The 72,089-nt window shown below is 34.6% G+C and overlaps 2 protein-coding genes across 2 annotated transcripts; one reads left to right on the top strand and one right to left on the bottom strand.

Moving 5' to 3' along the window:
• Positions 1–38,307: 38,307 nt before the first annotated feature.
• Positions 38,308–45,797, top strand: LOC131608915 (uncharacterized). Its single transcript, XM_058880509.1, has 6 exons — positions 38,308–38,669; positions 39,952–40,333; positions 41,130–41,326; positions 42,395–42,539; positions 44,336–44,489; positions 45,383–45,797. Exons 1-6 carry the CDS (start codon positions 38,629–38,631, stop codon positions 45,406–45,408), a joined length of 945 nt encoding a protein of 314 aa, XP_058736492.1. The 5' UTR covers positions 38,308–38,628; the 3' UTR covers positions 45,409–45,797.
• Positions 45,798–55,367: 9,570 nt separating this feature from the next.
• Positions 55,368–57,920, bottom strand: LOC131611238 (coumaroyl-CoA:anthocyanidin 3-O-glucoside-6''-O-coumaroyltransferase 1-like). Its single transcript, XM_058883323.1, has 2 exons — positions 56,918–57,920; positions 55,368–55,969 (listed from the first exon to the last, which is right to left on the bottom strand). The coding sequence occupies exons 1-2, from the start codon at positions 57,848–57,850 to the stop codon at positions 55,475–55,477; spliced, it is 1,428 nt and encodes a 475-aa protein (XP_058739306.1). The 5' UTR covers positions 57,851–57,920; the 3' UTR covers positions 55,368–55,474.
• Between the last annotated feature and the right edge of the window lie 14,169 nt (positions 57,921–72,089).

Genomic DNA, 72,089 nt, shown 5'->3' with positions numbered 1-72,089 from the left:
AGCAGATTCATTATTCTTCACCGGAGGTCGGAGAAGTGAAGTGATGTGTAGAAAGTATGATGGTTATAAATGGTTAGTCAAATGTTCCATGTGATTTGAAAATCTTTGTTTGATTATCATCAAATTGGATCATTCGATCACAAGATATCTTCTTGTGTGTGTTGTGGGTCGTACGAATACAATAACGTTCGGTCTTTTGATCAACATGTGTTTTGGCCCTTGGCCAAGTTCTAAATAATTTATTTTCTAATATATAATCAAATGATTGACAACATGTTGATTTTCTTTTAGATGTTTAGTTAACTAATCTCGATTTATATGTTGGTGTATAGTTTCTTAGTTTTGTGTTTAATTTTTTCACCGTTTACCTTTTGTATTGGGTTGCACAATTTTTGCTTATAAATAAAAAATGAAAATGATTTTGCTTATAAATAAAAAATGAAAATGATTGACTAACATATTTAACTTAGTCATGTAGTTTTCTCATTTTAAATCCTAAATTTCATGCTCACCTCATTTTCTCATATAATATCAATATTAGTTTTACTTTCATGTATCCAATAACAAATGAATTTATTTCAAAATGAAAATATAAATCATTAATTAAAGCAATACTAATAATCATTTTTCAATTACTTTTAAAAGGATTTAAACTCATTTCTTACAAAATATTAGGAAGATCGATATGTACAAAAGTGTTCAATCTATCAAAATTACGTTAGTTCAAATAGATTCAAAGACATGAATTTGAGCTTGTGAATGAAAAATATAATTGAGAGAGAAAACCCTAATAAATAATGGTTAATCAGATTTTTCAAAAGAGATTAATCAATGGGAAAGTTGGTGAATAGTGCGTATAATAATACAATTTTAAAAGTGTCCGATTTAAATCAAAAATATATTTGGATTGATAGAATATGATGAAGTGGAGCAGAATGAAATAAAATAAGGTTATATTATATCATTTGGATTGATTAAAAACGAATGAAATGTAGCGGTATCGGATGGACTGCATTTCAATTCATTCCATGACTTTTCACCATTTTTTGTATTATCTGAATTAGACGGAATAACAAAATTGTTGTATTCAATCATATAATATTTAAATAATAAAATATCATATTTATTTCATTCGACTCAATTCCATACTGCTCTTTCATTCTATTCCATTCTACTCTATCATTTTTACTATATCCAAACATAGCATGTTAAATGAATGATTAACTAAATACTACAATTACATTTCAAAAATATTTTATTTTTTATTCAAAATTTTGTAGCTTTCAAAATGTATTTTCGCAATGTTCTTCTTTGAAATATAAAATCAGTAAAAGAAATTAAACATATTTTAAAAAAGTTTAGTTACACCTACCATATATATATTTATAATGAAAAGTGTTTTTCACATCGTTTTCTATATATGTTACAATCGAACATGACTAATTCAAATGAAGTACAGCTATTGATATATCCTAGTCTTAATCAAACCACTAAGTCTCAAGATTCATGAAAGCAACCTTGGCCATTTGGTCAACTCGTCTATAATTTTGTTTTGTTTTTTATTTATTCACAAAATAAAAATTTGTATTCTTTAGAATAATAAAGCATGTCCTCTAAAATAAATAATAATAAAACGCTTCATAATCAAACATGTCAAGTTGTGGTGTGGTTAGTCCAAAATATATGAACTGAAAGCTGTAAACAGCATGTTGTGAAGTTGAGGTTTTTAGAATTTTAGTCAGATTTTTGGTTGGTTTGACTCGTTTATTCCTTTTCATATGAATCCGGCTATTAAATGGTATGTGATATACTATTTTTTATATATTTTGTAACTACAATTTTTTCCTTAAAATTTCACAATAGACAAAATAGATTGGTCCAGGACTTCGGTTCATATACTAAACTTTAGTTATAATTTCAAAATTGTATACATTCTATCACATCTAGATTATTTAATCAATATCAAATAATGTAAAATTTAAAAAATATTTATAATTTTTTTTAAACATCCACAAAACTCAGAACGAAAGACTCAAGATCAAAGTAAGAAAGTATTTGTGAGGGACATATGTTCCTCCATCTTCACCTAAAATAGACGATTCTTTCTCTGAAGCACTGTCAACTGTCAAGATCAATTAGACGACTCAATGTGATCCACGTTGCATTCCACGCTTTCAGGTTAAAACTGTTCCCATTATATATGGGGGAAAATGTGTCATTCTCATTCTCACATCACTTTCCATTCTATCATTGACTTGGGCGTTTGAGTGCTAACCTTGCAGGTCGACCACTTCTCCACCGCTTAGAAAGCTCAATTCTATCGTAAGAAGCAGTACTTCACAATTCACCAAATAATACTGGTTTCACCACAAAACAGTTGTGTCGTCTGTGGGAAGAAAAATATAATCCACTTGCTGCAAAGCACTTTCAAAAGAGTCGTGCAAAAGAGTATCTCATCTTTGAGTAAGATCCAAGGGCCGGTTCATTCATCAAGAGTGTCCTCCGCCCTAGATAATGACATCTGAGCATTAACTAAGGTCTCGTTCTTCTATGTCATTTCCTGAGCAAGCATCTTCACTTTTTCAACGAGAGTGCCAGGATACCCGAAAGGCTCCACGATAACCTGTATACCAAAAGTGAGGTAGACGCTTCCCGAATTTCTTCTAAACATTAACTTTGCTCAATGGTAAGGGCATCAACACGCTCTTTGAGCACGCAATTCTCCCTCTAAAGGTGGTCATGCAGGAATGTTCCCCCCCACCCGGCAGCTCTAAAGGCCAGGGCGGCTGATGCCTGACGGGTGTAGTACGCAAAATTCGATAAGTCCTCATGTCGAGCTTCCTTAAATTTATTTGAAAAGTAATAATAATTTTCTTAGGAGATGAAAAAATAGAACCCCCTATCTGTTCTGATACCAGGGTGAGCTAGATGTATAGAAGGCGGCCTAGTTGGAGCCCACACATGTTCCTTAACGAACCTCACCCGAGGATGCTTAGTAATCGGCTTGTCCACTTGAAGCTCGTCAAGATCAGAACTAGGTCCCAAGTATCCTCCATCGTTTGTCCGTGGGGATCCCGAAGTATGTTCCATGAAGCATGGGCGGGTAATCCCGAACTTCCACCTACGTTAAAGTGGGCACATCTCAAGTCACCTCATTGGTAACAACGAATGGAAAGGGAATGACTCTAGAGGTCCTCTTCATTTGCAACATTGTTTTCTCACATTTCATCTTATCTACGGGAAAAGAATAGAAAGGTTACATGAGGTATCACATAACAATATTCAAAGAAGAGGGTGTTCTACATCCACTTACCAAAAATATCCTTTCTAGTCTCTTTCGAGTCGGCTTCCACTAGCAGCCAAGTCTCTATGAGTCGCTTTAATTTTGTCTTCGATGTTGTGTCAAAAGAGGTAACACCCCCCACGTAACCTATAGCTTCACAAAATTTCCCCAACTGTCTCTTCAGGAATATGTCTTATTTAGTCAAATCTCCCATCTTTTAAACATATGATCTAAACTCTGCCAAGAAGTGGCTTTGATGCAATAACTTAACAAATATGCCAGAGCATTGGTAAGGCGGTCTAGGGTCGACGTAGAAAATTTTTGCATGAGCCTCTTTGTTGAGAGAGAAGACCAAGAAAATTTGGTCCTTAAAGTGTTTCACTCTAAGTAGATCTCAAACATTCTGGCGCACTGACGAAGAGATATTAAGCCTTAACCTTTCACCGAAGCAACCATACTACACTGAATCTTGAAGAAATGAAGAAGGAGCGTCAAGGTCAGCACACTCTCTTGTATTCACACCAATATTGGAATACCTTAATGTAGGCTCATCTCAACAGGTGCATTTCAAATGGACAATCAACAAATGATTGAAAATGTTAACCTTGAACGTGTTGAAGGGGAGATAAATACATATCAAAGAGAACAAACACTCATGAAGATGGATAACACACCCATCATACTTATTACACACCCTCTTATCTTTTTCAAGGATAAACACTCTTCATTCAGATTAAGGCCTCGCCTTAGTAAATGCTTGATCTAATCCACTTTCAGAGACAAAAGCAGAGGTTGTACCCAACATCTCTAAATCCATCCACATTGAAGAAATATCCCCATTTTCCTTGGAAACTTGGTAGGTGGAACGTCCATTCTAAGGAACATTGCCAACACAGAAAGGGGAAGTATGAAGAATTAGTACTTTGTTCAAACACACCTGTAACAAGAGTTCGAGCGACACATATATCAAATATTCACCACTCAAGAAACTCTTAAAATAGGTGAAAGCAAGAGGAAAACATTGGCTTTGTCCCAAAAGGAATTGACTGGTTGTTTGTGCGTACCAAGTTTCAACAAGTAAAGATCGTGTACGAGCTCACAAGAAAAAACGAAGTTGAAAAAACAATAAGAAACTCTGTTACGAGTCACAAATGGTAGAAAAGAGAAAAATTATACTACAAAGATCTTTTATATGTGTCTCGACCACCAGAGACCGCACAATCCATCGCGCACCACCAATGGTCGAGATTTCATCAAAGGTTGTGCAAAATACTCAAGTACCCTCATAAGGGAGAGGAAACATCATGACTAGGGACACGTACACGTCAATTGTTCCTTATGAAACGTTAATTATTACAAGAAATACATTTAATGCGCTTGTTCCCCATGATAACAACATTGCATCAAAGCTCTTCGTCTCCTTAAGTCAAATAGTCGGTATAGAGCGTGTACGATAAATCCTCGTCCTGTCGAGGAAAGACAAGGGCTTGGGGTGGGGGGGAATTGTTCTGGACCGTCCATAAATCTCAGGATGAAAGGCCCGTGACCAAAATAAGGAAGCACCCGCGAGGAACATGTGTTCCTTCATATTCACCTAAAGTAGACGATTCTGCCTCGGAGGCACTGTCAATCGTCTAGATCAATAAGACGTCTTACCGCGATTCACGTTGCACTCCATATTTTAATCAAAACCACTTCTTCTATATAGAAAATAACACACGTCATTCTCAAATATTCAAATCAATTTTCATTATCACGTCACTTTCCATTCTTTCATTAACTTGTACGTTTGAGTGTTAACCTTGTTAGTCGGTCTCATTTCCCCTGTACTGAAAATTCAAGTCCATCATAGCAAGTCACAAACAATAAAGCCAAACAATTTGTTGCACGTTTATGCTTTTCCCCTACAAGTTGCACAAAATAAGAGAGAAAGTGTAATGTCACTTATGTTGTTTTGTATTATATATCAACTTGTCATGCCGTGTGTGTGTCCGAATAAAAGAACATGAATACCAGCTATTTGTGAGAGGGTTTACGTGTTGTAAGGTCTCTATCACGTGGAAGACTATTTGGTTTTTAATTTCATAAAATAATAAAAAGTGGTTCGCCTAAAATATACTAATAATTATTAGTACTATTGTTTGTTCCACAAGGTTATAAACAATTAATGTCAATGAGTTCTATAAAAAAAATAAAATATTGTCATTATTGAGAATGTGTTTGGTAGAGAGGAACGATGTACATGAACACTGGATTCCTTAAAACATTATCCAAGAGCAATTTTCTAGCAAGAGTTTGCAAATGGTTTGTTTCTTTAGAATAACTTTCTTTTAGTACTTTTTTGGCTATGGATCGGTGAGGTTAAATAAATACAAATATAGTTGAATGATACTAGAATAGAAGTTCATCTAATCTTTTTTAAGTTTATTAAAGTTTGAGAAGGTCGTGTCATTGAGGCTTTAAATTTAGTAAATAGTGAAAAAAAAAACATTTTACCTTTGTCTCTTATTTATTGACACAAACCCATCTTTTAAAGATATATCATATACATTTCAGACTATCTTTGGGCCAATACCGAAAAAGCAGCCCAAGACTCTCACACCCTATTTGATGATAAAACATCCCTACACGGACACAGATTTTAAAAATTTGTTAATAGTCATAAATGATCATTACAAAACAAGAGAACAAGGGAAATGATTCTTATTAAATGATCTCGGTAGAGAGTGAGACATTGATATTAATGGCTAATGAAACTCTTTTAGGCGGGGTAAGTATTCTGTATCGTCTTCACAGAGATTAGTATGATATCACTATCGTTCCACGGTTAATACGATTTTAAGGAAAGATTCATAAAAATTTTGATTGTGAAATGTAACGGTTTGTAATAACATGCAAAAATGATAAATGCTTAAGAAATTAACGATTAAAGAGACATGGTAGAATTAGATTTCATTAACCTATTTTATATGTATTCAGCTAATCTAGCACGTGAACATCGTTATTAATCTCTATAATAATGTATCCTCGTCAACACAGCTTATGTTTAACAGGTGTTGCAGTTTTTACCATATTGATTAATCGATGATTTCTCAACCTATTAAGCAATACAATAACATTAAGACTTGATATAAGTGAATATCAAACTCTAAATCTATGTCTAAAATTTGGTTTTGATAGATGATGATCTTAAGTCAAGACTTGAAAGATATTTCTCAATAATGATTCAAACCATAAAAATAACATGAAAATAAAGATAACATCTATATTGATTCATAACTTAGTTTACATAACAAAGATCAAAAGAGATACATACTATTACGGTTAATTACATCTAATTCGGACACAAGAAGCACATCTTCATGGTAGCTTGCTTCACAAGAAATGGAAAAAGATGAATAAGCATCCAAATTGAATAATCGACAATGGTTGCGTATTCAGATCCGATTAATCGTTTTGAGTTTTTGGTGAAGTTTTATCTCACAAATAGTTTTTTGGTGAAGTTTTCTCCAACAAATAGTCTCTGACAACGAGACTTCATTCGCCAGTGCTATAATGATCGATTTCTGCATAAACTTGGGAATACAGACAAAATTCATTTCAACCGAACATCCTAAGCAAACAGTTAAACATAATCAGCCAACAAGATCATCCTATTCGACATGAAGAAAAATCAGGACGAAGCAAAGGGACTCTAGTTTGAGCAACTTCATGAGGTAACACGTATTGCTATTATTTTCAATTTTAAGAGACACACCTATTTTATTTTTATAACTTAAATACGGAGGATATCGCTAAGGATTACAAGTATCTTGTTCGTATCACACGACCCCTCATTCTTCAATTGGAGAGACACCCTTCCGAATAGTGTATGGGTCTGACGCAATGCTACTAGTATAGATCAATACCTCGACCTGGATAAGGGGCCACTTTGATGAAACTAATAATCTAACCGAACTCTAATTACAAAGGTCGAATTTATGGGAACAGCCCTCACAATCAACTCTTTTTAAGAGTATTAATTAATTCCACGTTATTTATATATGAGTCAATTTGTTAATTGTGTGGAAAAAATAATATACTAATGTTTATTTATTTTATAATGTAATCCAAAAATTTAAATATTTCTTTTCATACAATTTCACACGTTAAGATTTATTAACATAAAAACTATAAAATAAACAGTTCTAATGTTTTTTTTCTCTTTCGTAATTAATAATAATTGTTATTCTGTTCTAATTATTTATTTATTTATTTTTTTTTTCATACATATTTCAGTTTTAATTCGTAAAATTTATGATTTAATTATTTTTATTTATATACATATTTCATTTTGTTTAAAAAATTATTTAACCATAACAATATTATATTTATTTAATATTTATAATGTAGTCCACAAATTTTAATTATTTTTTTTGATACATTATCAAACGTTTAAGATTACTTAATATAAAAAATATTACATCTATGTTCAAATGTTTTTTTCCTCTCTTTCATAACTATTATTAATAATTTGTTTATTCTAATTATTTATTTATTTATTATTTTTTTTAGTCATAAATATTTCATTTTTATTTATTAATCATTATGATTTCTTGATTCTTATTTATATACATATGTCATTTTTTTTAAAATTATTATTTAACCATAACAATATTATATTTATTTGATATTTATACCGACTTTGCGTGACCCGTGCGGGCGCACGAGTCCTTTACTAGTATAGATCAATACCTCAACCTGGATAAGGGGCCACTTTGATGAAACTAATAATCTAACCGAACTCTAATTACAAAGGTCGAATTTATGGGAACAGCCCTCACAAATTCCCTCTTAGCCGCGTTTTTCTGTTTCTTGGTGATGTGAGTTTGGAAGCCGACAGGATCAATGTGATGGATGACTAGAGTCTCGCTGCGGAAAACGTTAGCATGCACCATTACAATCTTTTTTTTAGAAATGGAAATACCACTCATCCTTCCTTCCTACAAAAAGAAGAAATAAAAACAAACAAGTAAGCATCAATTAAAAACAAACAATGGTAAAAACTAACAGAGGGACACTATCTTAACCAAAAGCATACAATACCATACTTCAACATAACTATCATCGTCCAATTCAATTGGAGGGTTATCCACACAATGCGCCACACGACACACGAGCGGTTTCAACTACTCTTAGTATATAAGGGTACATAATGCGTACAATTTCAAGTATTTAAATCAATTCTAACTCTCATATTACTTCTCATTCTCTCACTGACTTGGGCGTTAGAGTGCTAACTTTGCAAGCCAGTCTTCTCTCTATCACACTAGAACTTACTCCATCGATCCAAGATCTCATCTCACTGTTCACTAAACATTCTGGTTCCCTAATAGAACAACTTCAAACAAAATTTTGCATTCAATGTTTAATAAGGCTCAATTATTTAAAATAAACTTTATTGATTGACATTGAAACTTGAGGATTGTCATCAAACACGAAAAAATTATGTTTTCAAAGAAACCTTATTTATGGAAACACCTCCCTTTTTTTCTACTAGGACTAAAAAAATGCTAATAAAAAACATGTTGTCGAGGCAGTGGAAATTGTTTGTTTCATGTTAGTTACAAGCTTCAGAAGCGTCATAAAAATCTAAAAGTGTTTGATATGATTGAACACTTCATGATGCTCTCTATCAAAAACAAGTTAAACATACGATGTTACGAGTCTCACATCGGATAATATTTGGCATGAACATGAATTTATAAGTGAGGGCAATCCTCACCTTACAAGCCGGTTTTGTAGGGTTGAGTTAGGTCCAACCTCATTTCTTAACATGATATCAAGTGTTAAAATTTCCGATTCAATCCAATTAAACTTCCTTTCTTTGAATCTGAAAGCGTCGTTTAAGATTCGGTAGGCCACCTACTATCAGATTTCTGCTATCGAATCACTCACTAGTTATTTTCACACTTCAGTTATCTAGTCTTCGACGTGAAGGAGTGTCTTAAAGGTCTCACATTTGATAACATCTAACATGAAAATATATTTATAAATAAAAATTATCTTCACTCTATAAACCGATTTTGTAGAATTGAGTTAAATCGAATCACATTTCTTTTAACACAAGACAAGTTTGGTATTTTCAAAACAAACCGCTAAAGAGGATCCTCGCATACCCAAAACGACTCAAAACTATAAAAAATTGAGATTTTTTTCTTAAACAAAAATTTACAATTGATAAGATTCTATAGCATCATTCTCGGATAGCTTCAACTAATTTGTTTCGAATTTCGATATAAAGAAGACTCTCCCAATATAAATAATTTGTTTGTATAGTCAATTTGTCATACCGTGTGTGTCCTAATAAAAGAACATGAATACCGGCCATTTGTGAGATGGTTTGCGTGTTGTAAGGTATATCACGTGGAAGACTATTTGGTTTCTAATTTCATAAAATAAATAGTTTGGTTCACCAAAAATATAGTACTGATGTAGTTCAAAGAATGTCTTGGGTTCTTTAAATAATAAAATAGTTTCATTATTGAGAATTTGTTTCGTAAAGAGGAAAGATGTACATGAACGGTAGATTCTTTAAACAATATCCATGAGCAATTTTCTGACAAGATATTGCAAATACTTTGTTTCTTTAGGAGAACTTTCGTTTAGTACTTTTAGCTTTCATATATACACCTGTAATGCTACACAAAAATGTTGAAAATTTTAGTAATATGAAGTATACAGTGAAATATATGGAAATGCATTTGATTTACATTATTTATATCAATTTACATTCTATACAAAATATATAGCATGTATCACTATCAAAATATATATTATTATATAAAAAATTAAAATAAATTAAAATATATGTCACCACTTAAATTTATATTTATGAGCGGTTCTACTTTTGACTTTTGTTTATTTAATTATCTTTCAATCTTACATAATTTGGTAAATTCTTCTATCCTATCCAAAAAATGATTCAACCAAATTTTAGTTTCCTTTGTTGAATGAATTGTCCATTCCGATGATGTCTATGGTATAGGACATTTCGGTTTCAAATAAACTTGAACAAAATGTAGTGATTTTGAAATCACTCCAATATTCACAATGCGATTGGATTTTGAGGTGGAACACTCAGAAGTGAACAAAAAATGCTTTCGAGAACTCATGAATTGCATCAAAATGTTTTTTCCCGTATAGCACTGTGTATGATTCTTTATGCGCCTTCAACTTTTTGATAAGTTTTTGGTAGACAAGTGTGTGATTCTCCTCCCATTTATCGAGCAAAGCTGAAACAACTTGATAATCGCAATTACCGTCACCCTTAACATTTATAATTTGTTCAATGTATTTGTGCATAAAATCCGACATTTATTCAATGCATTTGATTTTTGGTAAAGGTGGTGTAGGAGATGATTTGCTAATGCAAGCACATTTGAAAACACTTTTTTAAGATTTTGAAGTTGGAGAATCCGTAAAAAGTGTCTCAACATGCTCAAAATATGACTTTGTCGTTGAATTGTCACTTTATGTTGGTTTGACCTTTTTAGGAGCACCCTCTGTTTTCACAGATTGTGGCAGTAGTTTCAAATTTGTGTTATCTAGATAGGCAATCTTCCTCAGTTGCTCTTTGATGTGGAATTTCATATTGTCATCGGCCTTCAAAAATCTTTCTTGAATCACTTCCCATTCGATCAAGATATATATATATATATATATATATATATATATATATATATATATATATATATATATATTTGATTTACCGTCCCTCATCATACCATCATCATCAAATCGACGCCTTTTTCAGTGGGTGTAAACCTCATCTATTCGTATTGGGCTATCAAGCTTCACCTTCTTCTATATATATTTGATTTACCGTCCCTCATCATACCATCACATCAAATCGGCGCCTTTTCCAGTGGGTGTAAACCTTATCTATTCGTATTGGGCTATCAAGCTTCACCTTCTTCGAAATTAAACAAGCACATGGAAAACAATGCATCTTCCTAAGTGTACAATCCCACTTTGAGCTATTTGAACCTACCTTCTCATCTCGTTTGGCTTCGTGAAAAATAAAATTCAATCCAGCTCGAGATGTATTGCCCACCACTTATGAATAGAGATTATTGTCTCTGAATCTGTGTTCTAAAACTGTAATGATACAACCAAATAATGTATTTATCGCATTATGCTGATTTTAGATAATTTGGTTCACAGAGTCTTAATCTCTATATAAATCACCTTTATTATTTCCCAACTGATTCTTCAATGTAGCATGGGCAGAGTCAACTTAGTTAGTTGTTGTATTTCCGAAGTGTGTAACCTAATCGGTACAATCACAAACAATCTTCTCCTTCACCTGGTCTATAATTGTACTTTCAACATATTTCAAAAAATCCAGATATTTCTCACACGCCTTTCTGAAATGTATAAAATAATCAACATATAACTCTTTCGTAGAAGAATTTATTATACTATTCCATACATCCATTATGCTTTCCAATATCACACTAACTTTAACCATTTTTCCATATTCACCCTTTATTTGTTTGGTCCCTACCGCAAGCTTAAGTCTACTTCTCACATTCTTTTTTATGTGATACCTACAAAGTAATGCAGATGATGTAAGAAACACCTTTGTAACCGAATTCATCAATGCAGTATCTTGATCGGTGATAATAACATTTAACATGTTTTATTGGTCCTTCAACAAAGTCATGCACACTTCTAATGTCCAAATAACATTATCCTCTTTTTCACTTTTTGAAAATGTAAACCCAGCGAAAAAGTATTTTCCGTTAAAGTAACACCAACAATTTCCAATAGTTGAAGTCTGTACTTGTTTGTCTTATATGTTGAATCAACAATGAGTACTGTGCAAAATATGTTAAGCAACTTTATGGAATCAAGATGACTCCAACATATATCTCGGACGGTTTCTACATCCTGGCATACTTTATACCTAGATACATGATGCGTATCATCCAAAAGTTTCAACAATTATTTCATTTCAGTTCTACCCCCTCTTATTGCCTTGTTGTTTCGAGCACGAACATAGTATAGTTGCTTGATATTTAAAATATTTTAAGGTTTTTCTGTTTCAAAGTTGCAAGTATATTTTTGGGCTCCACCATCTTCAATAACATGTCATAAACAATTTGCTTCTCTTCATCCTTAAGGCGATATGTAATGCATTGACCGACTAACTTGTGACACATGTCATGATTATATATATCACAAATCACATTAAATCTCCATGTATTATTCGACGTAAGGTATCTGCACAACTTAAAAGGAAGCTCAAATTTTCTTGAACCGGTATCAGTCCGTTTTATCTTCCGGATATAATTTGTGTACTTGTCACTTCTTTCGCATATTAGTGTAATTTGGTAGCCTCTGTGCGAATCAATTGGAGCATATGATCAGGAACAACACATTCTTGTTGATTTATAAATTGTTTGCCGACATCTACCTTGACATCAACCAGCCTAGCATTCGTTCACACAATAGCTTTGATGCACCATATCTAAGGCCAGTCATAATAGAAAATATTCAAAAATTGAATAAATTCAATCTAAACTAATTCGAAAATAACATTTCGCATGACATTCAACAAAAATTCAGAAATACATTTTTCGAACACAATGTTTGTTTTTTCAGACAAAAAACATATTAATGCAAGCAAGGAGGAAGAAAATAGATATATATTATCTTAAATTCCTACTTCTTTTGCTCATTTTGATGTGAAAAAACATACAAATGTTGTTTTGAAGTAGAAAAGTTGATTGAATGTGGTAGGAGATTTTGGTAGAGTTTAAAGAGAAATTGTTTTTTTGATCATATGAAGGAAACAACAAGCAAGGTACTATTTTATTAAATTTCTCGTTTGACATTTTCGAAAATGCACTTCTTGAATAGTCACTGAATTGAAAAATACATGTTAGATGGTAATTTTTCAAATCCGAAATTGCACTTCCGTATTTGTCACTGAATTGTTAAATGAACAAAATCATTAAAGGGATTTTTCCGACGGTACATTTCCTGACTAATTTTTTAGAAAATAAGGATGTGCCTCAATTAGAAATATACTTTCGAAATTAAAAGAATATTTTTTTATTTTTATAAAATGCTTCTCTAACACTTAGGTGGGAGAAGTAATTCCCTTTTTCTGAACACATTTTGGAATTAGACCATATTTGGGCTAGCCCAGGATAGCTAGCATTCATGAGATTGCTATTTTAATTGAAGTTACTTCTAACACCACCTTTTCTTGTTCTGCAATTTACATCTTTCTTTTATAAGCTAATAACATCAATGATGAATGTTAGTTTAGCCTAAATTGCTATATTTCTGCACACAAACCGCAACTCTCTTCCCAAACTTGATACTTCTTCACTCAAATATTGGTTGGTATTTTAACAGAACATGCATAACAAATCTTATTTTATTAACTATTTATTTTACATGAGTCAAATACATTCTTATAACTAAAGGTATGTTTATTTTTCTGAAAAGTGGGAGATGTTTTGTGAATAATAGTATTATTTTTCCAAAAAGGTTAGTTGGTTATAAGAAAGGGTGGTGCAGAAAGCGATTCTTTTTTAAACAAGTTGGCAAATAATAGAACAATTTCTTGAGACCTCACCTCTATGCTTTCCAACCTCACATCTTAAATGAATAGAATATTATGCCTTTTTGATTGGCAAGTAAAAAAGACTTTTTTATTGTTGTTATTTTTCTATATATTTAGCATAAATATAAAGTAAAACGCATATTTTGAAAATTACGGATATATTTCTGCATATTCCACTATAATATACATGAGATTTTTTATAAAAAAAATACATAATGATTTTGAAACATGTAGAATAAACTTTTTTTTTTTTTTAGAAAAATTGCTGATTTAACATAAATGTGTGCTAATATTAGATTTTATTTTATTTTTACAAAAGAGGTCATTTAACCATATGATATAAAAGAAAATAGATATAAAAAGAGGGGATTAAGCCAAAATCTCAAGAGTTATAAGTCCTAAGACTATGTTTGAGTACAGTAAAATGAATGAAGCATAATAGAGAATAATAGAGTGAAATAGAACGGAGCAGAATGGAATAAAGACATCATTCCATTTGGGTCTTTCATGACGAAATGCAGCAATGTTGTCATTTCTTCTAAATCGGAGGTACGAAAAGTGATGGAATGCATTCTATCAGGTTCTGCTTCATTTCACCATTTTTAATTAATTCAAACAATGTAATTTAAGTTTGTACCATTTCATTCCATCTCATACCATCAATCCAATGTAGTTTCTATTGAAATCCATAGAAACATTGGAGTGAATACCATCCAACCAAGAATAATTCCTAGATGTTAAACCTAAGTTAGCTAGAGTGTCTGCACATTTGTTACCTTCTCTATATATATGAGTAACCAAAAAGTTCCTTGACTTAAGGCCAAGAATGAAATTATCCCATATATTTCTTAACTTTAAAGGGACAAGGGATGAATTAGTGAAGGCTTTAACCACTAACATGGAATTAAATTCCAAACAAAAATTCTCCCAAGAATTAGAGATAGTATGCTCCATAGCCATGATTTCCCCATGAGTTCCGAGAGAGCATCATCAAGGCCAATGAAACATGCAAAACTTCCAATTTGATTGGCCTTGTGATCTCTAAAGATTCCACCATAAGAAGCCATGATAGGGGTACTGACAGCGGCTCCATCATTGTTTCCTTTAAACCAGTTAACCAAGGGAGGGAACCATAAAACTTCTTTGACCAAAAGAGGAGCGGCAGAAGGGATATGAATCTTAAAGGCTTTTAGAATCAAAAAATAATTTAAAGAGATGTTGGGAGTATCTTTAAGCATCATACCAGAGAGTGAGACCTGGGATAAAATAGCAGTGGTGCTGGAATTCCAATTGGCAGGCTTATCACTAAATCTAGCATTATAGAATTGGCAATAATGAAGTTCCAAAAGTCTCCCGAAGAATTAATCACTAATTGAGAGTTTACTTGGTTAGCCAACCACTTCCAAATCTTCATAGAAAAGGGACAATAGAAAAAAGGTGTTGCATAGATTCTTCAGAAGCCATACATAGGCTGCAGGCAGATGTCATGTGGACACCCTTATGAGTAAGTTGATAATTAGTTGGAAGCCTTCCATGAGTTGGCCTCCTAAAGAGAAGGGAAGTTGAAGGAAGAATGGGCTTGTGCCATATCACTTTAGTCTTTACCCCATCTTGAGTTATGAGGTGTGCCTATAACAAACTAGTAAGCTGACTTTAGAGAGAGTTGGCCATCCTCATTAAAACACCAAACTAGCTTGTCCACCGTCCTTAGAAATGATGATGTCCTTAGTCAAATTATGTAGCTCAAGAAAAGCAGTTATCATGTTATTTTCAATGATTAACTTGAGTGGGATAAAAATACACAAGGGTGAGGGGTTTATTTGCCTAAGACTGTTGATGCATTCCATATTCTTGAAATTATGAGATCAATTGAGTATCAAAAGATAAACCATTTTTTAAAAGTCTTTGATGATTAAAATGAAGATTTGGTGCATGTATTCTATCCGGGGTTAGAATCTAGGAAATGTTCTACCTTTAAATTTAAGATGGGAGAAAGTGAGTACGAGTTCATTCAAAATTTGTGGAAGGATTTATTTGGTCTTGTTGTTGCTAATTCTGATCCAAAAGTAACTGATAATAAATTTCATGAAACCTTTGATGGGAAGACTTATGTGAATTCAATTCTCATGGCACCAAGGTTGGAAGACAACTTTGAACCATTGACCATGGGCCTTTTAAAGTGATATCCTCGCATTCTACATTGGGTTGTCTCTCATGTGTTAAGGCTAAAGAAAGGTGGGTATTCAAGGATAGATGGTGTTGAAGTTCATCTCATGTACATTCTTCAAAATAAAATTAGAATAAATTGGCCTCATTATATTGTGGCAATGATGTTTGCCATCAAGTAATGCAACAAAAAGGCTTCCTTTTGTTATGTATCTATGATTTCTAAAATTCTGAAACATTTCACGATTGGTGTGCCAAATTTACAATATCTCTCACCGGAGCGGATCAAGAGTTCGATTAACTGTCCATGACCAACATGGGATATCATTGGGATGTTACCGACAATGTATAATTCTTATGTCTAAAAAAGGCTACTCCGGTTATTTATAACTATGATGACCCCACAGAATTTGGTATGGAAAATGTTGAAGAGCAACCGATAAATATTGAAGAACTACAGATAAAAGATAATGATCAGCACGAAAATACAAACATGCATGATGCAAACTATGGTGAAGACGATGCTTGGCTCTATCATTTAACATTCCTATAAACTGAAGAAGCTCAACCAGGTTGGAGATAGCAGCAACAAACTGAAGAAGAGGCACGTGGCTAGGGTTAGTGATAGAACAACTCTTGGACTCAACAGGGAATTACATATGGGTATGAAAATGGTCATGGTTCAAGTGGTGAAAATCAATCAATTATCACCTTGCTGCAAAATTTGTGTGTTCAGCAGCAGGAGCACTGTGAAGATGATGCTAGTTGGTGTGTTGCTTTCGAAGCAACTCAAGAGGCACGGTACCGTTTGGTTCAAGAACATATGACTGCACATGATAACTCCTTTAATGCCTTTGAAACCTATGTTACATATCAGTTTGCCAACATTCGTAGAGACATGGAAACCAACCATGGTTCTACCACTACCAGCATCAACAATATACTACATGATCAAGATGAAGATCATTATCATTACTCACAGTTTTATCGAGAGATGTGTGATTTTCTTGATTATTAGTATGGCAATGAGGGCCAGGGTTGTCATAGAGGTGTGAGAACATGTTAGGAGTAAATTAATGGTAAATTCATGTGTTAATATAAGTGATTTCTTCTCTAAACCAATGCAAAAATGTGATGAATCCATAGGTTTTTATTAAGAATTGAACTGAATAAGTTTAGTTCGTGCGTAAAGCAAATCGAATCACTTGTGGGTGTTATTGTTGCAGGTTTTGAGCTGAATAAGAACTTAAGAAGAACATGAGGAGGAAAGGAAGCTGGAAGTCTCAAAGGCTGAAGAAAAAGATGGAAAGTACAAAGGGCGCGCCGCGAGAGTTCCTAGGCGCGCCGCGAAAATACTTCTGTTTGAGGGGCGCGCCGCGCCAGCCCGTTGCCGCGTCGCGGCCGCGGCGTTAAAAGCCCAAAAGTTCTGTTTTAAAGCCCTAGTTTCCAAGTGGTTAGACATACTTTTTGTGGGAGCGAAATTAGGAGAGCTATCTGATTCTGAAGCTGAGAATAACAATAGAAGGTGGATTCTTTACCAATTGAAGGCATTCTATTGATGAAGATGAATTCCTCCATTGATTCTTGTATGTTCTTCATGTCTATGGAGAGCTAAATCCCTCTTGTTGAGTCTAAGGTAGTAGTTAACCTATGAATATACATTACCATTGATTAATCCCTGTGAACAATTGTTTGAATTTATTATCAATAAGAAACCTTGCTTTTAATTTACATCATTGTTGAATCTTTGATCGAAAGAAAGGATTTAACTTTTGCCCTAGGTTACTATATTGATTCAATTGCAATTTGCAGAGATGGAATTGTAATTGGGTTTTCATAATTATCGTTCTTAATTACTATTATCGTTATTGTGATTTGGAGAGATCGAATCTCATACCGGTAAAAGTTATCTAATTTGATTTGCAGACATGGAATCTTGTTTGAGGATAAGTGAAGATAATGATTCAAAGGATTGTTCTATTGTGAATTAATTGATAATTGTATAGGATTAGGTTGATGAACCCTAAAGACTCAACATCTTTCTTTAATTGTTAACACAAAGTCCTTTACTTGCTCTTATTTTATTATTTGCTTTTGATATTATTATTAGTATAAAACAAACCAAGCCAAATTTCTTAACTCAAAATAAACAACTATAGAACGGCAGTGATATTAACCAATCCCTGTGGATACGATATATTACAGAAAATATTTACCCACAAATACTTTCAACAAATTGGCGCCGTTGCCGGGGATTGGTGTCAATATTGCATGCATTGCAATAGTTCTTATTTTGAGTTTTAATTTTTATTTTTTCTCTATTTGGTTGTTTCACGTGTTTGCTAGTCTTGCAGAAGATTGTGTATGCGCAGCAAAGTTTCTAGCGATCAACTTCTTTTTGATCCCGAGATCGAAAGGACCGCTAGGAGGTTAAATAGCAAAGCACGAAAAAGAGCGAACATAGCAAAAGCAAGAGACAACGCAACCGCGACATCGTCACAACAACTTGAAACCATTGACGAGTCGCAAGAAGGATTCTTCTTTCACGAACTATTCACGGAGGAAGAACCGGAAGTTTTTATACAACCTACTGTTGGCAACATGGCTGCTAATGGTCCATGTGCTAATAGTCCAAGACTCAATCCTCAGTTCGCGAGAACTGCCGCCAACGGGCGACCGACAGAACTGAAGACCGGTATCATACAATTGATTTGTGCAAGTCCTTTCGCCGGATTGGACCATGAAGACCCGTACACGCATCTTACTCGATTCTATGAGTTAGCGGGTACTACGGGTGTCGCTCAAGCTGATGAGGAAGCATTATTTAAGAGGTTGTTCCCACACTCTTTGCTATCTAAGGCAAAGGATTGGTATCTGGATCAACCCGAGGTAGTGATGACAAATTGGAACACATTGGAAGAAAAATTTCTGGAAAGGTTTTACTCTCAAAACCGATTCTTCGAAGCAAAAACAGCAATAGCAGTATTTTCTCAAGGTAGTAATGAATCTTTGAATGAAGCATGGGAAAGGTATAAAGCTATGTTGAGAAAGTGCAAAGGACACGGTTTTTCAGACGTTGACCAAATCCATATGTTCCGTAACGGTCTCACAGCTACAAACAAGACACTTTTGGACGCCACAGCTGGTGGTTCTCTCATGTCCAAAACACCTGAAGAAGCTACTCAGATAATAGAGCGAATGGCTCTAAATGATCGTCAAGGCAATCATGATCGAACAGTAAGAGATAAGAAACCCGGAATGTTAGAGTTGAACAACAGTGATGCTCTACTTGCTCAGAACAAATTGCTAACTTCACAAGTGGAACTTTTGACACAACAAATGTCTAAACTACCACAACAAATCAAGGAGCTGAACGGGGTATCTAATTCATATCAAGTTGCTAGGTGCGAATTGTGCAAGGGAGATCATCAAACAGGATTCTGTCCACCAGTGCAAGAAGAAGAAGTGAATTACATGAACAATAACCAAGGACAAAGGCAGAATCAATATCAGAACCAGCCATACCAACAAGGTTATCCACCAAGATATAACAATCAAGGGTACCAACAAAGGCCACCGAATCAAGGGTATCAACAACAAGCATTCCAGCCATACACTCAACCACCGCAACAACAGCAAGGAGGACAATCCAAGTTAGAGGAAACAGTGAATCAGTTCATTCAAACATCAGTGATAAATCAGAAGAACCAGGAAGCTGCAATTAAAAATCTGCAAACTCAAGTGGGGCAAATAACACATTAGCTTACTCTACAGGCACAAGGAGCCTTGCCAAACTCAACCGTGAAAAAACCGCAAGACCAAGAGAAAATTAATGTTGTTACAACAAGGAGTCAAAAGGGTTTAGAATCGGAAAAAGAGAAAGAGGAGATAGGTGACCCTATAGCGATGGAGGTAGATCTGGAAATAAGAGAGAACCTAAAAGAGCCAGAGGTTGTAATACTACCAATGAAACCAGTTGAAGAAAAAAATAAGAAAGATGTGGAACAAGTGATTAAACCACCCCTCCCTTTGCGAGAGACAAAGAAGGATTCAAAAGAGAAAGACATTCGGAAGTTTACGTCCTTGTTCAAAAAGTTAGAAGTGAATTTACCTTTCTTTGAAGCACTGGAGCACGTGCCTGTGTATAAGAAATTTATGAAAGAGGTGTCGGCGAAAAAAAGACCACTAGAAGGAGAACCAAAAATTGCAATCGAGAAGTGTAGTATAGTCGCTGCAGCAAGAAAGATCCCAATTAAGAGAAAAGACCCTGGGGCGGTGGCGATACCATGCACTATCAAGAATATATCATTTAAAAAGGTACTTCTCGATTCTGGCTCTAGTGTGAGTTTAATGTCGTTATCCATTTTCAAAAGGCTTGAATTAGACAAGATCAGTGAAAGTAAGTCGCAATTACGGTTCGCCGATCACACTATTAAGAAATCTTATGGAGTAGCGGAAGATGTACTAGTAGAAGTTGATAAGTTTGTTTTCCCTGTTGACTTCCACATCATGGACATTCCGGAAGATGAAGAAACTCCGATCCTTCTTGGGAGACCCTTTTTGTCGACAGGACGCTGTAATCTTGACATTGAAAAGGGAACGCTAACGCTAAAATCATTTGATGAAGAAGTAACCTTGAAGATGCTGGGAGTCAAGAAACACAGGTCAGGGGTAAATGAGAAAAATTCAACCGGTATACCGGAAGGTGCACAAGAAAACAAAAATCTCAAAAACCTCCAAGAAAAAGTCTCTAACATATCTTCTCCAATGAAACCAAATTATGATGATGTCAAAAGTCCTAAGAGGGCTAAGGAGAGTGATAAGAATGGGGAAGATAAAGTGAAGAGAAAAGCTATCCATGCTTTTTATCTTCATGAGTTTGTGGGTATGGAAGTACAAAGTAGCGAGTGTTGGAAAAGGAAATACCCTCCATAAAACAAGGGGTAATGGACCGTCGAGCCATGCGACGTTAAACGAAGCACTTCGTGGGAGGTAACCCACACTTTTAATGTTTTGTTTTGTTTAGCTTTTATTTCAGGAAATAATCAGGGAACCCGTCTGGTGAAAGCTAGGAGGCAGCAATTGATATTGCGTTACTCTCTGTAAGTCACCCTATCGGACTTGTTACGAAACATTGAGGTCAATGTTTAGTTCAAGTTTGGGGGGTGGAGCTATTTATTTTTGAATTGTTCAAATTTTCTGTTTTTTTTTTTAATTATTTGCTCCCAGTTAGAGTAAGTAGTCCCATAACAAAGCGAGAACCTCAAGCGAAGTATCAACAATGAAGCAACATGTATGAAAGTGGTAGTAAGTGAATGTTCAAAAATTTTCAGTTTCACTTTCTTTTTCAATAAGTAACAAAGCATGTATGAATTTTCAAACTCAAACTCGTAATGTGTGCAATGAAACTTAAGGTGTTAGTAAATACTGTCAGAAGTTCTTTATGGTACATTGTTTGTTGGATCGGCTTAGCCTTAACCATTGTGAGGAAAGCTTTCCATTGTTTACTATATGCAGGAGACCATCAATTATTTTTGACGTGTTCGTATCATGCTAAACCGGTTGTTGCATCGTCTGTGGAAATGATTTAGGCAATTGTTTGAATTTGAGAGTTCTTTGAGCCGACTCCACCGTAAAAATTATCTTCTTCTGTGAGAGTGTGATCCTTTGCTAACCATTCTTTGAGCCTGAGGTCAAGGTAAGTATCATAATATGCACCAAGGAAATACCTGGTGAGTTTGATCTCAATAAAAAGTTTTGTTTTGGACCATCAACCATAAAATTTGGTGATGTGTTTTCTCTTTGACTTTTTTTAGAAAGTAGGGGAGCATTCATATAATCTAAATACAGGTTGATCTCCAAGTTGGGGAGAGTCACTCTCAAAAGAAGAGTAAGTACATGTGGAAATTGGTGAAAGATTAAAGAATTCGTAGCTTGAAAGAAAAAAAAACATTTGTGATGGAAAAAGAACAACGTTAGAATATAACGGTTGTTGAAAAAAAAAGTGAAAAAGAAAAACCAAGCTACGAATGGAAAACGATGAACAGGTAAAGGAAGTGGAGTTTTAGAGAAAAAGAAATAAGTTATGAATTGGATGCTTCCCTAGATTAGGAACAACCCTTGATTATCTTCTTTTCTTTGAATCTAAACCGCATTACAACCCGAGAAAGACCTTCTGATTCTCAGATTTCACAGGACTTGATGCTAGCAATTCGGTGAACGTATGATATGGATCTTTGTTGATTTAATTGTGTGGATGAGTGTTTAACCCCTCTTTTATTCATCATACTTCTTGATGAGAGTGATTAGTGCTGATTCAATTACAATTGTGTAGTGTTTTGAACTTCTGGAGTTAATTTGCTTTCAAAGTTTGTTTCATGTGTATATTCTGAGTTTGCAGGTAGAAGAGGAGTATTTGACTTAGTTACTGGATTGAACCACTTGAGAAAAACTTTTTGAAAAACTTGTTGCATGATTGTCGGTAGACTTTGTTGGAGGTAAGTAATTTTGTTTAGGGACAAACAAAACTCTAAGTTGGGGAGAGTTTGTTAGGAGTAAATTAATGGTAAATTCATGTGTTAATATAAGTGATTTCTTCTCTAAACCAATGCAAAAATGTGATGAATCCATAGGTTTTTATTAATAATTGAACTGAATAAGTTTAGTTCTTGTGTAAAGCAAATCGAATCACTTGTGGGTGTTATTGTTGCAGGTTTTGAGCTGAATAAGAACTTAAGAAGAACATGAGGAGGAAAGGAAGCTGGAAGTCTCAAAGGCTGAAGAAAAAGATGGAAAGTACAAAGGGCGCGCCGCGAGAGTTCCTAGGCGCGCCGCGAAAATACTTCTGTTTGAGGGGCGCGCCGCGCCAGCCCGTTGCCGCGCCGCGGCCGCGGCGTTAAAAGCCCAAAAGTTCTGTTTTAAAGCCCTAGTTTCCAAGTGGTTAGACATACTTTTTGTGGGAGCGAAATTAGGAGAGCTATCTGATTCTGAAGCTGAGAATAACAATAGAAGGTGGATTCTTTACCAATTGAAGGCATTCTATTGATGAAGATGAATTCCTCCATTGATTCTTGTATGTTCTTCATGTCTATGGAGAGCTAAATCCCTCTTGTTGAGTCTAAGGTAGTAGTTAACCTATGAATATACATTACCATTGATTAATCCCTGTGAACAATTGTTTGAATTTATTATCAATAAGAAACCTTGCTTTTAATTTACATCATTGTTGAATCTTTGATCGAAAGAAAAGATTTAACTTTTGCCCTAGGTTACTATATTGATTCAATTGCAATTTGCAGAGATGGAATTGTAATTGGGTTTTCATAATTATCGTTCTTAATTACTATTATCGTTATTGTGATTTGGAGAGATCGAATCTCATACCGGTAAAAGTTATCTAATTTGATTTGCAGACATGGAATCTTGTTTGAGGATAAGTGAAGATAATGATTCAAAGGATTGTTCTATTGTGAATTAATTGATAATTGTATAGGATTAGGTTGATGAACCCTAAAGACTCAACATCTTTCTTTAATTGTTAACACAAAGTCCTTTACTTGCTCTTATTTTATTATTTGCTTTTGATATTATTATTAGTATAAAACAAACCAAGCCAAATTTCTTAACTCAAAATAAACAACTATAGAACGGCAGTGATATTAACCAATCCCTGTGGATACGATATATTACAGAAAATATTTACCCACAAATACTTTCAACAGAACACAACCAAGGTGAGAAAACCAACACCATCAAGGTCACCTTAGGGGTCGTGAACACTAAGTTAGCAGGTTTTGTGGACAAAATATTTCATCTCATGTTGCATGCATTTCATTTTATTTTCATACAGTTTGTAATGACCTTCATCTCTGTTTGTCTAGATTGCATGACTCGTTGTTTTTATGTATTTGGTTTATGGAAATTCTGCCCTGACAAGGTTATGTTTGTAATGAACTACTATTGGCTTTGTTTGAACTGTTGCTTATTTATGTCTATGCTTTTTCACCTTGATATCATTCCATGTGAGTGCTATTATTAGGAATCCTTTAATCTTTGCAATACCTCTGAGCACTACGCCAAATTTGGCTTTTAGCAGCACCCCTACGAAAGCGCTTTTAGGAAAAGCGCTGGCATAGGCTTCGCTAAAGACAAAATTAAAAAACACGCTAAAAAAGCGCTCTAATAGTGGGGGGGTATGAAAGCGCTTTTAAGAAGCGCTCTGGTAGGGGGGGTTATGAGAGCGCTTTTCAAAAGCGCTCTGGTAGGGGGGGGTACGAAAGCGCTTTACAAAAGCGCTCTGGTAGGTGGGGGGAACGTGGGGGGAACGAAAGCGCTTTTCAAAAGCGCTCTGGTAGGGGTGTTTAATGAGAGCGCTTTTTGTCAAAAGCGCTGGTATAGCCCAGGCTATGAGAGCGCTTTCCAGAAGCGCTTTAGTAGCCTTATTACTAAAATTAAAACCAAAAACACGCTTCTACTGTTTCTCACTTTCTCTCTTTCTTTTTCTCTCTGCACGCGAACCAGAAACCCCAGTACCCCTCACCGTCGTCGGTCCTCCGTCAACCACCATCGCGCGAACTTCTTCTCCTCCGTCCACCACCATCGTTTCGTCTCCGTCTCTTCTCCTCTGGTAGCAACTTGCTTTGCGCCACCCAGGTATCACACTTCTCATAGCTTTTAACAAAACCCTAGATGTATCAATGTATCCTTGTGATTCTGAATTTGATGGAATGCTCTTTTCTTAAGGCCTTTGATAGGGTTTTGAGTTCTGTTGGAAAAGAGAAGTGTATTCAGCTTGTGATTCTGAATTTGATGAAACTTCTATTATATTTATCTTCCTTCTTTTGTCATGTACTTCCACTTTCTTTAGAATTGCCAGTGCTGTAGTTGAAATGAGGTGCAGAATTGCTCAATGTTTAAGCCATTATAAGATTAATAGTGTAGTTAGTTACTGTAATAATTCAAAAGAATATAATTTTCTAGTATAAAGCTATACATGAGTCTATGAAAGTTTTAATTTATTTAAGATCACAAAAGAATAAGTTATTTTATTTGTTTGTTTGAAGTGTTGTGCAAAATGTATGAGTAATGTTTTGTTGAGTTTAATCATTTATATTTTGTTTGTTTTGGATCATAAGATTTGGAAGTGTTTATAGTACAATTGAGAGTACTGATTATTTCCTTAGTATCTTAAACTTTGTTTGGTCGGATAAGCCAAAATTGTCCACCGGTGTCACATACTGTACGCTTAAATAACTCCATTTGTGACATAAATAAAGATTTGTGTTTAGTGTTGATACCAAGTGTGAGCCTCATGCTAAATCTAACATTTGGAAAAGTATCTTGATGTCGAAGAGAGAATTTGGAGTTGTCAACAAGGGACTTATCAGAAAAAAACTGAATATAAATTATATAATAACCGATGCCCATCATATATTTGGGCATAAAACTGAATATAAATTATATAATAACAACAACAATAACCCTAGCTAGTACATACATAGCTATATAGATTTTGGAATTTGATAAAATATATATTATATACTTTTATTTATATATAATAACTCTATGATATATATGTTGTGTGTGTATGAGATTGAGAGTGATGGTATATATATATTGTACAATAAATTGGCTTGTTCAAGGATGCCAAGTACTGTAAAGTATGAGAATGACAGCACATAGAGAAATTAAATAATAAATAATATATAATAATAGTAATAATATATACCTTATGAGAGTTGAATTAATGAGGAAGACTAATTTGTTTTATTCAATTTGGTGCATATTCTCGTTTTGTACATAACTTTTGAACCATGTATCCGCTTGTTGACTTCTTTACATGTAACTATACTATTTTGACGATTCCGGAGCTGCTCATGCACTTATCTTTACATTTCGGGACTATTTTTTTATCGGTTTTGCTTCTGCCCGTAATCAAAAGTCGGGCTTAGGGTCTGAATTTCGGAAAACCGACTTTGTTTTTGAGTCCGTGGCGACGTTTTACCATAGCCATGTAAATTTCGTTCAATTCCGATAACTTTCTTTTTTACGCTTATTTTGATTTGTACCGATTTCGTTTCCGATTTACTTGTACATGCATGGTTTGACTTCCATTTGACTTGTATAGATTGTTAGCTTATTAATAGTGTACTAATGTGCTTTAGTTTGTTTGATACAGGTTCAATGGCTTCAGATAGAGATGCTCCACCTGAAAACCCACCTGAAAACTTACAAGAAAACTCACAAGAAAGAGTTGCTTCGGATACAAATGCTCCACCTGATACTGAAGCAAAAGAGGTTGCACGAGGCATCACTATTATGAGGAGTATCATACGACATAGAGACCAAGGATTAGTATACCGATTGGAATGGAATTCTGATAAACAACCAATTGGTCCTAATTCTGCAAAGTTGACAAGTTATATTGGTACACTTGTCCGTATGCATATTCCGGTCTCCATAGCTACCTGGAAATCGAAAACGAAAAATTTAGAATTGGAGGAGAAAAAACAAGCGATTTGGGAAGAGCTTCAGGTATATATCATATATGGTTAATTGTTGTTATTATCTTGACGATAAATTGTTTAAATTATTTATACTAACACACTATGCGTACGTTTTTTTGCAGAGGACTTTTGAGATACCAGATGAACGTAAAAGCTACATACTTAGTTTGGCCGGCAAGAGATATAGAGGGTGGAAAAGTTTTTTGACAAACACCTATCTTAAGGATAAAGATGGAAAATTTCTTGAAGATGCACCGGGACGGCCAACAAAGTATGCGACCTTCATTGATGAAGCAGATTGGGCTGAGTTTGTAAAGCAAAGAGATGAAGCTTTTCAGAAAAAGAGTGCCACGAATAGGGAGAGAGCATCCAAACCCGCGTATCCATACAAAAAAGGGCGTTTGGGATATGCACGCTTAGAGGATAAAATTGTAAGTAAATAGAAATTCGATTTAATTAATTGTCTACATGTGCATGTTTTAATTGACGATTTTATCGTTTGTGTCAATGCATAGTTGGAGGAGAGTAAAAGTGAGGAAGCTTCACTTCCTGTACATGTGTTGTGGAAGGAAGCTCGTGTGGGCAAGAATCACGCTGTCGATCCCGATGTTCAGAGAGTTTATACTGAATGTGTAAGTATAATACTGTGTCTTTAATTAAATCAAATGTTTTTTAATATATAAATGACTTTTTATCTCCACTAATAATTATTTAAATGTAAATGAATTACAGGAGACCTTGTCGCAATCGGCATCCACCGGTGAGGAGAGCGTACTTAGTAGAGTACTAGATGCTCCCGAGTATCCCGGTCGGGTGAGGGGTAAGGGTCATGGTGTGACTCCAACCTCTTTTTACAAGAGTCCTAGGAGAAGAAATCCTTCAAATGAAGAAGTGTTGCAAAAGTTGGCGGAATTGCAAGCACAAGTCTCTGAATTGCAAAGAGATAAAGAAGTGTATATGAGAGAAAAGTGCAACACTTCATCGGTGAAAGAAACTAGTGATAAGGCTAGTATCAACTATCAAAGGAAATTTCCCGAGGTAATTATAATTTTTTTTCCTTTTAAATTGTTCTATTTTATTAATGATAATGACTTTATATTTACTTTTGGTTTAGGGCATTTCATCTTGCCAACTATACTTATCGGAACCGAATTATCGACTAGTTGGCAAGGGAAAAGTGCACAACACTTCGGGAGATTTACTTCACCACAGACCGCTCCCGGATGGACACCTGAAAGTATCGGTGGATGTTGTATTAGATCGTGATGCGATTCTACCGGTACCTGACATGGTCTCAGAGACGACATTGCTGCGAGATGCAATAGGATCGTTTGTTGCATGGCCCTCGGAGCTCATTACCATTAGTGATGAGGTAAATTGAAAACGATTATGAATCATTTAGTTTTCGAATGTCAATTCTAAACCGTTTATTAATTATGTTTTACATTTTATTTTTAGACTGCTCCTATAAAACCCGCAATTAAGGGTAAAGGGATTTTACAGGAGGAGGAGTCTGTTGCATCGCTAAAAGAGGTACATTTAAAGTGTTAATATATAATCTGAATCAAAATATGCATGATTTTATATTTTACCTAACTTATATGATTTTTAGGCATCCGCTCGGGAGTCACAACAAGTGACGCAGCAGGTTCGTAGTGTACCACCCAGTGGTCCTCCGAAGCAAGCGGCAAGAAAAGGCGGTGCTTTTGTGCCTCGATACCGGGCGACACTCGCAACAATGGTTGATATGTCCGATATGAAGGACGGTGCTTTACGGGAAATCGATATGGATGAAAGTGTCTTCGGTATTGAGTTCAAGTCACATATTACAATTGATGACTTGCAAGAGATTTTTAACCAAGATCAACTAGGCGTCAGTAATATGCATTCATACATCCGGTAATATTCACTCATCCGATATATTATTTAATTAGTCCCACAATATAATTTATTTACACTTTTCAATGAAAAGAATCTAATGTTTATTATGTTTTTATTTAAGGTTGTTGTATGACAGAGTGTTGCGCGGGACTGCATTGTCTAACAGATTCCGGTTCGTGTCTTCCGCCCATTGCAGCGGAATGGAAATTGTTTCGGATCCGGAATCTGTTAGACAGCGCTTAGTCGATAGATTCATGTCCACCGGCAATACAGAATGTCTGCATCTTTGGGCGTATAATACCCGACCAGTAGGGTTAGTTTCTCATTCTTTATTCATCTAATCTCTGTTTCTTTAGTGTATAGCAATATTTTCATATAACCTATTGTTTTAATTTATAGAGCACACTGGTTGCTGCTTGCTATCAACCCGATAAGGGAAGTCGTGTATTATCTGAATTCGGTAAAGGGTGAATGGACCAATTATCCGGCCATGAAGGAAATCGTTGATTTGTAAGTGGGATCGTTCTAAATATATATTCGTGTATATTTATATATTTACTTATTTGTGGGATTGATCTAAACATATGCTTTTATATATTTGTTAATTAGATCAATACAAGTATTCCGTAGTCAACGGGACGCACAGGTATCCCGGACTAAATCAAACAACATCACCTGGATCGAAGTGCAGGTACATTACTTTTCACAAATTTGCTTATAATATTTATGCTACTTGGTAAAACAAGACAACTTATATAGAATCTTATTTGTTTTTCTATGTAGTGTCCGCTACAGCGTAACAGTTCAGACTGCGGATACTTTGTATTGAGGTTTATGAAAGAAATCATTCAGGCGAATCAATTAGAGATTCCTCCCACGGTATAAAGTTATAACTTAAGATAATTTCATATAATTTATTACATTTACCTAAATATATTATTCATATTATGTTTTTGTTTTATAGTACCTTGACGAATTCCGTGCTGCTGGGTACTCGAAGCTAAAGTTAGAAGAAATCAAAGAGGAATTGTGTCAATTTTATATTAAGCTATTTTTCATGCAGATTTGAACTATAATATTGTTGATTTTGTAATGATGTATATATATAATTTTGTAATGATGTATATATATAATTTTGGATATTATAATGGTATATATTAGTATATATATTGTCTTACTGATGGCTGAAATAATATAGTCGAAAATATATTACAGGTCGAAAATATATTACAGGTCGAAAATATTACAGGTCGAAAACATTACAGGTCGACTGGGAGGATTAAATTATAGGCTGCACATAAAAATACCTCATTTAGCAACTACAGCGCTTCTAAAAAGCGCTCTTAAAGGTCCACATACTAGAGCGCTTCTTAGTAAAAGCGCTGGCAAAGACCAGTAAAAAAGCAAAAAAAATTAAAAAATTACGCAGCATACAAAAGCGCTTTTGGAAAAGCGCTCTGGTAGGCCCCCCTATGAGAGCGCTTTTTCTGGAAAAAGCGCTCTCATAGGGGGGCCTACCAGAGCGCTTTTCCAAAAGCGCTTTTGTATGCTGCGTAATTTTTTAATTTTTTTTGCTTTTTTACTGGTCTTTGCCAGCGCTTTTACTAAGAAGCGCTCTTAAAGGGGGGTCTACCAGAGCGCTTTTTCCAGGAAAGCGCTCTTATAGGGGGTCCTACAAGAGCGCTTTTTCCAGGAAAGCGCTCTTAAAGGGGGGGTCTACCAGAGCGCTTTTAAAAGCGCTTTCGTAGCCTACGCCAGCGCTGGCTTTGGCAGCGCTTTAAAGCGCTGTTAAAGGCCAAAAAAAGCGCTGTGAAAGCCCTTGTACGGCGTAGTGGAGTTTTTTATATGTGTTATATGTGAGTTTACGTTTGTATAACCTTTTTCTCTTTTCAATATTATTAAAGGGGGATAAGTTGTGCAAGAACAAAGAACAAAGTCTTTTATGTGCTAAAGGGAAGGTGCACATATTCAGGAGGAGTTGTGATAAAGACAACAAATACTTTGTGAGTTTTTCCATCATAAAAAATGGGGAGTATGTGAGTGCACTATCCTTTTAGATATTTTGAATGATGTCAAAACTAGGACCTAGCATTTGTGTACATTGGACCTATTGTCGTGGCTAAAATATCATAGATTAAGCTATTGATTAACTTAACTCACAAATAAAGCAAGAGTCGCCACCGATCTTTATTGTTTCCAAAGGAATGGGAAAATAGCGAATAAAACCCAAAGAAGTTTTAAAATAAAACTAATAAAACAAAGAGAAAAGGGTGTGGGAGTTGGTTATGTAAGGGGAGGGTATTAGCACCCCTCACATCTGTGGTACTCCACATGAACCTTTTTGAAATCAATTTTAAAACAAAAGAGTTGTGTACAAAAGAGGAATAAGATGAGAAAATAACATTTTTATGGTTTTTTAATTATGCTCGGCAAGACGTTGCATCTTATGCTTACATACCTCCTTTGTGCAAAGGAGAAATTAAAGCATTTGTAGTTCTGCTCATAAACAAACATAATGGTTTGTTTTAAAATGAAGAGACACTTTGTCATCTTAGAGGAGAAAACTCAACCATCAGTCATGAACATGAGAACAGATGGATATTTACATCACAAGTGAAACAAAGGCTCCAACTTGGATAGAAATCAACAAGTATGCCACTAGCTCTTTCAAGTTGAAAAGAATCAACAACATATCAATCAATATCATGAAGATATGAGAATTACATCTCAACTATGACAATTACTCATGCCTAATCTTTTGAAAATATTCTGAAATGAAAAGCCAAATGGCAAAAGGTTTTAAATGAAAATCATGATCACTTGATAAAAGTTAAGGTTTATTGCAAAAAGTTTAAGTTTGAAAACAAAGAAGGTTTTGAAAAGGAGGGAGAAGATTTTGAAAATTTAAGAAGATGGACATGAGATGAAGAGACTATCCTAAAGCATCTGGTAAAAGCTATGGACAAAGAACAATCTAACCAACAAAGAAGCCAACATTTGACATGGAGTCAACATAAGCACTCCTTTCCTTTGGATTAAGAAGATTGTGTGATTTTTATTCAAGCGTATTCGCTGAAAATATATTTATTGTTTTTCTCATCTTACGTATTCGTTCTATCGGTTAACACGGATATGGTCTTTTCGATAACGGTCTAGGATAGACGATTATCGATCCGGGATTGTTTCCATGCGCCATAGTTAAATATTTTTCAAAAAAAAATTAATAAGAAATTTTCATTTGCAATCTATTAATCCCCTCTAGTTCGTAGCCTATCGTCTAACAATATAGACTGGAGAACTTTCTTCCATGGGCATACAAATTACATAGAATCGCATCATACATATAATTGGCAGGCTCTCTCATGAAGGTTGTCTCATTTTTATCTTTCTCATGCATGAGAATCTGGTTCTAGTCACAACATGCAACTATAAATGATAATATTTTGTACCCTAGAAAATTGACATCTAACTTATTGATATTGAGAAAGGGATATGAACCTTTTGGACATGCTTTGTAAAATTCAGTGTATTTAATGCACATGCACGACTTTCTAGATACTTTGTTGAACAACTCTACGTTGGACAACCATTCTATATACTTGAGCTTTGAAATAAAATTTTCCTAGAGTCCATTGACGTTGCTCTTGGTTGCTTTGATCTTCTCTAATGAATGACATCATCTTCTTTGGGCGACATACCAAATGGAGGGATCAATGTTTAAATGGTGGCAGGAAAAGTTGGGATGAATGTCAATTATTTTTCAAGGGAAAACCACAAACATGTCAATATTTTCTTTGAGAAATTTGACCAGATCCTCCTTCACAAAACTTGGAAGGTTACCTCCAATCTTTACTATTCGTGTTGGATTATCGTCAAGCTAAATTCACGAAATTGAGAAGATTAGCCTCGATAGGGAGATGTCTCTTTGAGTTGTGTTCATCCTCAAACGTGGTATCCTATAAAGGTGCGCCGAAGTCTGAGATAATTACATATATGGGTGTTGTTTGAAGAACTAACCTCTTTTACATTCTCCCTTTATTGGGTGGCAGATGCATCTAGGTTTCTATGCATTGATTTCTTTTACTATTCATGTTGGATTATCGTCAAGCTAAATGGATATGAACTATCCGTCACAAAATTGGGGAGATTAGCCTCGATAGGGAGATGTATCTTTGAGTTATGTTCATCCTCAAACATGGTATCATATAAAGGTGCTTCGAAGTCTGCGATGATGACATATATGGGGTGTTGTTTGAAGAACTGACCTCTTTTATATTCTCCCTTTATTGGATGGTATATGCATCTAGGTTTCTATGCATGAATTTCTGGCATCGACACAATCCTTCAAGGCCCGCACATATAATAAATGGTTCACCAGGAACGTTACAACATCTTATCTTCAGGTGGATAGTAGAAGCAACAACATCGAGGGTTGCTGCAAAATTTCTCCTAAAGATGAAACTATAAAGACTCTTTCAAGGAACTACCATGAATTGAATATCCATCGTCCTAACATCTCTACCTTCTCTAAAAGTCATCATAACCTCAATGAAGCCCTCCTAAAAGGTATCTGACTCGTTGAAGGCAAGCAAATCAATGTATATGTAGGGTGATAATTTATCCTTCTTTTGGGGTAACTTCTTGAAAAGTTTAACATGCATAATATCATATGAGCTTCCTTCATTAATAAGGATCCTTGACACATCAAAGCTGGCCATGGTGGCCGTCACTAAGGGTAAGGTCTCATTTGAAAGCCTCATATATTCTTACTATCCTTAAATCCAAAAATAGGCCGCTCCGGCTTCTCGTTTGACGATGATTCTCCCATCTTATCTACTTCCATCAACTCTATAATCTTTCTCTTTAGAGTTCCTTCGGAGAGTGTCTTTCTACACATGAACCATCGAGTGATATAAGTAATGAAATGATAGCCTCTAGAGACAAATACTTTGAACAATCATTTTACCTTCTTGTCTTTCTCCTTTTTTCACCATTATCTTTTCCTTTTTTGGGGCCCACAGTGACCACAATTGTTTTCATCGGTGGCATATCACCCGAGGGGGGGATGAGGAAAGATATTTTTTTTTGTTTCTTCTGCCGGTGAAACCTCTGAATATGGTGTTAACCACAGAGGCTGAGTCTTTATTAGCTATTTTTAAAGGAAGGTGGTGAAAATGGTGATGATGAAAGTGTGGCCCATGTTAGTTTTACTATGCCCCATGACGGGGCCATTGTACTTGTCAAAAAGTACAAAATGTATGGCACCCCTATTATGGTAGGAGTGTCAGAGGTCTTAATAATTTTCTGTGTGTTAGGCTTTGCTCACAGTGGTGAGAGACCCTACTTGATGATGTTTACGGCGATGAGAAAGCAAACTCACGTGAGGTGAGAAACTTTGTAGCTTTAGGGAGTATATCATATGTATTTCGATCGATCTCTTCTCGTGCTAGGGAAGGGATATTTATATAGGCTCTTGGGCCTAGAGTTAGGGTTTCCTTGAAAACGATAACTGCCTACTTAGCCAGTGGTGGATTGTTGAATTTTGATTTTCTAAAAAGACACGACGATTTCTCATAACTGGTGTGTAAGGAGCGCTTATGGCGAGATTGTCCTTAATTGCTGACAATAGGAGTCACCTCTTATTGGGATTGTAACCCCCACCCTTAATAGATCATTTACAAATATATCACTAGAAACCATTTTTAATATTTACATATATAGAGAAGTAAAGAATTTGGGAATTTCTTATTCCATCCTGTTTACCGTGAAAATTGGTAAACAAGCGCTAGTCCTCCAAAAAATACTAAACTTTTGGTTACTCACAGAATCGATTAGATTAATCCTAGGACCTGTGTTTTATGTTTGATATATTTCGTTTATGATGAAGAACACTTCGACAGAAACTATAAACATAGTTTGTTTGATTTACATGAATCCTTAAAGTAACATAATGACTTGTAAAAAGAGTAAAATAAAGTAAAAGCAATTGTAAAATAAATTGCAATAATGTAAATGATACGAACTTTAAAGATTCTGGAAAAGTTAGTTATATAAAACTGTAAAAAGAATGAAAATGGTGTATCTATACATACATTCTCAAAATGACTCGTTTCTCACACACACATACTTTGAATGAATTTAATGAGACTTTGTACAAAACAAACACCCGAGTCTACACATTAAGATCCATATATAAACTAATTCGATACAACCGTTTCTAACGGTCTTTCAACCAGAGCACGCTACGTTGCGTTATTCATGTTTCTCCCTCGTCCTGAAGCTCCACGTGTCTTTAAGGTACAACAGATCAGGACAAATAAAAATTATGCTTTCGCTCCAACTTAACCTCTCCGTCGAAGTAACCTCCTTTGCCGAACTAAATATTTAACTTAGAAAATATTTCTAAGTCCATGTCTACCATCTTTCCTTACAAAGGCGACTTCGACGAATACCGAAGAGACATGTTAAACTGTGTCGAAGGCTTACGACTTTCTCAACCTCTTTTCATTAGTAACAACGTGGCGTCGATTTTACCAGCTAACACACCCCATGCTTTTCTAGCGCGCCATGCAAAATTCCAAAAATGCCCTTGAAAACCGGAAATATATTTCCGGTTTGCACCATGTTAGCCATGAATTACTTTGGAAGAGTTGTGTAGTAACGTGAAATATAACTACGAGTTAGAACCGTAAATATATTTTTGGTTTGTGGACTAACTAAAAGGTGCGCTGCCTCTTCCCCTCTCATTACAATATCACTTTCAAAATCAACCACAAAAACACAAAACTTTCTCTATCACATTTTCACCAAATCACCCACATTTGCAACCAAGTTGTTAGAAATCACCAAGCATCAATCTCTCAAGCATCCAACCACATGAAATATAACTACAATTTAGAACCATAAATATATTTTCGGTTTATGAACTAACTAAAAGGCGCGTTGCCTCTTCCCCTCCCATTACAGTATCACTTTCAAAATCAACCACAAAAAACACAAAACTCTCTCAATCTCATTTTCACCAAATCAACCACATTTGCTATCAAGTTGTTAGAAATCATAAAGCATCAGTCTCTGAAGCATCCAACCACAATCAATCAAGGACAATCAACCACAATCAATCAAGTAAGTTGTTTTTGAACTTTTTAGAGTTTATATAAAATCCGCTCAAATGTGTGATTTAGGTTAGAAATCGGGATTTTGTAGCTTGTTATCAATATTAGGAATCATTATAAAGGTGTTGGCAATGTCATTTTCATGATCAATGCGTTTTCTGTAAGCTCATTTGGGGGACAGGGAAGCCATTAAAGTACTTCTGTAATTGCAGCAGGAACCAGAAATGCATTTTTGGTTTTAGCAAGAACAAAACCGCAAGTGCATTTCTAGTTTTTGTCTATATCTGTTTTCAACTTTGTTTTGAACACTGGTCCTTAAGTTAACATTTTTTCGTACTTCTACAAGAGCAATGAGTGAGAGAGCATCTCGATTGAGTACGAAAGAGTTGCACAACATGCTTCTGTGCAGAGAGAAAGGAGTCAGGCAACCCAGCCTCCTCCTGCCTCTAGGCAGGCCGTACCATATGCACCTCCTACAATTTCAGCCTCAAGTGTTCTTGCTTCTACTCCTACTACATCGTCCTCCCGCAGCAGGCAGGATTCTCCAATTCATCTGTCTTCGCCCCCGTCCTCCCATAGACGCACTTCTCCACTGAGTGTATTTGAGGCGGGGGAGACGTCCGGTTCTCAAGCGACACCAGAGGCCCAACCATAACCTGCATCACAACCTCAGTCCCAAACGACACCTAGGGCGGCTCCTCAGTCATCCCAAGCACCTAATCCGGCTAATGAGGCGGCACCTGAGCCTGCACCTGCACAGGCTGCACCTGCGGCGCCTTAGGCTTTTGGAGGAGGACCACCTGATTTATCCATTCTTCCTATTTATCCTAATCATGTTGCTAGATGTACCTGGGACGGACATGTATGTATTTTGAATTTTGATTTCTATTACATTTGTGATGAATTTTATTAAGAATTTTGAATTTTGGTTTGTTGATTAAATCCGTCAAAATATTTATGCAAGAATGTGATACGCTCAAGGTCATTAACCATGGGCAGGAGATAAGTAGACTCGTACCCCCTGTTGAACCATGGTTTGATGAGCTTTTACAACTTACATGATTAAAAGAATTGGCCCATTATGGATACAACATGGGTCAATTGGGGTATGATTAACGCTTTCGTTGAGAGGTGGCACCATGAGACGTCGTCGTTTCATCTACCACATGGTGAGATGACGATTACCCTCGACGATGTCGCATGTCTGCTGCATCTTCCGATTAGAGGGACATTCTTGGATCATGAGAAGTTAGGAGTTACCCCTCAAAGTGCTCTTAGAGAGATTGATAAAACCCGTGGTTGCCACGCCAGGTATAGTTATTTGGGTCAGGTGTTCACGGATTAGATAAGACGTGCAGGAGAGGCTCATGGTGATCCGGAGCAGGTTACCATTCACAGGAGGTTTGCTATGAGAGCATATCTTTTGTATCTTGTTGGCACACAAATGTTTGTGGACACTAGTGTCACTTACACCGATATCATGTACCTGCGATATTTTGATGATTTTGAGACGATCCACTGGTGGAACTTGGGGGCTGCTTGCCTGAATTACTTAAATACGAAGTTAGATGAAGGAATTAAGTGGAATACTAAGCAGATGACCAGCAGCATGTCACTCATGACAGTATAACTTCTTTGTCTTTGTGGCCTTTATTAATTATTTTGATTCCAGAACTAACTATTTAATTTCCCTATTTCAGAGATGGATCCTACAACACTTCCTCCGCATTTTGGGTCAGTCACTTGCTACTGGTTATACTGAAGATAAGTCGCATGCATGCACATAAGACCCGCTCTAAGGGAACCAAACGATAGAGCCGTTCCAATCAAACAAAATTACGTACTACGATGTTACCTTTTATATTTTTTAATTAATTTATACTAAAGTTAGGGTACCTATCACGAGTACCTAAGGACAATGTTTTAAAAACCAGTCCGGCCCGGCCGGTCGGACCGGTTGAACCGGGAACCGGCCAGGTAACCGGTCTGGTTCAATAGCTGGATCGAGAATGTCATTGAACCGGTGTGAACTGGTCAAAACCGGTGTAAACCGCTAAAACCGGGAAAATCGACGGTTTTTGTGAACCGGTGGTTTAAATGCATTTTTTAATTTTTTTTAATTTTTTTTTTATTTTAAAAAATTAAAACAATGTCATTTTGACTATTTTAATTAAAAATTAAAATAAAAAAAATGATTGTAGATACAGTTGATTTTGTTACCGATGATTTTGATATTAAAAAAGAAGATCCCAATATTGAAACAATTTTTCTTTTATTGAAATTAAATTTAGTAGACAATAGAATTAATTTGTTATAAATTATTCAATTAAATTATGTTGTGATTAAACTTTTGTTTATATTTTATAATTAATGTACTATTTGATTGTGTGTGATACCTGTGTAAAATTTGAATTTAAATTATGAATTTGTGAACTTTTTTATAATATAATGTTTTCAAAAAATTTAATACCTATATAATTTTTGTAGGGACTGAATCATCCGGTTCGACAGATTTTATATCTATATAATTTTATTATAACGACCGGTCTATTCAACCGAGTTATCCGGTTTAACCCGGTTTAGTCATGCGGTTCGACCAGTGACCCCTGTGGTTCGACTAATAAACCAATGACCTAATACCCTCACCAATTTGATGTCCGGTCCAATTTTTAAAACACTGCCCTAAGGATTTGCCGTTTAAATATGTGCAACAAGTAAAAGAAAAATTGAATTTGTTCGTTGAATAAAAATCATTCCTAGAAGTACAAAATAGTCAAAGAGTAAAAATCTTCGCAAAATCAAAATCTGAAACCCTGCGAGCATTTTCCTTTCCAGAAACACGGCGTTCACGCAGCCTTTTCACCAATTACCTTCCTCAACCTAAACCTACCAGTTCCACATAACAATATTTTCATTTTCCCTCTATTTTCATTACAATTCACAATAGTACTTCAATCCAATCATCAACATCATCATCTTCATCAACGTAACAACAACGAAACTACGAATTGGCGATGCAATTTTGTTCCTTTTTCTGAACAATAGCTGAACAATCAAATGGCGCATTCTTTCGGTCAAGCCGAAATTAATTGGGACAAGTATTTTTCTTCATTTCTTCTTCTTGATTATTCAGTTAATTTTTCATTGTTTTTTGTTAATTTCTGGATTTATTTTTGCTTGATTATGTTTTTTTTTTTTTTTGTGTTTGATGTATTTTAAGATATCGATTATTCGGTTGAAAATTGGTTCAATATATTTATATGCATGATTTTAGGGTTTATGGTTCTGGGAATTAACAAAAGGATAAGTTGTTGATAGGTGGAAAAACAGGAAAAAAGATTATGAATTTGTCGATTAAATAGGCAGTATCATGATAGGAATTTTTCTGAAAAAAGTTGTGATTGTGTGATTTCATTCTTCTTGAATTTATGTATGTTGTTCTAACCTATGAAGTGTCCGTGTCAGTTTTGGACACGGACACTAACACGGACACACATTTTTTCGGACGTGCCGGTGCTAGAGAGGTTCTAACTTGTTCTTAGATGAAACTTTAACCGATATGTATCTTAGGGATATTGTGACTTTTTTATTTGGTAGAGGAAAAATTGATTTTAGATACGTAGTATTGGTTTTGAGACGTTTCCTTGTTTTGGAATACAATAGATTTTGCCTTTAGAATTGATTCTATCTTGAGGCTAGACTTTGGAGCTTTTTTTCCCAACAATTGATTTTTAGCTAGGAGTTTATTGTTCACCCACCCCACTTGTACTATAATGTACTTAAACATAATCACTTTACATTCAATTCACTATTCAATTCAATTTTCGACAGAATCAATATCTGTTTAGATCAGTGTTGTTGATGGCGGATGGCGGTCCATGGCAGAGAGCTAAAATACCGCCATACCTGCTGCTTTCCGGCCCCGTTATAGCAGGTTATGGTGGAAAAACTTGCAATATCGGCCAATATTTACCATCACGACGAGATCAGTGTTGTTGATGGCGGATGGCGGTCCATGGCAGAGAGCTAAAATACCGTCATACCTGCTGCTTTGCGGCACCGTCATAGCAGGTTATGGCGGAAAAACTTGCAATATCGGCCAATATTTACCATTGCGACGAGCCGTGGCGGATATTTGATAAACTGGTTTAGATTCAGTTTAGAAAACCAAATCACGGAGGAAAACCACGTCCCAATGCAATAAAACTTGAAAATAATGAACTAACTAGTTAGATCTTTTGAGTTGATGTGGTTTTTCAACACAATTTTGATCCAATTGATGGGCCATCCAAACATCCAATTCATTTTGAGTTTATGGTATTATGATTAATTCTGCATCTACAAGCTCTATGTCCTAATTAAGTTCTCTCAATTATGCAGGCTAGATAAGACTAAGTTCTATGTGGTAGGAGCTGGACTCTTTACCGGTGTTACAGTAGCACTTTATCCGGTTTCAGTTGTGAAAACTAGGCTGCAGGTTGCAACTAAGGGGGCTGTAGAGAAAAATGCCTTTTCTGTTGCAAAAGGATTACTTAAAACAGATGGAATTCCTGGTCTGTATAAAGGATTTGGTACGGTTATCACTGGTGCAATACCGGCCAGAATCATATTCATGTCGGTTCTAGAGACCACAAAGGTGTATGCCTTCAAAATGGTGAAACCATTTGGACTATCTGAAACTACTCAGGCTGCCTTAGCAAATGGATTTGCAGGCATGACATCATCACTTTTTGCTCAATCTGTGTTTGTACCAATTGATGTGGTACGAAAATCTAATTCATGTTTATATGGATACTGTGGTACATTCAGTGCTTCTGCCCTGGATATTAACCTAGTTCTTCAGTTAGCTTATCAATCTTTGATGTTTATTTTTCACTATTGCAAGTATTGGAATTTGTCCATGTAGCCGATCCCATTTAGTGGGATAAGACTTGGTTGTTGTTTGTTTGTTTGTTTGCAAGTGTTGGAGTTTGCTTGCTGATATTCTCAAATCCAATTAAGTGTTTATTGTATTGTACTCAGTTTTGTTTATGTATTCGAAAGTGATAATTAAAAGTTTATTTTAAACACTATGCTGCGCTCCTAGTCCTTTTGTTTTGCCACCATTTGATGGATGATGCTTTCATTTTATAAAATTAGGACTCGGAATGTTCTGAACATATTGAAAATGCAATGTTGGGTTTTTTTAATGCTTAAATATCAGAATATAAGAAAATTTTACATGGGAAGAAGGATGGATAGTGAGGTTATGCAGGGGTGTGTGCTGTCTCCAGATATACCGTGCATTCAATTGTAGTATGATCTTGGATTTTGCATACAGAAATTTTTTCTGTTGAATTGTGCTATAAATGCCTTACGTCTTTGTGGCGATGTTCAACCGACCCTTCATTTGAAGGGTGTCAATTGACACATATGTCAGATTCATAGATCAATAGGAATTTATAGTTATATTTTTTTTTCCTGATATTTTGCTCTCATTTATTTTCTTGTTGATAAAATTTCTTCTCTCACAAAACATGGCTAATTCTTATATCTAATTCTCATTGGATGGTATTCAGGTTAGCCAAAAATTGATGGTGCAAGGATACTCAGGCCATGCCCAATATAGTGGGGGTCTGGATGTTGCTCGTAAGATTATAAGGTCTAATGGCATTAAGGGATTGTATCGAGGGTTTGGCCTTTCTGTTGTTACTTATGCACCTTCTAGCGCAGTTTGGTGGGCAAGTTATGGTTCAAGCCAACGGTTCATTTGGAGGTAACTTGTAAGGCCTAGTAATGCTTGTATTTTATATCTTAATATTTGATTATGTTGATTTTTTGCATTACCTTTTCCCACGAGCTCTCTAGGATAGCTTATGAAAACAATTTATGGCTTATATTGTATAAAAACAATTTGATTTGATTTTATCTTTTGTTATAGAAATAGCTTATATACATAAGCACTTGTGTGATAAACACTTATGATCTAAGTGCTTAATTGAACTTTTTACCCAAACAAGGCCTTTATTTGTTTCAACCAATGCTTCTATTTATAACTATGTTTAATGTTTGATGCCAGCCAGACCTTGCAAACTGACCTCTCTCTCTCTCCCACCAAAAGAGGTTGAAAAGTTTGATGTAACTTTCCATGATTGTGGCATTACCTTGGTGTTGAATTCCTTTAAATATAAAGATTTTAAGTAGAGATTCTTAAAAATGAAACCTTAAAATTTTCCTTTTAAAATTGGACTGGAAATATTTGTCTGTTATGCCATGATTAGTATGAGTGTGTTGATAACATTCACGTGTCATCAATCAAGCAAGTCTTTAATAAATTACTGGTATCTTCTAAACATGGTTACGTAAGTTAACCATGTTGTGCACATAAGTTTCAAACAGCTCATAGGTCTTCTATAAAAGTTAGATTATGAAAATCTGTTATGTTCAAATGATAGTGCAAAGTTGCAAAAGCATTGGCATAGTGAAGTGGTTAAATCTGGTAAAATGTTCTTGGTGTTAGATATTAGATCTGTCAGATTAGTGTATAGAATTCACTCTGTCAAGACTGAATTACACATTGAAATATGTGTTTCTGTAACCATATCTGCGTGCATGGAGTTGAATGCATTAATTCAGGGAAGCTAGAATTTCTTCTTGGGCGAGAGATCTTAGAAAAGGATAAGTCAATTTTACATTAAACTGGTAAAGGAATTTTTACACATATTTTAACGGGAAATTTTATAAATAATAGGGTAATCGGTAATGAATAGTTTATATACGTGCTTGCCATTATTATGCCAGCTTTATAATATTCAAGACAACTATCTACTGTTTACATTGACAGATTTTTGGACCAAGGTGCCAAACATGATGAAGGCACTCCCAGTGTGCTGAAGATTGTATCAGTTCAGGCTGCGGGAGGGATTATTGCCGGTGCAACTGCTTCCTGCATAACAACGCCATTTGATACTATCAAGACACGGTTACAGGTTTGTACAACCTCGTTTTCTTGTTAGTTCATTATCCTCAGTGATTGTTGTTGTGCATGCTATTTCTTGATTTTGGTTTTACAATTTTTCAAGCAACTTCATTTTAACAGTTACCCGTGCCTTTTAAGGGAATGCTTAGAAAGAAGAAAGTTTGCTTCTTACTAAGCTGCTTCTATTTTCTTGAAAAATTGATTTTAATAAGAAAGTTTGCTCTTAAGATATTGGAGCAATACTTGGACTCCATGACGGTAGTGGGCATGACCTAATCTTGTAATTCTTTTAACTGCCAAGTTCCTATAAATTATAGGCAGAAAAGTCTTTTAATATTGTTAGAATTTAGAAATTATAATATACAACCATTGAAGTGTTTTCTCCTTAGAGCTTAAGCTTTTGGTATTCCTGTTTCATCATGACATAGTATCAGTTTGATCCATGCCTCTCCCATTTTTCTAATTAAAATTATAGTCAAGTTTCAGCTCATGTTTGGTGAAGTTTAAGCTTTCAGGAGACATAGTTCACAACAACTATTCTTATCTATTTTTCATTTATCTTGTGTTCTATATTTTTCTAGTCCCCAATCTTAGAGCTTTTTTATATTTCAAAACTCACGGCAAGTAGCTATGTGCTTAGCTTGCAGATCTTTTATGGACATAATCTGGTAAATTATATGAAATCATCCCATCACTTGAATCCAACTTCTTTATTCTCCTTTTGCTTTAGGTGTCAGGTTTGTGTTGACTAATGTAATTTCTGATTTTCTATTCATTACTACTCACACACGGGCTGCATGGAGCCTGGTATTCCCCTCTCTTTTTGCACATCTCCTTTCATGAGTCTTCTCTCTTAACTTCAGTGTTTTAGAGGCGTTATAGCATTGCGGAATTTGATCAAATAACGATTTTTCCGCAATCTGCTATACAGTAGAAAATGTTGTCAAATAGCTGCTATAGTTGCGCTATAGCATTGTGGCAAAGCAGAACTTGAACAAACTACTATTTTTTGCGATTGACAAAACTAGTTTCCTTTCGGTTCATGTTCGTTCTATCATTCTAAATGGAGATGACATATGAGAGTGTCTAGCGAGATTTTGTGGAAAGCCCTAAAGAGGTAAGGGGTTAGGATTGTCTATATTTAAGCTATCAATGATATGTATGAGGGGGATATTAAGTAGTATGAAGACACAAGGTGTAGCTACAGAAAGATTTTCCCATACCAATAGGATTACACCAAGAGTTGACCCTCAAGTTCTTATCTTTATACTATAGTTTTGGATGTACTTACCCAACACATTCAAGAGGCCAGAGTGAAATACATGTATTTTGCAGATGATATGGCTTTACGGGGAGAGTCAAGAGTTGAGGGAGAAATTAAATGGGAGGTTAGAGACAAGTCTTAGAAGCCTATGGTGAATCATCTAGAGGCAGAGGAAGATTTAGAAAAGCTATAGAGAAACTATCAATAATGATTTATAGATCAACGAGTTGGATATAAACATGATATATAATAAATTATCTTGGCGTTGTTTGATCCACGTAGGCGAATTCATTTAGTAGGATAAAGCTTAGTTGTTGTTGTTGTTGTTGTTGTTGTTGTTGTTTTTGTATACATACATTGTTGGTTCATTGAACAATAGTGGTGATGTTAGATTGTGACATCATTCTCAAGAATAAAGGTAAGAAATGACTGAAAATAACATTTCACAAACATTGCGTGGCTGTGTTTCACTTGGCTTTTGATATTTTGTATCCTGATTGCTGTTGATTAATTTTGTCTAACTGAATAGTTCTTCACTCTAGGTGATGGGACATGAAAATAAAAGCTCTATAAAAAAAGTTACTAAAGATTTAATCAAACAAGATGGTTGGAAAGGCCTATATAGAGGGTTTGGTCCAAGATTTTTTAGCATGTCAGCGTGGGGCACGTCAATGATATTGACTTACGAATATCTGAGTAAGATCTCTCTTTCCTTTGTAGATTATGTACTCCTTTTGTGTATCTGCACTTGTGTTTCTGTTTATGCTATTTGTTTGCGCTTTGACATTTATTTGAGAACAACATGGGTAAAATTGTACCAAAGCCGTATGGAGTGTGTTTGGATGAGACAATTTAAAATTCCTATTTGAATTATCATATAAAACTACATTACCTCCTGATTAGTCTTCCATTCAAACGCACTCTTAGGTTGGTTGTATAAGCTCGTTGAATGCTGACACGTCCTGCCACAAAATGTTTAGTACTGTGACCCAATCCATGTCAACAAACTATTTTCAATGTCCCATTAAATGTATTCATCTCATTTTTCTTTTTACTTTACAGTTTTATTATATTTGGGGAAAATTGCATTCACCTTACGACAGTATGATGCTTATATGCTACTCACCTTACGTTTTATTTTTATAGAATTGAGTTAGACCCAATTTAAATTTTACAATGATATCAGAGTTTTACTATATATTGGATGAGATATAGACTAAAAATGTGTATACTTGAGTCATTCCTCACCACGTGTCTATAAGTTAGAGACATCTCTCAATTTACATGTCAATTCTGAGTGTTGAGTTAGTTTTATGTAGCACTAACACTTCTGGTGTCCGGCGATACCGGCAGATGTGGTTACGTTTAGTTATAGCATTATCTCAAATTACTATCTATGTCAACGTCTCCGTGTCAGTATTGTATGCGATGTTTATGTGATGTTAGTGCTTTATAGGTCCCAACTCAAATTTTAAGAAAACAATAAATATGTAAACTTTGGATGCTAATGTATCATGTTACCCTTTTCTGTGTTTATATCCATGTTAATATCTTTGTAATCTTATAAGATTATTTTTTTCTTTGCTCAGAACGATTATGCGCAATAGAAGAATAGATTCAATTGTCCTGCAAGTTCGTCTTCCATTGATTAAGCCAATATTTGGATGGTAATGTTGTTGTAGAAGTTCACAGTAACTTTAACCCTACACCGGCAACACAGGAGTTGTTTTTCGTCATTTTTTCCGTCTCGACTTTAGGGTTAAACATTAAGCAGCAAAGCTCTACTTCCAGATTTTTCTGAAAATAATTGCTGAATATACTAGGAAATTATAGTTCCATTCTTTATGATTAAATTGGATTTGCTGTAACATTTTTTTTAGCTTTTCGGTGGATTATATTCATATGTATCACGAAAGGGAAAGAATTAGATTGCAATTGTGAAGAATAAATTTGAAACTAAGAAATCTTATTTGTTCCATATACAAATAGGAGAAGTTATTGCCAGATGTTTTTGTTTATATAGTGTGAACTATTTGTTATTTCTGAAATGGTAATAATTTAAATTTATTAAATTGTTTTTGTTTAGCTTTTTGTTTAAATTTATTTCTGAAATTTATTACTCTAACACAATTCCTAATACAAGTCACTTTAGGAGTTATATTTATGCTCCCAAATTTCTTTATGCATGCTTTCTGTTGTTAGAGGATTGAAGAGCATCTCTATTATTAAAATTACAATTGATACGTACCCCTTTTTTAGTGGGCCATAATAGCACACATTACTAAATCATACCCCTTCAGTTTTTTTTAGTATTGTTCAATGATTACACACTTTATGAAAATTTCAAAATGTCCTTCCTATACTTCATATTTTAATCTTCGGACACGTCCATTCTTCAAATTACTAAATGATTAAGGCACTCCATTTTTCTCACAATTGGTTCGAATTTCACTATTCGGATTTATTATTTGACAGTGTTTTCACTCTTTAACAGAAAGAGATGAAATTTGACTCTTTTTTTTTAATAAACTTGAATTATAAATTATTTATAAATTAATTTCACAACAAATCATACATATTTGTCATTCAATAATAAGATAAAAATAGAAGAACGATTGTTACATAAATGTCTATGTCAAATATATTTGTCATTCAATAATAAGATAAAAATAGAAGAACGATTGTTACATAAATGTCGATGTCAAATATAAAATTTGACTATGTTATAATCAATCAAAGTACAAATTATAATAGAAAAAAAAGTTAAAATATACAAAATAAAATTCTACTCCTGAGTATATATGATTCCTTTATTCACCCTTTACTGCCGGTATTGCAACACATGAGTATATATGATTCCTCTATTCCTCCTCTGCCGTCGGTATTGCAATGCATGTTGTGCCTATTGTAAGATGACACGTAGAGTGACCATCTGAAAAGTGCCTTCCACAAACTCGTCCCTATTTATGAATCTCTCCTAATAGTCACAATGCAGTGACATGCAAGTAACACATCAATGACTTAGTCCGCCCTTACCCGCCCCTTCTCTAAGATCTCTTAAGGAGCTGATCTCGATTGATCTCCCTCTACATCTGGTGTCATGAAAAGATGTGACACTATAAAATCATTGGGTGTAGCCATATATGGTACTCCATGGACGAGGAGTTGACACACGTACATCATATAGCACCAAAAGATCAAAGTATGCTACAAATATATAATCTTCCATGTGGAGGATAGTGGCAGGAGCAGCAAGTCTCTAAGTATACCCTGGATATGTCTAAATTGATACAGTACTCACTCAGGTGAGAGTACATAAATCGAGATTTACAGACTAACCATCCAAAGTACAATGCCATCACCTCTAAGGGTCGTGTCTCACAGTGATCGCCGTATGACATTCAGTTAATATCATTTGCCATGATCCTGTTAAGAGATACTTAGAACGGCTCAGTCTCCTAGTTCCCTCCGAGTGGGATGATTGAGCACGCACGCGGTAAAGCCTCATAGTAGTCATCCACATATGCCTAGCTGGTGAGACGTGGAAAATACTAGTGCATTCATGCTTGAAAATGGTTCAGATGAAATATTAGTAACAAAACAGTGTAACAGGTATTATGACATTAATATCAGTAAAGGTGAAAAAAAAATCATAAATAAACAGTTGTTTCCAATCAACTACCTTAATGAAAATATATAAAAAGGTAGTTGTTTCCGGTCAACTACCTTAATGAAAATATCAATTAAACTATCTTAATGAAAATATATATTTTTATAAAGATAGTTTGATTATTTTTGTAATTACTTGAAAGGAAGAGCTTATTAATTTTTTTTAATAAAAAAGATTAGATATATAAAAAGAAGAGCTTATCAATTAAATTGGGTTATAAATATAGTTTCCATAACGATTTAAATGTGATTTATTCATGTTGAATCCTATTAGAGACTGTTAAGAGTCCCACATCGGATAATATATGGCCTGAACATGTCCTTATAAGTGGGGACAATCCTCACCCTACAAGCCGGTTTTGTAGGGATGAGTTAGATCCAACCACACTTCTTAACATGGTATCAGAGCCTCGTTTAAGATTCGGTGGGCCACCTACTATGGTTTCCGCTATCGGGCCACCCACCATTTATTTCCACGCTCCAGTTGTCGAGTCCTGGGCGTGAGGGGGTGTGTTAAGAGTCCCACATCGGACAATATATGGCCTGAACATGTCCTTATAAGTGGGGACAATCCTCACCCTACAAGCCGGTTTTGTAGGGATGAGTTAGGTCCAACCACACTTCTTAACATGGTATCAGAGCCTCGTTTAAGATTCGGTGGGCCACCTACTATGGTTTCCGCTATCGGGCCACCCACCATTTATTTCCACGCTCCAGTTGTCGAGTCCTGGGCGTGAGGGGGTGTGTTAAGAGTCCCACATCGGACAATATATGGCCTAAACATGTCCTTATAAGTGGGGACAATCCTCACCCTACAAGCCGATTTTGTAGGGATGAGTTAGGTCCAACCACACTTCTTAACAGACACACGGGGTGGATTCTACCCTAGAAAAGATAATTGAAAATGAAGCTTTTTCAATAAATGAAAATGCAATTATTTCCCCATTGAAGGAGTAGTCCCAATCTTTTACTTTAAATGGTGACAATAATTTTGGTGTCCCAGGGGGTGTGTTAAGAGTCCCACATCGGACAATATATGGCCTGAACATGTCCTTATAAGTGGGGACAATCCTCATCCTACAAGCCGGTTTAATAAGAATAAGTTAAGTCCAACCACACTTCTTAACAGACACACGGGGTGGATTCTACCCTAGAAAAGATAATTGAAAATGAACTTTTTCAATAAATGAAAATGCAATTATTGCCCCATTGAAGGAGTAGTCCCAATCTTTTACTTTAAATGGTGACAATAATTTTGGTGTCCCAAAAGTACTTCTAAATTAAATAGGGTTATCCTATGGTAATAATTGATATGTAGTACAAATGCTTACACGTCCTATTTGTTAGAGTTGGTGAAATAGTTATGTCGTATTCCTTTTTAGAGACGAGTTTCATTACCCTACAAAAAATAGTTGAGTATGTTTTCTCAGTTCTTTTGGCTTAGAAATATGCAATTTATCATGTCATTAAAAAAAAGCACTTATCAGTAAAAAAAAAGGTAAGCACTTTTATTTATCGAAATATATTTATGTAATTATAAATTCACACATAGCATATCATTAAGAAAATAATAGTTTCCAATGCTCTAGTTCCCCATGCTTGCAGCTTGACAAGAAGAACTTCATTAGTTGGTTGCATTAGAAAAGGGCAATCCATCGAGATGAACATGTTTTCTTTTTTTGTTTACTCACTTGCTTTCAAAAGAATATTAGAAGTATAACTTTATTTATTAATTCTTTATATATATATATATATATATATATATATATATATATATATATATATATATATTATTATTATTATTAAAGATTATAGTAATATTTGGGCGGATCCAAGAAGTAAGCTTTCTTGTAGTGATAACGGTAATCCTAAAATGCATAAAGTGTATAAACAAATGACTAATATTTATTGGTTTGTAGATCTTCCTCAACCAGTACTCATAATGCCTGAAACACTTTTTAGATGAGAATTGGAAATAATATGGTTGTGTACGGTATATTGAGGATCATAGCTTTTATATAGGGTGATGGTCAATTAGGATTTCCATTATTCCGAAATGGGTCATCCTGATATGCATTCATATTTGAGGTCATATCTAATTAATTAATTTTTAAATAAAATTTAATTAGCTTTTTAACTTTATTGGATCACTTAATTATTTAATTATTTAGGTCACTTAATTTGATAAAATAACTAAGAGTCTGTTTGGTAAGGCCATAAAAAGAGCTTTTAGCTTTTAGCTTTTAGCTTTTCAGCTCATATAAATAAAAAAGTTCTGTTTGGTAACTGTTTTTAGCTTTTAGTTTTTAGCTTTTTTACTAGCTTTTGTCTTTTTTTTGAAAAGCTATTTGAAGTAGCTTTTGAGCTTGTAGCTTTTAGCTTGTGACTTTTTCTTCCATTTATACCCATATTATTTTAACAAAAATCTATTTTTACCCTTCGATATATATTATGAATCAATGTTTAATGTTTTTTTTAATCTTTAATATTTTTAATAACATCTAACGTATATAATAAATTTTGAAATAGTGTTGATAATTCTCAAGTTAGTGAAACGTAATCGAAGAATCAGTGAGATTAACCGAGACAAAGAAAATTAATTTTTATTATATTTTTATGGTATAATATTAAATAATAAACTTATTTTTTATCATTTATTTTGATTAATTTAACTGAATAATTTCATGTATTTTGTTAAATTTATTTATATAATTTATATACAAATTTAAAATATTTTGATGTTTCTTAAATTTTTAACATATATTAAAATTGCTTTTGTAAGTTTGTATTAATAAATTTATTTTTATCAAATATAAATTAATTTAATAATATAATATGATATGATAAATAAATCACAAATTTCTTAATAAGAATGTCCTTTTGTGTCATTTTGTATTTATCAGCTAGTGTAACAGCTAATTTACCAAACACTCAAATTAACTTATCAGCTAACAGTCACCAGCTACCAGCTACTAGCTACCAGTCACCAGCTACCAGTCACCAGCTAGTTTTACCAAACAAAGCCTAATATAATTAAAATACATATGTTCACAAAATTATTATTAAAATTTTAAAATAATATATAAAAATATTCCGACAATCTTCCACTTTGGCGATATATCTTAATAATCATATCATAGTTATTTAGGCGCACATCCAAATGCTATTTATCCTAGATTTCAACTTTAAAATATGGTCCACCTCATACATCAATAAGGGACCATCGTAGCTGTCGTCATTGACGTATAAAGCGACGAAACCCCGACAATCATCACATCAATGTACTTGATGACATAGACCATATGGATGAGCGGCCTGAAAAATTCATGTAATGTGATCTGTGAATCATTCTTATTTCCAACTGATCCAACAATAATCTTTATTTAGATCAAACTGAAGTTTGAAAATTCAATATTTTCACAAACGATACAGAAATGATTATAACAATAATAGTCTTAGAAACTTTATCTCTAATGATAATTTTATCATAAAATCTATATCAATATCAAAATAATATTATAAAACATAAAGAAGGAATAACTCTCACTAATTTAAGAGATCCTTAATTACAACAATCATATAAAATTATAATAATTATTTTACTAGAAATTTTGCTAAAGATAATAATGAAATTCATTAAGCACAATGATTGCATACCAAAACATTTATAAAGAAAATTTCTTCAGAAGAAAAATGAAAAACAACAACGATTCGCTTTATTTAATCGGGTGAAGATTACAATGATAATATTACTGAAAATTAAAGTTACATATTGTTGAACACGGGTAGGTGGGGATGAGTCAACATTTTGATAACGTCGTCCGCCGATCTTTGAAGTTTCGCGTCCAACTCGATCGGGCCTTTCGAAGAAAATCGGTCGAACGTTGTCCACAAAACCGCTAAATCTTCGTCGTTCTTGATCTCAAAAGGTGTGAACTTAATGCCTCCCTCGTCGTTAAGCGATGGCGAGCGGTACTCGAGCTTGACAACCTTTCGATTCTCGGGATAGCGCAAAAGCGTGTTAAGCGACTGTATCAACTCCGCAAACGGCGTGTCGCGCGAGAAGCGAAATTGGAACGACATCGGGTAGCCGGTTTCAAAGTAGACGAATTCTAGGTGGGGGTAGGTTTGTGTCATTTGTGTTTTGTGGTGTGAAGAGGATGAAGAAGAGTGTGTAGTATTTATAGACTTATTGGAGCATTGATGGCCCAACAAACCTTATCCTGCCTCAGGGGACTTTTCGGAAATGAACTTCCGAAAATAGGAGGCAGACAAGCATATTTCGGAAGTTCATTTCCGAATTATGCAGAAACAGACATAAATTTTGCATTTTGTTGATTGCTTAGTGTGTTGTGTAAATTGGACAAATGGAAGGTACATTAAACATAAATTAGACAAAGATGACATAAAACATACTTATATTATATATGTATTGAATCGGTCCGATTTTACATGATAAACAACAATACATACAAAAATGGTCATTACAAACAAAAAACGAATAGGAACGAACTAAAATTCACCGAACCAATCGGTGGATCCTAAGTCCAAAATAGGCACGTTCTTCGACCGCTCTCTATTTTGCTCGCGCTCTTGGCTCATCATTTCTTCAAACTCCGCCATTCTTGAAACGAAAGGATCCGGCCAAGTCTCCGCCTCATTTGAACGATGTGCGGTCCATTGACAACAAGTAGCCGGTATAGGACATCCCGGTTTCAAAAACACTTGGACGAAGTGCCGCGATCATAGATACCCGATGCATATGATCCGGCCCGACGAGTCCAATGGCGGTCGACTATGAAGTGGAAAGAAAGTCTCACTTAGTCCAAACCTCGTCAAATCGACGCATACAATATCATATGCACTTGCTATTAGATGATCCATATCGGGGAATGACATCCACTTCGAGACCGGAGCGATACCGGTAAGTGATGGAACAAGTGAAACATGAATTTTCGCAAACTTTTCTTGATTTTCATATAGTCGGCCGTAGATGTCCCGATACGAAGTCAACTCCGCAATAAGTTCCCGTCGGACTAAAGTGTGATTATTTTCCCCTTTACCGAGCAAACCCGCAACGGCCCGATATCCACAATTGCCGTCGCCTCCAACATCAACGATGTTATCGATATATTTGTGCATAAAAAGTGGCATCTCATCAATGTAGACAATGGGTGATTTTTTTATCGGCGGTATGCGAGGCGGCTTCGAAATACGGGCACCTTTGTTACCACTACACTTGGACTTAGGTGTATCATGAATTTCCGGGAACGATGCATCAACATGTTCAAAGTAGGAAGGAGATCGTTTTGTTAACGTGTCATCTTGTGTAATTTTGGACTTTTTCGGTGCACCTTTCGTCTTAATCGGTTGAGATGGCGGTTTCAAATCGGTGGTCTCCGGAAATGCGATCTTTCGCAATTGTTCTTTTATATGCATTTTTGTTGTGTCGTCCGCTTTAGCAAACTTCTCCATTATCACTTCCAACTCGTCGGAGATGGTGATTTTGGAGTCATTTTCTTTCGGCGGGTCAAAATCATCAAAACGAAGTTTCTTCCAATGGTCGGCTACCTCATCCATGCGTATGGGTGAATTCAACTTTTTCTTTTTTGCAAGTATACACGCACATGGAAGGCCGTATGTCTTTCTAATGGTGCACCCACATAATGAACTATCCGTCCCCGTGGTCTCCGACCGCTTAGCTTCATGAAACAAAAAATTCAAACACGTTCGAGATATGTTGTAAATCAATTGGGAGAATAGAATTTGGCCCTTATACCGATGTTCCATAACCGTCTTGCTCCGACCGAACGATGTTTGAATTTCATTGTGTTGATTTTGGAGCATTTGGTTGACGGTGTCCCATCCCCGACACAAATCTCCCTTGCTATCACCCAACCACCTCTTGAAGACCGCATGTGCGGATTCAACTCGGTTAGTCGTGGTGCAACCAAGATGTCTAACCCGATTTGTCCAAGCGCACACGACTTTTTCTCTAACTTTGTCAAGAATGGTGGATTCGACGTAATGACAAAAAGTCTTAATGGAACCACACAAAGACCTAAAGTGTACCAATTTCTCGGTATACACCTCTTCGGAGTATGCATCCAAAATTTCCCTCCATGCCGCCATTATCCTATCAACCACAACACCGGCTTTGACAACTTTACCATTTTCATCCGGCCTATCTTTTGTCCCAACCGCGGGTTTCAACTTGCTTCTCACGTTGCAAGTTATGTGATACCGGCAAAGTAAAGAGGTAGATGTCGGGAAGACGGTATCGACCGCATTCATCAAAGCATTGTCCCGATCGGTGACAATGACGTTTGGCATAACCTCTTGATCAACTAACAAAGACTTGCAAATTCCCAAGGCCCACGTAAAGTTGTCTTCTTTTTCACACTCCAAAAAAGCAAACCCCACCGAATAAGTCTTGTGCGTCGAGGTCACACCGACTATCTCTAGAAGCGGAAGCCTATATTTGTTTGTCTTGTACGTCGAATCCATGACTAGAACGGTTGGAAATGTGTTGAATAATTTGATACTTTCGGGATGAGTCCAAAAAATATCACGCACCGTAACTTTATCCTCGGAGGTTCGGAAGCTTGAAACATATTTGTTATCGTCTAGTAGTTTCAAAAGTTGTTGCATTTCCGACCGAGGGCCCATATTCAATACTTTGAGATTGTGCCGTTCATTGTAAACTTGCTTGATATTTGAAATGCTATCCGGATTCTTACGCTTCAAATCGGCAAGTATGTTGCGAGGCGCCACTTTGACTATCGTTAGATCCGATATCACATTCCTCTCTTCGCGGGACAAACGACACGCCATTGGATGTCCGTGTAACTTGACATCCAAGGCATGATTATGAATTCCACAAATTACGGTTAACCGCCACAAATCATCAACCCTCCGAGTAGCACGCAACTTAAACGGACACCCGCACTTTCTCGATCCCGTGTCCTCGTGTTTTAGCACCCGGTTTGATTGTACATAACTACCACCCCGTTCGCAATTCAAAACAACGAAAGCTTTCCGCCTACTATTTCCGTTGTCCGACCTTAAAATAACAATTCCAAATCCATGTTTGTTAGCTTCCTTCCGAACCCAATCAATCAATTGTTCGCGACTACCGAAGCTCCGATCATTTGTAAAATGTTGCCGAACATCGACCACATCGATCATAGGAGTAACGTCAATAACCGGATCGTTATTAACGTTGACAATTTCCGGAACTAATACTCCATCGTCTCGCACAATGTTGTCCGGATGCACCATACCTAACAAATGAATAAATTAGCAAAATTGGCCAAAACTGTTTTTTTTTAACTGCCAGGGCATATTTCGGAAGTTCATTTCCGAAATTTATTAGGTAATATATTTCGGAAATGCACTTCCGAACCATATCAGTTTCAGCATAAAATTTATCAATCAATGTAGTGAAATAGGGGATGAAATGAGTGATGTTTACCTGAAATTGTAGCTTTCTATGCTCCCTTTAACGTGATCAACGGTTTGAAACTTGATTTTAGGGCGAAAAATGGATGGAGATTGATTGGGTTTTTGAGAGGGTTTTGAGATGTTTTGGAGAGAAATGATGAAATAGTGAAGGAGGGAAATTTGTATATGCAGGAATATTTTCGGAAATGAACTTCCGAAAATATTCACGTTTTTAAATTTTTTTAACTTCGGAGATGCATCTCCGAAAACACCACTTTTTTGGTGTTTTCGGAGATTCATTTCCGAAATGTATGAAAATTCAAAAAAAAAAAAAAACTTCGGAGATGCATCTCCGAAGCAGGGGCAGTTTTGGTTTTTCGCTGGGGGTGACCTCCATAGGGAGGTGGGTAAAGAAATTTTCTTTATAAATACTGACATCTAAATAAGATGCTAAAACCTATTTAAACAAATAGAAGGTTTTACAAGTAATAGTAACACAAAAACAACAATGAACTAATAATATTGAGAAAAGAAGAAGAACAACAATGACAATTAACCATAAAATAATTTCATTCAAAAACTACAATGTCTCTAAGTTCCACTTCTAAGATGTCACTAAATTTCTTCACTTGAGCTTCTTCTAACACCATAGAAACTTCAATACCACCATCTCCATCCTTAGAATCAGAAAGAAGTAATTCACTTGAATCATTCACATGTAGTATTTCACTCAAAATAGGGTTCCCCCATCCAAAGTTTGTTTCATACACACCAAATTTTGGTGACCCTATAGCACGAGTAATATTTTGTGACTTTACATCAAACTTTTTAGCTTCTTTTGAAGGGTTTGCCAAACTAATTTCTCTTGCAATAACATTTGCTGCTTCACATATACCATTCTCTTCCAATAGCTTCCATTTTGGTAGTTTTGCCTCCAATGGCATCAAACAATTTCCAAAATATGTGGAAGGAATTGAAAGTTCAAAACGGTTACGCATATCCATTAGACATTTAAATCCATAGTTATCCTCCAAATCATTCTCCAAAGTTGAATTATTTGTTACCTGTAAAAAAATATGAAGCAAGATCCATATATAAATTAATTCAAAAATTTATATTTACTTCATAGATAATTAAAATTTAAAATTAAATATTTTTATTCTATAAATATACTTTTTGTTATTCTTTTTAGTTTATATAAAATATTTGATTTTTTTAGTTGCTGAAAAAATTCAATTTTTTGTGTTTGTTCCAAGCGTTTTATTTTAGTTTTTACAAAATATATCTGTTAAAATTAATTGTTGTAATATATAGAATATTTGATATTAAATATTTACAAAACTCAATTTCAACATGATTTAAATTTGTAGAGAAATTCACAAAACCTAAAATATAAAAAAAATTGTCACACCTAAAAATAGGAACAAATATTCTAAGGAAAATTAAATATAAATGATTATAGATTTACTAGAATTAATATCACATATTTAACTCCAAAAGTATGTGTAAAAAAAAATTAAATTTTGAAAGGTTTTAGAAGAATTTTTTTAAGGACTACGTTTATATTTAAATATGTTTTTGACATTAAAAAAAAATTAAACAACAACATAATATTATAAGCTAGTGTATTATATATATATAGGGTAAAATATGTTTAAAATTTAACATTTTTATTTTTCTCCTTTATTTTAACTTTTGGTTTCTCCTGCTAAAATCATCATTAACTCAATCGTTTAGTAGTAAAGCGTCGCTAAAGACAGTCGCAAATTCAGTCGTTAAGTTGTAAAAATCGTCGCTAAATTGCATGAGAAACTAAAGTTAAAATTTTGAACTTTAGATGAACGATTTTTTAAAGAGACGAAAAAAATAAAAATACTTAATTTTAAAAAGAATTTAAACATATTTAACCCTAAAATATCCAAAAACTACGTGCAAAGAATTGCTCTACTTTTGAAATTTCAAAATCTACTTGCAAAGAAATCTTTAGAGTATCCAAGTATCAAAGTGCTTACCTCATCTGCAACACAATCAACGATGATGTTTTTCTTGTCTTGTGATTTTAATTTTACCATACTAACCCATAACAAAGAACATGTAACAACAAAGGTTGACAAATGCAACATTTCAAGACCAATATTTTGGCTTTTTGTAACCACCCATTTCTTCAAATTATCAACATGATGACGTGTCAAATTAAATCTATAACGAACCAAATTGTTTCTTGAAGAAACATGGTCATGGGTGGAGATAGTAGATTCTATTGTTTTTGGTGGAGAATTCCAAAGTTTTTCTAAGTGGTTTTGTTTAAGACCTTTAGGGTCTTGGATTATTTCCCTTTTGTGAAATGGTAATGGAAGAGAGGAAATTTCTAAGTTTCCTTTAGATAGTGAGGACCAAAATTTAATGAAATGATGAAATGATTTACCATCAACAATTTCATGTCTAAAAGAGAAACAAAGTGTGAATCCAAAGTTTGGAAAAATAGTGATTTGAATTGCCATTGTTGGAAACAACAATGTGCCATCTTGTAAAGTAGTTGGTGGAGAAGTCAAAGGAACAAAAGGGTAGGCAAGTGTGAGATCTTTTGGTGAATTAGATATGAGGTTGTTGAAATTTGAATTGGATTCACATATTGTTAATGAGAGGGAGTCACCTTGAGTGTAGAGAATGTGAGGAGTTTGAGGCTTAGGAGGTAAAATGGATTTGGAACAAAATGGGAAGAAATGTTGGAGAGTGAGGGAAAGAGATTTTTTAAGAATTGGGAGTGAGGTTTGAAGGAAGTGTTGTGTCGAATGAGGAAAGTTGTAATAGAAAATTCTTTTGACAAGGGGACAATAAAACCAAAAGAGGTCAAGGTGAGTTAATGGAAGATTGATTGAAGATGGAAGTGAACCTTGTGGAGGACTCACTTGACATTGTTCTATGATCTTCACTTCATCAACCATGATGGAATGAATGAATGAGTTTCAATTTGTTTGAAGAAAAGAAATTGAATTTGTAGATGAGTTTTAATAAGATGCTCAAAATTGCTAGACTATAAATAAAAAAACTAAAATTCTACAATGGAAATAAACTCTTTTTAACAATTTCACTATCTCATGTTTTTTATGGGCTGAAACACGCATGTTGTAACACCATTCTAAACCCCGCGGTAATTTTAAATAAATATATCTCAGAGTAAAAACATATACACAAGGGTGCCACAATTATTTAAAATAAATAAAACAACCATGGTCAAGTCATGCTTCATTAGGAAACGGTTCACCAAAACGCAATCATGTTTATCACAGCGGAATAGGAAACATCTTCAATATAACCAAAAGAAAATATAATTCAACACCAAATAAAATAGAGTAATCTCATAAAACTCTATAACTATCGTTTCTCAGTGTTACAAGACTAGAGCATGACCGACACGACCCAACATAAACGGATAAACTCTACGAGTCATCCTCACCGAGCACTAATGCCGCTACTCCTCAATCTGAAAATGGCAACATGTAAGGGTGAGTCTCATTCTCAATTAGTAAATATTATGCAATTCATAAGCAACAAGCATCATAATATACCGTTCACCCAATTATACATATTCAGATTCACATCTATTATTCATCAATTCACACAATAATAGATTACAACACAAAACACAGAAATCCATACAATCATGTTATGACAAAATGCATATGACACAACTGACACTATGCATGTGGTACCAAAATTCTTGAATCACATTCACAAGACTTCTCTCTATGATACTGCCCTTCAATCACTCACACCCCACATGGGCACACGATTAACCTCATCGCTCACACCCCCATGGGCACACGATGACTGCTCACTAATCTCCGCACAATGGGAATTAGCCACCAACGATCCACTCATCAACGAGATCCATCATCAAATGCATATGAATGAATGAAACACACATAACATACTTAAAACATCACCGAATCACGATGAACAACTCATCTTAACACCACATCACCGAATAAGTATGTACATGTTTTCAATATCATTCCATAGCCATGCATTCATCACAATCATAATAATAATAATCACAACCATTTCATCATCTCATCAAATACATTGTCACACCTATCTCATATGCACACAATGTTCAATTCTCATCAAGTAATTAAATAGAGTTTTAAAGAAATAAAGTCGGCCACCGCCCATGTTCATCATTCATCATATAAAACATTCAATTACTTGCACAACGCCCAAAACGACACTAAGGCACTAATTCACGGATCAAAAGATACGTTATTTTAAAGTTCTAGAAAATTTCTCGTTCATCAAGGTTCGCTCAGCAACGTAAGGCAGAAGCGAATTCCTTCAGACCTCCACTCAGCGGACCTCTAGCGACGTCAAACAGAAGCGAACTACGTTGGGACCTCCGCTCAGCGGACCCCCCTCCGCTCAGCGGACCTGCGATTTCAGCAATTCTCAGGTCTGCGATAGACCCTCCGATTCCACCTAATTTCAGTCCAAAATCGACCCCAGACATCACATACAGGCATATAATCATCATACATTCAATTATACACCACAAAACATCATTTAAACTCATTATTAAGCAAAAGTTCACACAATCATCATCAATCAATCCAAATTAGAACACCCTAACCTAACAATCCCAATGTCTTATTGAATCAAACCATACATCAATCTACCTATTACCTAAGACCACATAAGAGATACTAAAAGGAAGAGTCTCCCCTTACCTCGATGAATCTCTTGAATGCTCTCCTTCCGGTTTCACGTTCTTGCCTCTTTCTCTTCTCCTGCCCTTTTCACGTGTTCTTCCTTTCTCCCTAAATGGTTCCTTTTCTTATTTTATGAAAATAAAATAAAATAAAATATCACAACTTAGTAAAAGGCCTAACCAATTAGCACCTCTCTTTTACTAACATCACACCATAAACCCAATAGCTCTTACTCCATCATTTTCCAATTAAATCCAAATAAAATATTAAAATTCAAATTATTTAATTTAAATCTAAATTAAATTAATAAACTGAAATTATGGGGTGTTACACATGTGTTCCATCACTTAGCAATATCTATTTTTAAAATAAAAGATTTATATGTGTTTCTTTCAGTAGAGTGTTAATAGAGTGTTAAAATGAGAGTTTTTATAAAATAAAAAATATTTTTTAATTATTGATTTCATTGATATTTAATGTCTCAACATACGTTATATAGGCCAATTAAAATAAAACATATAAAATTATGTAGGCCAATTAAAAAAAATTAAGTAAAAATTAAAAATTCAATTTCATATTCTATGGTTTTTATCAGGTTCACTAGTCTTCAAGGTTCTTCAATAATTTTACATATTTTTTTAAACATGAAAAAAATGTTTGAGTGGTAAGTACAAAAAATATCCCAAAAGCCTAATTACACAACTTAAACATGTGAAGAATTTGGTGCCATTGGATCAGCATCACAAAATCCCCGAAACTGCCACGTGTCCTAGCATACTTGGCTCATTCAGAAAAATAGGATCTCGTACACTGTATGCGCACAGAGTCCACCATGCTTCAATCACAACCACAAATTCATATATCCTCACCCCACCCATATAATGCACACGACCCCACACCTTACTTCTTCTCTTTCCCATTATTTTTCTTCATTCTTTCTCTTTCTTTCAATAATTCTTCCATCTTTTCTGAATTTAATTGGTAAGACTGATTTTTAAGTTTATAGTAGTTTATAACTTGTAGATTATCTATTTGATAGGACACGATTTTGAGTTTATAGTTTATAACTTATAGTTTATATATTTATATTTGTTTGATAATGCTCTTTTCATTTCTTAATAGTTTATTTTGCTAACTTATAACTTATTTTTCATATGTTATTTTAAATAGCATTTTAGTTTATAGTTTAAAGCTTATCCTTTTTTTTTATCATTATTATTTTAGTAAAATTTTTCTTTTATCTTTTATAATTATTTTAACTTAAAATGAAAATAATTATGTAGTAAATATCTTTTATGTTATTTTATATTTATAAGTTATTTGAACCGTTAATTTTACCAAACACATCAATTAGCTTATCAACTATCATTCTCAACCATCATCCATCAATTATAAGCTATAAGCTATCAGCTAACTTATTAGTCAATCACTATTTTTATCAAACAAACCCTATAAACTCAAATGATAATTTAGATCTATTTAGTAACCGTCATTTTATCACAAGTTTATAGTGTATTTTACTAACTTATAGCTTATTTTTCAGACGCTATTTTAAATAGCATTTTAGGTTATAACTTATATCTTATCATTTTTTCTTCCTTTTTTATCCTTATTATTTTAACAAAAACTCACTTTTATCCTTTATAATTTATTTTAATTTAATATGAAATAATCATGTATTAAATATTTTTATGTCATTTAACATTTATTTTATAAGTTAGTTGAACCGCTAATTTGACCAAATACTTCAATTAGTTTATCAGCTATCAGTCTCAACCATCAGTTATAAATTATAAGCTATCAGTCATCAGACATCAACCATAAACTATAAACAATCAGTTAACTTATCAACCAACTGCTATTTTACCAAACAGACCCAAATTTTTTTTTCACTCTTTGGTTTTTCTTTTTTATTTTAAAAGATCTTATTCTCTCTTTTATTCTTTTGTTTCAAAATTAATTTTGTTTATTAGAATACACTTACTAATTATAGATATTAAATAGTAAAATATAGTGAAAGTTAATAAAAAATATAATATTAATTTTATAAAATTACAATTATAACAATTAGAAAAAAATATAAATGAGTCACTTTTTATAAGGTAAATATAGTAAATTAGGTCAATTTTATAAATTTTTTATATTTTTTCATTCATTATTGTTTTTCTTAATATCATAGAATAATCTTAAACGATTCTTATTTTAGAATGATATCAATAAATTACAAAATTATCATTTATTATTCATATAAAAAAGTTTAAAAAGAAAAAGGTGGTAAATATTTTCAAGATATAATAAAAATTATTAATATTGCAAAAAAAATTATAATTTATAAAATGATTTATGATTTGATTTAGTTTTTTCTTCTAATTTTTTTATATATAATAAAACAAAAGGAATACTAATTTTGTTCTTTTTATTTTTGTTTAATAAATCAGTTGAAAGATAGATTTAAAAAAAAAAATCAAATCAAATGCCCTAAATTTTCCTCTTCTCCAATTTTTTTTATCTTTTTTCTTCTTCAAAAGAGACTGTTTTAGCCTTGGGTAAGCAAGCATTAGAATGGAATTTTTCAATGAAATTTAGCAGGTCCTGATTAAATCAATCCCACTTTTTCCTTATAAATTCCAAACTGAATCCATCAGGCCCAGGTGTTTTCTCCCCGTCATACTCCCAAACAACATATCTCCTTGAAAGAAAATTTCTCTTCCAACCAACTCTTATCATCCTATGATAAAGCATTAAAATTAAACCATTAAGCTCGGGTCTAATAAATTAATTCTCTCTAAATCTGTTTTCAAAATGCTTCTTAACGTCTTCTTTAATTTCATCTGCTTTTTCCACTCTCCCTGAACCGATTTCAATGAAGAGTAAAGCGCTCATCCTGATTCTAGAATTCATGATATTGTGGAATTATTTTGAGTTTATATCTCATTCATTGATCCATTTTGCCTCAATTTCTTCCTTAACTTACTTTCTTTTCTTTGAAGATTGTTCCAAAATTAATTATTTAGAAGTTTCCTCTTTTCAATCCACTGGGGGTTCCGCATATTCTCCTTTTCGGACATAATGACCTCCAAATCATTAAGCTCCCCAACTGATTCTTCCACTATAAGAACCACCCATTTTCTCTAACATACTCATTGCATTACCCTCCAAATTCTTCCAAATGAAACTATTTGCAATAATTGGAATCTCCTATATGTCAAGCAAATAAATGATTTCATTAAATTCCTCTATCTCTCTTATATTCCCTATGAAAATTGTGCCATCACTCTCTAGCATGTATAATAGAGTTGAAATCTCCCCGACACACCAACCCTCAATACCCAGATTGTTCTTCTTGACAATTAACTCACCCCACATAATCATTTTCTTAACTATATCATGTAACACCCCAATTCAACCCCACAATTATAAGAGAAAATCAGAGTGCATTTAATAATATTCATCAAACGATGGGATGTCACATTTCGACTTAACCAAACAAACATACTTATATTGCATTTAATAAAGATACATAGATTTCGGAACAAAACATTATTCACCACTTACAAATTTAACTTATAAATATCTTTCAATTCAACTTAAAATAACAAATGTCAACAAGAGATACAACAATTAACTAATAACGACTAACCCCCCTGAGTGCTACGTATCAGAGCAATAGACACCAACTCGACTTGTCATAAAGCAACATAAAGACTTCATAAAGTCACTTCGAACATCCACATCTAATCTTGAATACCTGCCCATTTCTCATGGTAGGGGAAATATCAGCAAAGGGGTGGACTATCTTACTATAGAAAGGATTGCATGATAAATAATATAGGAGATATAGATCATACATAATTTCACCACTTCGCATCACATAACATCTTACAACAATTTTCATCGCAAAAACACTTACCAATATAATACAACTTTGAAAATGGAAACAATGTCCTTAATCAATTAAGACAACATATTCAAATTCACAATTACACTATCATCACGTCACAAAAAACATATCATCGTCTCAACAATTCAAATCACATAATCAACTTAGTAAACGACAACAAAGTCAACAATCAACCATGACAATATATGTAGTTCACAAGTAAGATTCCAACACATCACGACAAATATCTCATCATCAAGTCATCACATCACAACAAACATATCTTCATCAAGTCATAATAACATAATCAAATAAGGCTCAAATGCAATTCATATGTGACTTGACTTATGCAAATTCATGTGGTACCATTTGGAGTAAAACTCCCACCGTCTCAAAACTTGCCATTGGGCACACCGTCGCTATTTGCCATTAAGACCACCGTCGCTTTTTGCCAATAAGGCCACCGTCTATTTTATGTAATAGATGTGACTCAATGAATGCAACATCCACACAAACACAACACACATCACAAACAATACGTCACAACATCGTCTAAATCACCATCGAACAGTATCAATATAATGTCGAACTTCAACAAACACAAAATCATCATCATTCATAAGAATGCATCACTTCACTTCACAATACGTTACAATTACAACTAATCAACATTGACCACTGGGTCTACGACAACAACAACAAATTCCACATACTAGCACAATGAAAACAAATTCATCATGTTAATAACAAACAACAAATTCATCTTATTACCAACAGCATCAACACATTCATCATATTCTATAATTCAAGTAATCATCATAACACGTTATATTCAAATTCATATATATTGTTAATCCATCACATGGCATCGTCATCGAATCATAAATATGAAATACGCACAATTAATCGCATATAGCATTTATCGACTCGTACACATCAATACGTACAATAGCAACAACAATAACCTATCATTACTATTCATAGTAATACATTGCATCTCAATTACATCTTTACGGCATATAAACATACACAAAGTATTCATCATCACAGCAATTAGCATATAATCATTCATACTCATCATGAATATCATATCACATATCATGCCAACAATATTATTATCAATCAACATTAATTCACATATTACATAAATACGATTCAAGTAACATGTTATCACTCACATATAAATCATACTCATAGTATTAGTCAATTCAACATCTCGTTATACATGTAGTAAACAATTGCCAATACATGTGTGCACATCCTCATCAATTTATTACGGTATACAATATGAATAACTTACAACGTATCATATCAATACATGTTATTCACATTTAATCAAGCCATAACAAATATTGACATACATACATGCTCAAATCAACACAACTTATCAACTCGCAATTGTATTTCTTTGCCTAATCCGACCACAACTTAACTGCTCAAATCAACACATTAATCCAATTACGCCTTTAGAATAATACCGATAAACCTCGACTTCAACTGATTCCAATGAATAAATCCTTGACCAATTTAATTAAATAATTAATTAAATTCGGGGCGTTACAACTCTCCCCCGCTTAGAGTATTTTCGTCCTCGAAAATCTATCTGACATAACCATCCTCAACTTCGCTTCCAACTCTCCGATTCTTAGTTACGTTCGACAACACTTCGACTACCAAAAAAACTCAACCTGACTTAAATCCAGTGTCAATTATTCGACATCTCTACGACATACTTGTTAACAACTTACTAACCACCTCAGAAATCTCCCGGCTTACCAACCCTTAAAGTAGAAACAACTATAACACGCTTTAAACATGGAGATACAATCTCACCTCATCAACTTAGCAAAAGATTCATCACTGCTCAACAATACCTTGACATATGATTCTTAAGGTAGTAACACTCATAACCCTCATATATTTGGGTGTTCAACGCCACACCATTATCGTATTAACAACATTCTCAACACCAGAACACATACGTACTTTCATTCCCTTAATTATGCATGCCAATCTTCAACAAATACCAACAACTCTATCTCCGCCTTGTAACACCCTGGATTTCCGCTTACCCCGCAGGGCTTCCGGCCTACCAAGCATGTCACCAGCTTAATCAATAATCCCCCCTAGGTCCGCTTATCGGCTGCCTAGGAAATATTGTTTTTGCCTCCCGCAGGAATCGAACCATGTACCTAGGGGTTAAGTACATATTCATAGCAATTCCTGCTACCACTTGACCATATGGTCAATTGGTAGCAGGAATTGCTATGAATATGTACTTAACCCCTAGGTACATGGTTCGATTCCTGCGGGAGGCAAAAACAATATTTCCTAGGCAGCCGATAAGCGGACCTAGGGGGGATTATTGATTAAGCTGGTGACATGCTTGGTAGGCCGGAAGCCCTGCGGGGTAAGCGGAAATCCAGGGTGTTACATTAAAAAGGCGCCTTTTTAATGTAACACCCCGATATCCGCTGCACGCATCAACCGTGTCGGCCAACCGAGCATGTTACCGGCTTAATCAATAATCCCCCCTAGGTCCGCTTATCGGCTGCCCAGGAAATATTGTTTTTGCCTCCCGCAGGAATCGAACCACGTACCTAGGGGATAAGTACATATTCATAGCAATTCCTGCTACCAATTGACCATATGGTCAAGTGGTAGCAGGAATTGCTATGAATATGTACTTATCCCCTAGGTACGTGGTTCGATTCCTGCGGGAGGCAAAAACAATATTTCCTGGGCAGCCGATAAGCGGACCTAGGGGGGATTATTGATTAAGCCGGTAACATGCTCGGTTGGCCGACACGGTTGATGCGTGCAGCGGATATCGGGGTGTTACACGCCTCGTCATATCACTCTTATAGTGACATCAAGATAGCTAACATACTCAACTCAGTCATAGTATGAAATATCACTTCTTACTTACAATAACCAACAACAAAATCATGACAACAGAAACAAATCACTATAACGTCAACTTAACAAGATTACTTGATGAACACACCCAACTTCACCATCGACTAACAACCCTTATATCATCCTTATAAACTCAACAAGTATTCTCGAGAAAATACCATATCTCCGGAACTTTGTTTTTATCCTAACAACCCACTAGATCAAACATATGGATCAAGACATACCATTCTCCTAGACTTCTAATACTTAGTTCTTCACCTCTAACAAACACACATGCATAATAACTGCGCCACCTTATGCTTCCGCTGCGCAACTCTGATAATCCATCTTAAGTCACCGTCCATGTTAAATCTTTCCGTCAACTACGTGGTTCACAAGCCTTAATCTAGTTCGGACTTTCTTTAACATATATCACAAAATCGTTGTTCACAACAGAAACAAATCATTATAACGTCAACTTAACAAGATTACTCGACGAATACACCCAACTTCACCATCGATTAACAACCCTTATATCATCCTTATAAACTCAAGTATTCTGGAGAAAATAGCATATCTCCGGCACTTCGTTTTCTTCCTAACAACCCACTAGATCAAACATGTGGACCAAGACATACCATTCTCCTAGACTTCTAATACTTAGTTCTTCACCTCTAACAAACACACATGCATAACAACTGCGCTACCTTATGCTTCCGCTGCGCAACTCTGATAATCCATCTTAAGTCACCGTCCACGTTAAATCTTTCCGTCAAATACGTGGTTCACAAGCCTTAATCTAGTTCGGACTTTCTTTAACATCCATCACGAAATCGTTGTTCACTCGACATTCTCAATCCTTCACTCTGCGATGTTATCTCGCCTATAAACCAGCTTCTTCGACCTGTTCATTACTCTTCAACCATTCATGAATACTTTTCCGTTAATTACTACCAACCATAGAGAAACTATCTTCACGATGCAACATTCATCTCTTTACGCACTATCAAGCTTGCAAGATACGTCTATACCATCTAATCACGATTTTGTCTACTATTAACAAGATATTAAGGGTGATCAAGTCCTCAATTTATTGATAGATAGCTGACAACCATAATGGAGTATAAGTCTTCATTACCAACATTAATAATGTTCTTTTCCAACTTGTACTCATATCACCAGAAGCACTATAATTCCATAATTCACCAATCTTCCAAAATCATCCGAAAAAGCTAACACCGACGTCTTGCAGCTACCTTCTTAAACACCTCTGACGATACATCAGAACAAAATTCTTGTACGCCATTATCAACACTTCTTATTATTGAAATTATACTCCTCTCTTCGCATCTCTTACTCTTACTCGTGTTTCAGAATGTTTCAACATCTTCAATAGCTTCTACCACTTTCTCAATCACTTACCATTAATCCTACAGCAAGGTCTACAACAGTACCTTACTTAATCACTAAGTCAACATCGACATCTTACACAAGGTTGCTCAAACAATAACTTCACAGTCCATTAGTAGCGCTGTAACATCAGAACTTCTAAATTCCATCTTCTAGAATTTATTTTCATTACTTAAAAATTACCTTCAGAAACATCTGTAACTTGAACCACACTTGCATATCACCAATCGCTACATTTCTCCTCATCCTTCGAGAATTAAACATCAACAATTCCTGCTCACCCTCTTCCTCAAGAGATTCCAACTTGACTAGCAACCAAAATCTTAAGTACAAGTCACGTTTGATTCAGGAAACAACAAACTCCAACAACACTTGCATTGTCGCCCTCAGCAGCACACTACATCATACAACTGAAACATAACCGAGAAGCATAGCTTCTCCCCCCTTAGCTTCAAACAAACTCCTAGAGACAAATGCTCAGAAAAATAACAAGTACCGACAGTGTTTCACACACTCTTCGTGTACACGGGAATAAAAATCATTAGACAACATTGGCCAAACAGACCAACCTACTCTGATACCACTAATGTAACACCCCAATTCAACCCCGCAATTATAAGCGAAAATCAGAGTGCATTTAATAATATTCATCAAATGATGGGATGTCACATTTCGACTTAACCAAACAAACATACTTATATTGCATTTAATAAAGATAAATAGCATTCGGAACAAAACAATATTCACCACTTACAACTTTAACTTATAAATATCTTTCAATTAAACTTAAAATAACAAATGTCAACATGAGATACAACAATTAACTAATAACGACTAATCCCCCCGAGTGCTACGTATCAGAGCAATAGACACCAACTCGACTTGCCATAAAGCAACATAAAGACTTCATAAAGTCACTTCGAACATCCACATCTAATCTTGAATACCTGCCCATTTCCCATGGTGGGAGAAATATCAGCAAAGGGGTGGGATATCTTACTATAGAAAGGATTGCATGATAAATAATATATGAGATATAGATCATACATAATTTCTCCACTTCGCATCACATAACATCTTACAACAATTTTCATCGCAAAAAAACTTACCAATATAATACAACTTTGAAAATGGCAACAATATCATTAATCAATTAAGACAACATATTCAAATTCACAATTATACTATCATCACGTCACAAAAAACATATCATCGTCTCAACAATTCAAATCACATAATCAACTTAAGAAACGACAACAATGTCAACAATCAACCATGACAATATATGCAGTTCACAAGTAAGATTCCAACACATCACGACAAACACCTCATCATCAACTCATCACATCACAACAAACATATGTTCATCAAGTCACAACAAAATAATCAAATAAGACTCAAATGCAATTCACACGTGACTTGACTTATGCAAATGCATGTGGTACCATTTGGAGTAAAACTCCCACAGTCTCAAAATTTGCCATTGGACACACTGTCGCTATTCGCCATTAAGGCCACTGTCTCTTTTTGCCAATAAGGCCACCGTCGCTTTTATGCAATGGATGTGACTCAATAAATGTAAAATCCACACAAACACGACACACATCACATACAATACGTCACAACATCGTCTAAATCACCATCGAACATTATCAATATAATGTCGAACTTCAACAACAACAAAATCATCGTTATTCTTAAGAATGCATCACTTCACTTCACAATACGTCACAATTACAACTTATCAACATTGACCATTGGGTCTACGACAACAACAACAAATTCCACATACTAGCACAATGACAACAAATTCATCATCTTAACAACAAACATCAATAATTCATCTTATTACCAATAACATCAACACATTCATCATATTATACATTTCAAGTAATCATCATAACACATTATATTCAACTTCATATATATTGTTAATTCATCACATGGCATCATCATCGACTTATACATATCAAATACGCATAATTAATCGCATATAGCATTTATCGACTCGTACATATCAATACGTATAATAGTAACAACAACCTATCATTACTATTCATAGTAAGGCATTGCATCTCAACTACATCTTCACAGCATACAAACATACACAAAACATTCATCATCACAATAATTAGCATATCACATATCATGTCAACAATATTATTATCTATCAACATCAATTCACATATTACATAAATACGATTCAAGTAACATGTTATCACTCACATATAAATCATACTCATAATATTCACCAATTCAACATCTCGTTATACATGTAGTAAACAATTGCCAATACATGTGTGCACATCCTCATCAATTTATTACGGTATACAATATGAATAACTTACAATGTATCATATCAACACATGTTAATCACATTTCATCAAGCCATAACACATATTCACATACATACATGTTATTAAAACAACCACATTATAATTAAGTAATCAAGTAATCATTCTCCACAAGAACATTCAAATAACACATATTCATTCATACACATCATGAATATTACACCACATAACATGCCATCACAATGTTATTCACAAATTATCAAGTTATAATGCACATATACATAATTACATGTTAACAACATCATAATTTATTCATCATGTGATAACCATTATACTTCTTTCATATAGATAATTTCATTTGCTTCCCAACGCTTCGAACGGCGCATAAAACATGTTTAGACCACCATTTCATGAAATCTAACATAAACCCTAGAAATACAAAACTATGAAATTGAAAGGTTAAAGGTTGAACACCAATCACAACATCATCCACTTATCAAAACCTCTAATAATACATCAAATTCGCAGCAAACCATTTACCAATTTTCAATATTTATCAACATTGCAATTCTTCACACACTCATGAATTTCAATTATGAAACCTAATCTCTATCATACCCATCCACATGCCAAACCTTAGAGAGTAAGAACCCCACCTTTACCTTAGCAAAAGCTTCACCTTCTTCAATGGAATTCTTCTCCTTCATGCCCTAGCTCCCCTCTTTCTTCCCTTCTTTCTCTTCTTTCTTTTCTTTCCACCAAAATAACTATGATAAATTGCTTTTATTCTCTCTTTTAAATACCTAAGATTTTATTTTTTATTGATGGGAACCTGATAATATTGGTATTTCGAAATTTTTTTTTAACATGTCTCAAGCATAAATTTGTTCATTGTATTGTGTCGTTGCTTAGAGATCATTTATTATAAATTACATCAAAGCAAATGATGTATCACCACTAAACTAAACTAATACTCATTCCGTAGTTAATATTAATTTTTAAAAATCTAATAAATACATTTAATGCATCAGTTTATGTGAAGGCCATATCTGGCTATACAAGATGCCTATATAAGGTATGGAGACGATGCAACCATTTGGATTGCATAAATACCAATTCTCATGTTCACTATTGTAGAAAATCACCATTGTTATAGATTTAATCTAAAATGGATCCGAACATCCCTGATCTGTCGATGTGCTTCAAACAAAAACACAAAAGTCAAGTGTCTCACAAATGGGCATTTGACAATTGAAAAGACTGCAACAAGGAAGAGTGTATTCAGAGGAGGAATCACCACAACATTGCCATGATTGACTAGGTCATGCCAACTAAACGTAAACCAAATTGTGAATACATGACATGGTATAGATCAATTACAACTGGCTATCTATCTGAATATAGATTGTTAGTTGACCTGTGTTAATAACCATCATTTTCAAACTTCCAACATACTCAACAAAAAACATATAATCATATCCCAACACAACAAAATTGTCAAACCAAGTACCTTTCAATAACACCAAAAATCAATACATGTCATACACTCATATGCCATCACAACAAAATTATGAAACCATAAAACAACCTTCATTAACACCCAAAATCAATACATGTCAAACACCCAGTTACAAATGAAGAGTATAACCTTTCTATCAGCAACAACCTCTAGCATATTAATTCATCTTTTTAACAACGAATAGTTGCCACAAACCCATCATACCCATAAGAATATACATAATCAACATCTCAGACAAACATCGACTACCAAACACCACAACGACAATCTCCTTTTTACCCAACACAACCATTCACACCAAATCCATCCCTCTACCGATATTGTTATTGCTCAACCATTACAAAATCAACCTAAACAATAACGCAACAAAACTTTCAATACATGAGCAACAAATTAAATTACGATAGTTCGGTGGACGATCAAGAACTCTTAAACATTATGTAGGACTATCTTTTTTCTAATGAAGATGTGTGAACT

The sequence above is a fragment of the Vicia villosa genome, linkage group LG6 (assembly GCF_029867415.1).
Source record: "Vicia villosa cultivar HV-30 ecotype Madison, WI linkage group LG6, Vvil1.0, whole genome shotgun sequence".
NCBI lineage: Eukaryota > Viridiplantae > Streptophyta > Magnoliopsida > Fabales > Fabaceae > Vicia > Vicia villosa.
The sequence above is the reverse complement of the archived record's forward strand: the minus strand, read 5'-3'. Positions and strand labels throughout refer to the sequence as shown.

Bases quoted from the DNA above. Each gene is read 5' to 3' on its own strand.
- LOC131608915 (XM_058880509.1), top strand. From the start codon at position 38,629: ATGGCGCATTCTTTCGGTCAAGCCGAAATTAATTGGGACAA. The intron at 42,540-44,335 runs GTTTGTACAACC...TCTTCACTCTAG, and splicing joins CTATCAAGACACGGTTACAG to GTGATGGGACATGAAAATAA. The intron at 44,490-45,382 runs GTAAGATCTCTC...TTCTTTGCTCAG, and splicing joins ATTGACTTACGAATATCTGA to AACGATTATGCGCAATAGAA.
- LOC131611238 (XM_058883323.1), bottom strand. From the start codon at position 57,850: ATGGTTGATGAAGTGAAGATCATAGAACAATGTCAAGTGAGTCCTCCA. The intron at 55,970-56,917 runs GTAAGCACTTTG...ATTTTTTTACAG, and splicing joins TTGATTGTGTTGCAGATGAG to GTAACAAATAATTCAACTTT.